At 44.6% G+C, this 70484-nt stretch overlaps 6 protein-coding genes and 1 non-coding gene across 8 annotated transcripts; 3 read left to right on the top strand and 4 right to left on the bottom strand.

The window, feature by feature from the left end:
* Positions 1–6086: 6086 nt before the first annotated feature.
* LOC118516411 (coiled-coil and C2 domain-containing protein 1-like) lies at positions 6087–10537 on the bottom strand. Of its 2 annotated transcripts, none has more exons than XM_036062274.1 (5): positions 10352–10537; positions 8140–10269; positions 7916–8067; positions 7195–7285; positions 6087–7095 (listed from the first exon to the last, which is right to left on the bottom strand). In XM_036062274.1, the coding sequence occupies exons 1-5, from the start codon at positions 10409–10411 to the stop codon at positions 6976–6978; spliced, it is 2553 nt and encodes an 850-aa protein (XP_035918167.1). In that variant the 5' UTR covers positions 10412–10537; the 3' UTR covers positions 6087–6975. The 2 variants fall into 2 exon arrangements, with proteins under 2 accessions (XP_035918167.1, XP_035918166.1); XM_036062273.1 differs by having other exon boundaries at positions 7195–7330.
* Positions 10538–10843: 306 nt separating this feature from the next.
* LOC118516406 (M-phase phosphoprotein 6-like) lies at positions 10844–11475 on the top strand. The gene is made up of 2 exons (XM_036062269.1): positions 10844–11006; positions 11078–11475. Exons 1-2 carry the CDS (start codon positions 10897–10899, stop codon positions 11418–11420), a joined length of 453 nt encoding a protein of 150 aa, XP_035918162.1. The 5' UTR covers positions 10844–10896; the 3' UTR covers positions 11421–11475.
* LOC118516405 (ubiquinone biosynthesis O-methyltransferase, mitochondrial-like) lies at positions 11417–12548 on the bottom strand. The gene is made up of 2 exons (XM_036062268.1): positions 12389–12548; positions 11417–12325 (listed from the first exon to the last, which is right to left on the bottom strand). The coding sequence occupies exons 1-2, from the start codon at positions 12439–12441 to the stop codon at positions 11518–11520; spliced, it is 861 nt and encodes a 286-aa protein (XP_035918161.1). The 5' UTR covers positions 12442–12548; the 3' UTR covers positions 11417–11517.
* A 244-nt stretch (positions 12549–12792) lies between these two features.
* LOC118516407 (nucleolar complex protein 2 homolog) lies at positions 12793–15914 on the top strand. Its single transcript, XM_036062270.1, has one exon. It carries the CDS (start codon positions 12938–12940, stop codon positions 15824–15826), a length of 2889 nt encoding a protein of 962 aa, XP_035918163.1. The 5' UTR covers positions 12793–12937; the 3' UTR covers positions 15827–15914.
* Positions 15915–16016: 102 nt separating this feature from the next.
* LOC118516409 (ubiquinone biosynthesis O-methyltransferase-like) lies at positions 16017–17342 on the top strand. Its single transcript, XM_036062272.1, has 2 exons — positions 16017–16543; positions 16613–17342. The coding sequence occupies exons 1-2, from the start codon at positions 16299–16301 to the stop codon at positions 17253–17255; spliced, it is 888 nt and encodes a 295-aa protein (XP_035918165.1). The 5' UTR covers positions 16017–16298; the 3' UTR covers positions 17256–17342.
* A 10-nt stretch (positions 17343–17352) lies between these two features.
* Positions 17353–39020, bottom strand: LOC118516408. Its single transcript, XM_036062271.1, has 4 exons — positions 38292–39020; positions 19861–19996; positions 18721–19231; positions 17353–18641 (listed from the first exon to the last, which is right to left on the bottom strand). The coding sequence occupies exons 1-4, from the start codon at positions 38362–38364 to the stop codon at positions 18456–18458; spliced, it is 906 nt and encodes a 301-aa protein (XP_035918164.1). The 5' UTR covers positions 38365–39020; the 3' UTR covers positions 17353–18455.
* A 14788-nt stretch (positions 39021–53808) lies between these two features.
* On the bottom strand, positions 53809–53891 carry Trnal-cag. Its single transcript has one exon. It is a non-coding gene; the product is annotated as a tRNA-Leu (tRNA).
* Positions 53892–70484: the final 16593 nt, after the last annotated feature.

A 70484-nucleotide genomic window follows, 5' to 3' on the forward strand; every position in this document is an offset into this window, starting at 1 on the left:
TGCGAACAGGGCAAACCTATGCTGAGGATGATGATTGCTTTCTTCTTTTAAAATGAATTTTGAAAAGGGATTTTGGATTTTTTCCGACACACTTCACCTTTTCTCCAGCATGAATGACTATTTTTAAATTCTAATAACATCCGTGAATATTTTTTGAAAATTATTGCATTGCAATCAACCACTACCACGGTAGAACCACGTTAATCTAAATCGACGCATCCTCTACGGGCTAATCCCGGTAGCGTTATACAAACCCCACTTCCAACCATTTGCTTTTAATTATCAGCTAAACCCTTCCGTTCTGTTCTGTTTCGCAACGTTTCTTCCCGTGTTGTGGTTCACTCCGCAAATGCAATGTATGTCTAAATGCGTAAATTATCTCTAATTGTGTGACTACACCCCACAAGAGTGGCGCGTTCACCCAACGCCCGGTTGTCTCCACTTTCAATTTGCGTTAGCCGAAAATCATTTTCCCTAATCCCGATTTCATTCTGAAAACCCGTCGTTCAAAGCAATTCGTGGTCAATGCCGGGGTGTACGGGTCAATATTCAATGGCGTGTGCATAGGGTTTTCCCACCTTTTTCCTAACCAGCAGACAGACGCACTTGTACCGATGACGTAAAGCAGACAAAAACTGCTGATCTGCTGGTTGAAAATGTAGGCAGAATTGAATTAGCATAACTTTGCATCGCTCACTCTCGCTGACGTTCCTGTGGGGCCGGGTTGCAGGTACACTGGCATCGAGCTTGTTTTTATCATCCTGTTAGCTTCCACTCGGCTTGTGAATGTGAGTGTTTTACTGCACCCTCTGGCTGCTCGCGTGCACCCTCTTCCCTTTCGATTCCCTCCCACTTGCAGGCCACATTTAATAGGCAACACGCGCACCATTATCGTGCCATAATAGCGTCCGGCCGCATGTGCCGACTGACCGATTCGTGGAGGATGCTATGTGTACCTTATTTGACATAAACGGCCGGATCGGTGCCGGCGAGCTACCTGCAAGACATTCCCATAACCTATCCTATCATGAGGGTGCTGACTAATTAATAGCTAATTAAACGGAACCATTTTCCACCGGACTGTTAACCTACGCCGGGACCTGCGGGCTTTTATGACGGTACCGGCCAATGGTGCATTGGCCACACCAGAAAGAGGGGACCACAGCAGCAGCGCACGCGAGTCTTGTTCTATTGTCAATTAAATATTGCGTTGGAGGTTTCGGCCATCTCAACCAGGGGACGACACCGATGTAGTTGAAAATTAATCAACCGGTGCTACACGTTTGTAACTATTTTGCGAACTGATCTTTGTTGTCGGTGCTGCTGATGCTGACACGAACACACGCCTGGAGAAGCATGGATAGAACGGTGCCACCCTTGTGGTCCGCGAATCAGTAATTCAACTAGCAATTAGTGATAAGTTATTGAATTCGATGAAATTCGGACCCATAGGTTCCATGCCAAACATGCTCGGTATTGAAACGCTGTGCATTTCATCTGCGTCTAGAAACTGCTGTTGCTCGACGGTCGAACGGAGTGCGCCGTTTCAATTGGTTGGTTGCAACATCTTAAGCCCGTCAAGAGTTGGGATAGAACAACCAAACTTTAAAATTGCATCAAATTTCGTCTCGATCGGTGTGATGGTTTGATTTCGTGGAATTTTAGCAGTTTCTAGACGAAACTTTCAACTTAATCCTTTAATATGCGAAGGATCGATTTCCTTCCTGGAATGCTTGTTACCTGGAAAGGATGTGAAGGCTCGTTAAGTTCATTTACGCCTTGTAGGTGTAGGCATTTTCTTTGAAAAGATTATCTGTTTCATATAAAAAAAGGAATTCAAAGACCGATTACAGCGGAAACTGAGCTAGTTTTTGGATACTATACTTTTGGAAGGACCAACAAATCAATTTCTCGCCTCCGCCTTTTTTATTTTACTAATCACCAGAATACTGACAAGCGACGGCTGCACTTCACATTATTAGGGTTTGAAGAGGCGAATGAAGTCTCAAACACCCAAAGCCTCTATAAATAAACGATCAGAAAAAACTTCACATAAGGGACATCGTGCAAGGGTCCTTGTAAAAGAGGCACCCACCTGAATTGCCTCGCAACGAGCTAGCAGATCGCCCCGGTCGCGCAGTCCAAATTTTCCGGGAGCTACATCCTGCTACGTTGCTCTTATAGCAGTTCAGCAGATCTGTCTATCAAAACTCTGGCTGACTCTAGAGGCCTCTGAGGCTTCAAAATAGCTTGATCAGTAGGTAACCGATAGCGGCCACTAATGTTATGCACTTTTAATCATCCAGGCAACACTGTCCTTTTGTCCACAAGCTGTCATTCCACTGAAGTGAGTACTAAATAGTATAGTTTTGCACAAAAAATCACAAAACTTTTGTCAAAAAACAGTGTTTTTTTGAGGAAAGTTCTGCTTCATCATTTCAATATGAACAAAGCGACAATACAAGGGAACGGAATGAAGCAAAGGACATGCTGTGGTCTAACAAATCACCTACTGAATTGAAGTCAGATAATGCGCGCATCCAAAGGGTCATTTTGAGCAAATCGCGAACGTCGCAATTGGATGAGAAGTGGGGGGGCGAACGCGAAAGCGGTACGATGGAACATAGATGGGAATGGCTGCCAGGAGGGTAGGGAAGTCAATGTTGGCAAGAAGGATTTTAAGCCAACCTATCCCAGCAACTGACACTGTACCGAGTATGGCGGAGAAGCAGCACTGGGGTCGTTTAGGAAGCGCCTTACGGCGATTCTAGAAAACTTCCGTTGTACCCTCTCCAACCTATCCATAGAGGTGACACCTGCTAGGGACTCCAAGATAGGACGGACCCAGCAGCAATACAACGCCCTCGAGCACAATGGATCACGGACCTCAGACGCCATTCGGGTGATGAGTTGATATGTGACTCAAAAGACAGTTTTTCATCGAGCCACACACCAAGGTCCTTTACGAAAAGGAAGTCTTGAGACGAGGACACAGGAAGATAGAACTTAACATCGTCAGCATACAACAGACATCCTTTGGGAGGGAGCGACTTCATGCAGTCCGAGATGAAAAGCGAAAACAGTAAAGGACTTATGGTAGGACTTATTTGGAGTAACCCAAACAGGGAGGATATTCACTAGGACCAACACCAGGTCGTACAGGCGATAGCGGCGTAGGTCTTCAAACGGCAGGACCGGTGTTAAAGTTCCATCCAGACTATTCTCTGTAGTGAAAACTGACTACCCAACTACGTAGTATCCTTAGGTCTAGTAAGCCATTAGGTGGCAGGAATGACTCAAGAGGTCGTTAGGTTCAGAAGAAAATATTCACTTGTGAACAATTGCTCCAACGGCAAAAAAGGATCGAATTTTCGCATCAAATTGTTACTGGCGATGAAAATTGGATCCAAATAGAAATATCCCCCGATAATCCATTAGATCGACCATACCCGATCATCTCTTGGCCTCCTGAAACAATTCTCGCTACCGCTCACGATCCACTGCATTCGTCTGCCAACGCCATCTCAGCTTGAGTCTACTATGCCTCCTCTACCCGTGTGGATGGCCTAAAAGCATCTAGCAGTCTAGGTCGTCCGGTGTCATTCTCATAGTATGACCAGCCCACAGGTGCCTGGCGAGTCTAGTTCGCTGCAGAGCTCGTAGATTGTAGCGGCTCTTCCATTGTCCCTTCACACATACTGGACCAAAAATCCTTCTCAGCACCTTCTTCTCGGAAGCTTCCAAGAGGGTTTCGTCAGTTTTGGACAGAGTCCATGTCTCAGAGGGGCATGTGAGTACCGAGACTATAAATGTTCTGTACAGTCCCAGCTTCGTCCGTCGCATCAACATCATCTACAGACAAGGCGAAATATACAAGGTGTGCAGATCATGATGTGGATTTGGTAGGATCTGTATTAGGAGCTGCTCCAAGCAAGTGAACTACACAAACCAAACTTGTATTGCCATCTTTTCCGATCGATACAACATGGGCTACCTGAGTGTCACTTCTCCAATGACGAAGAAGGAAATATAGCTACTATTTTGTATGAGAGAAGTACTTTAAACACTGAATGGATAACGAATTTTCCACACACTTTTGTATAGTCCTCAGGCTCTCAGTAAAGACGAATTAGCGAGCAAATCAAAATCATTAAAGTCTGTCATGGTAAAACGATTGTTCCAGGATGCAACCTCACGCACTCTACAATTCCTGTTTACTCTACTTCAAATTTGCCCTAATGCTAAACCATTTCAAACGCTTACGCAGAATCGTTAAAATCAATCGTTATTGTGAAATTGTTCACAAATCGAACGATTGCTGGAACGATCTCCGTTTGAGCATCGACCGTTCGTAAGTGAATCCGTTTCGGTATCATTCTCCAATCCAAACGAATCTAGATCCGTCGTTCGAATGCTGTTTTATTCTATGCATTCCTATCAAGAGTAACATAATGCATGCTGCTACCACAGGAACGATACGCGCCGATGCTAAAATTCCCCCCAAAAGTCTCACAGATAGCTGGATCGTTAGCGTTCATCAGAACTGAAATTCCTGAACATTGATCAAAATCGTGCCTCCTGCTGCTAGAATCGTTCGTTTAAACCTGAAGCACATACTGATTTTGACCGTTCAAATGAAATGTTCTTCTTCTTTGGAGGAAGAATTGGATAATAGCCGAGAGTAATTCAACAAATCTGTTGCACGTTTAACGTGATAGCTTGTTTAGGGAACATTTTTTTGGAACAAAAAATCCTTCCTACGTTTACTGTCATTTCCTTGAGCCGGGCGAAGATTTTTAATTCTCCGGCTAACGATACAGCTCCGAACGTTCCCTGCCGCCTGTCTGCTTCAAAAATCGCTATCATTCCTGAGTAACACCAGCAAAATGAAACGCACGGGCAGCAAGGAACGTAAATTGGGCGCCGGTGTTGCGTAGCTATGGTTGCCTCCAACTCACACACACACACACCCACCGTTCCCATTCTCTTCGACAGGCCGCCAGCCTAACCGTCACCTGCCGCCAAACGCAATCCTGCGGCCATCTGATAAGCATTCGTCCGTTCGTTCACCGGAACACGTCGTCCGAGGATCTGAACACCGTGCTGCTGTACGCGTCCTCGCTAAAGATGTCAGCCAAATTGTTCCGGATGCCCGTCAGCGCCCACTATCTGTGCTTTCTCGTGCTCGTCTGCTTCATCGGTGTGCTGACGTTCGGAATGTGCCTCAACATATCGCTCGGTCGGCTGTAGAGTTGGGGAGAGGGCAGGGAGCAAGGGTGGAATATACGCACAGCCACGTGACGTGGTGGTGTGCCGTGACGGCGTGACCGGAAATCGCGTTCGGGGTGCAGTGGAATTCGCCCGGAAGGAAGTGAAGCTTTCGTGGAATTGGATGAACTGACACGGACAGACCGAATCATCGGCCGGCCTGTTCGGCAGCAAGTGACGGACCGTTTCATACACGTGGAGACTTTCGGACGACCGATCGGTTGCGTGAGTTTTGGACGATACAGTTTAAGAAGAACCACCTATCGAATCGAAACGGGAGGGCTAGGCTCCTTCTTTATCGATCATCACGAACCGTGACCGGACACCAGTTTGCACAGATTTTTTTTTTTGTATTTCCTTCCCGCAGACTGGCTAACTGGGTGAGAGCCTTGATTGCCATTCGCTGCCCGATACCTTTTCACTCGGGCCAATACTTCGATTGATAGTGACAGATGTTCGATGTCGGATTGCTAGGCTAATATGAAAGTGCGCAATGTGAATAACCTACATTTTTTGAGATTATGCCTTTAAATCGCTCGTAGTAAATTTGAATTTCTGCAGGAAAAAAAAACGATAGCTCATTCTCAATTATCCACAAGGGGAAGAGAGCATGAACTGCACGTGATTTAGTGCATGTGTTTCAAATTTCGTTCTTCAACAGTTTCTCCAATCAGAAACATCAGCTTTTGTTAATGATAGCTTATTAAGCTAATTGTGAGCAAAAGGATGCATGATTGAGCAATAAAGACTGGTGTACAAAGCATGCGTCTAATTGATTTTCTTTTCAAAATAGTGAAACCATAACACAGCTCAAAATATTGCTACTGAATCACATTTTTTCTATTGAACTTTTTCATGCTACAGATTTGTTTGGGGACGGGGAAAACACTGTTTACACTCAGTTTGCACAGTCGCGCAAACGAACTGAACCGATAAATATATAAAGACGAACAGTTTTACTGACCGTTCTGCAGCGTGGGTTAGGTTTAATTTATTATTCTCACTCGAACCAGAACCAAAATGAAGCGTAAATGATATTTTTTTTTTTCTAATTATATGTTACCAAAAGGCGAAAGTATTCCCAAACTCCATTTTCGACCCGCAGCGTTACGTTTCCTTCAAGTTGCTGGACCGCTTCTCTTCTTTGAAGTTTATTCCATACCTAACAACAAGATAACCGTGTAAGCGTGTTCGTTTCATTGTCTTCTGTACGGGGGCGACACCATCGTACAATATCAAATTAGGGAAGTGGGTAGACTTTATGCTGTGCTCCGCCAATTCCCCACGGGACCTGACGAGATGCGCTGGGAAGCGTTGGTTGGGGTGGTCGTGTTCATCCAATTGCTACCGACCCGATACCGATTCAAGCCACGATGGTTTCTCCCGTTTTGACCCTGTGCGGCGGACGGGCGGACATCCCTTAATATCACATTCTAGCGTAGACCGAAACTGCTTGCCCGAACCGTACCAGAACACAGCGCCCGTAGCACGCGTTTAATTTATTCAACTACATTTCGCACCATCCGTCGCGCAAAACGTTTCGTTGTTGCATTTTGATACCTGTTCTCTCTCTCGGTCGGACCGTTCGGACATGCACACCGACGCGACAAGTACGCACTGCAAATAGTTTGGGTAATTCAGTTCGGCAATCCATGTTCAGCCGGCAAACCCCGAACGGAAGTCGTTTGCGTCGTCCCGGAAGTGTGTCTATGAATCGAGCACCACCCAACGTTCGTTAATCTGCTCGATTTGCTTCGTCAGGATGGGATTACGGACACGCAGTTTGACCTCGAGCTTGCCACCGACCGTGCGCCTTCCATCCATTAGCTGCAAGCAGAGGGGAAACCGATGTGAGTGCAGCTCGAAAATCGAATCCGGTTGGCAATGACGGGCCACGGTGGTGGTGTTCGTCTATTCGCTACTCACCGGAAATGAATCGTGGATTTCGATCTGCGTCTCCAGCGGCTGCAGCTTTACCGTCACCGTGCCGATCAGCACGTCCGAGCGAAGGAAACCACTGAAACAGGAGAAAAGTCCAGTTGATGCACCGTGACAGCAGCGGCTAGTAGCGGCAAGAGCGAATCACCGTCATTACAAGCAAAATGAGCACACCGGGCATGCACACCGAAATGGGGGGCGCACAAGCACGGTACAGAGGGCCACGTGGCAAGAAGGACATGCACAAAACACGTGCGTGTTTTATTGTTTCGTTTTTTTTATGTGTGTGTGTGTGTCGAGCATTGTAGTACACGCAACAAAAGCACAATGCGTACAATAAAATGAAAAAGGAAAGAAGAAAAATGCTATAAAATGGAAGCCACTAGACAATGGCGCACTGCATGCTCTATATGGAATGTGCTACAGCAGGACAAGCACAGATCTACGGGAGTGTATTCAACGCGTGCTGGAAGCTGGATTGGGGGGGGGGGGGGGAGAGATTGGGTCGGCCATTTGGGGAACGATCCGACAAAAGCGATTTAACTTTCCAGGTTTATAAATACCGCTGAAAAAAGGGGTGATTCGAGCGGGATTTGCTAGTTTCTTAATTTGTGTCATTTTAAGCGACTTACAACAGGTTCCACGCAATGGTTCCAAGGATAAAGCATGGAAAAAGCCATCTACCACATGTATAAAAGTGCATGCTTACCCTTTCGAGTAGACTTCACATTTCAGTGCATGGCGCTTGAACACGCGCTGACAGTTCCGCTGGCTGCGCTGTATTTCGAGCGTTTGCTGATAATTATACTCCGGACTGTGGGTGTCCTTTACCAGGTTCGTCCTTCCTTTCAGTGGATCTTCCTGTGAAGCGTAAAACCCACAACCATTAGAAAATGCGCCGTCCTGACAAACCAACCGACTTGAACACTTTACCTGCGGATAGGGAAACTCGAACTTCACGTAAGTATCCACATCCTTCGGATTCGGCACATTGTAATTGATGCCCCTCACCACGCATATTTCAATTTCATTATCCGACAGATCCGTGTTGCACTTCACCACATTAAACTGCAGCTTTTCGTAGTGGAACTTGGGCAGCGGCAAGCCCTGCCGATGGCCCAACCGCACGAGATCGAGATCCTTCTGTACGTTGAGCGCGAGATTTTCGAACTTGTTCATACCCCCAATGTCTCCCATCGCCCGGTGATGGTCGCGCGTGTTTCGGCAGATAATTAACTGCTTCGACAGTTGCTCTTCCAGCCGTATGCGCGTCTCCCCATCGATGCCCTCGTCTACCGCGGGCTGCTCATGGCCCTCGCCCGTCTGATCACAGTCCTCCGAGTTTACGATGGTAAAGGAAGCTTCCAGCGCGTTCCGTTTCGAGGGAGCAATAGGCACCGTGGTTAGGTCGACCCTTCCACCAGCGCGGGCCACCTCTATCAGCTTTTCCAGCCCCTTGAACACCCGCAAACATTCCTTCGCTTCGTCGAGGTCACCGGCCTTTTTCGCTTCAATAGCCGCCTGTTTGTATTCGCGGTGCCGTTCCAGCAGCAGGTTTAACTGTTTGTCGAACTGTGTGACGGGTTTTGGAGAGCTTTTGCTTGTCCCCGGGACTGGCTCTGTGGCCGGTACGAGCGGTGAAGTGGCTTGAGGTTTCGACGGTACCGGAGGGGTAGGTTTTTTGGTTGGTGCCGGTGGCTTTGGAGGTCCATCGACCGGGATCGGTCCATAGCCTGGCGGTGTCGGTAGTTCATCGATCGGAATCGGCTTCCCGGCTTTATGCATCTTTATCGCATCTTGGTACTGCTTCACGATTCGTCCCATGCGCCGAGCTTTCGAACCGTTGCCCTCGTCTTTGGCGGCCTGTTCGACTGCTTTATACTTTTCCAATCGCTGCTCGAGTGCTTCCAGCACAGTGGTAGCTTGTATTAAATTTTCCTCTTCTTCCTCCGCTTCTTCTACGGGCTGTTCTGCAGAAGGGGCTGAAACTGGCCGGGAAGGCACGTCCGCCTCTTTCTGTACCTTTTCTTCCTGTTTCGCGGAAGGCACTGCTGGTTGGCTGGCTTGTGACGTATTAAGCTCGCTCGGTGGTGGTGGCATTCGACTAAGGTCTACCTCCTCACCGTTCTCCATCGCACGAATTACCACATCGAACTGTTTTAGAACCTTCACGTACGCCATCGCTTGTTCATTGTTTCCCGCTTTTTTCGCACTAAGTGCAGCCTGTTTGTAGAGTTGCTTTCGCTCGTTAAGCAGTATCAGCTTGGGGTTTTCCTTTGCAACCGTGTCTTGCAGTACCGGGGCCGGCGTCGGTGGTGGTTTTGCTTCCCGCCTTGGTGGCACTGGTGGTGGTGCCGATCGGGAAGGTCCTGGTTCTTCGGGGGAGGATGAAGTTAGTACTGCTGGCGGAGGCGGCGGAGCAGGACGAACAGGTGCAGTGCTAGGTTTCGCTATATCATCCGTTGGATCCTTTGGCGGAGCGGCCAGTTTTACGCTCACTTCCGGTGGAATATCGCTTTCATCGACAGGTTTGCCAGCTTCAGCTAATTTCAACTGGTCTTTGAGCGTTTTAAGCCCTCGATTAAATCTTCTCGCTTTTCCAGAATCGCCCGCCCTCTTCGCACCTTCTTCGGCCTGTGTGTACATCGCGACACGTGACTTAAGCAATGCAACCAATTCTCCATTCGATGCGCTTTTCCTCGGTGGTGCTGCTGGTTTGGGTTTTGCTTCAGCAACATCCTCGTTCAAACCATCGTCTTCGTCTGCAACAGCACCACCCGTAATTGCGGACAGTTCGTCCAGCAGGTCTGAGTCATCGTCATCACCATCGGATGCATCGTCGTCGCTTCCAACGTCTCGCAAACTGGCCGCTACCATTGCATCCAGCTCCTGTGGTGCCACAATTCCTTTCGCTTTGGGTTTTGGTTTTGCCTTTCGTACACCAGCCAAACCCGCCGTAATTGCAGCCAGTTCCGCTTCCAGTGCATCGTCATCTGCATCGCTCGCATCGTCTGCTTCATCGTCGAGTCCTGGAATGTCGTTCGATAGTCCGAATATGCCAAACTGTGTCCGCAACAAACACAAAGAAACGCATTAGATGATGACTAATGCAGCAGCTGTAGATGGTAAGTAGCTTCGAGCTTACCTCGGCAGGATCTCGCTTTCGCTCACGCTTCGGTGGCGTTGGCTTGCTGAAACCAAACATTGCAGTACACAATCAAGGACAGTGCATTAACCACCCACACACGAACTGCACTTTTGGACACCAAGAAAGTCTTTTTCACAGCATAGGAAATCGTGTACCTCTTGTTGAGCTTATTATCGCAATCGAAATCGCGCATTTGTTTTGATTGCGAATGACAGATGCAATGCCAGTGACAGCCGTTAAAAAATGAACCGGTCATTCAAACATTTTATCTTAATTTTACCCTTAAAAAGAGGGTCTTAAAATTACCCTTTCAAAAGGACAATTAAAGAAAGCCATATAAAACTCTATCATGCAATTCGTTCGCTATTTCTATTTGCCGGAAAGCTAATTTTTGGCTCTGTTTAGAAACACGCTTCCGAACCGGTTTACCGGTATAAAATTGACAGATCAGCTGTCATCAGCCTGGCACACGCTGTGTTTGTTTACATTCAGTTCTCGTTTCCGCAGATCACCCACCAAAAGCACCGAAATCAGCTTTAAAAATGTCCACTAAAATGAATAAAGTACAGCTATCGAAGGGTATTTTGCAGATGAAATTTATGTCACGGACTAAGGAAAAACTGGACAAAGAAGCGGATGATGAACGAGGACGGTAAGGATGGCAACGCTTCCGACAATGAGACCTGTTCGGTTACCTCAACTTTTGTGTTCTCCCCATTTCAGTGCACTGTACGCTAGTGAAATCACGGACAAAATGTTATCTGAAACTATAAAATACGTTATCGAACCTAGTTACGTTCCGTGCGAAGATCTGATCGAGGGACGTATCAGCTACGGTGGTATGAATCCAGAAATAGAGCGAATAATCGAAATCGAATCCGGCGTGGACGTCGCGAAACGTGAGCGAGAGGAAGCTGCCAAGAAGGCAAAAATGGAAACGGATGTGCCGGATGCAGAAATGGCCCGGTTCTACTCTAGTGTAATGCAAACGATGAACAAGAAGTACGACAGTCACAAAAAGCGGTTGCAACACCCACTGCCGTTAAATATAAAACGGTCCACTTAAGCGATATAATAAATTAATTCCTTTATTTTTGATGCTCGGGTAGTTTCTACAATAATAAGGTGCGTTAAAATTTATTTTAATCTCCGTCTTACAACACTTACTCTTCCCGCATTTTAACTGCATGCAGTGCATAATTTATCTCAGTGTTCTTCGTCCAGCACCACTGATTGGACCAAAACTGATAAAACATTCCGTGAACCAGAATAGTGTTGCAATTGTAACTGGAGAGAATTCGCTGCACATCGAGTGGCGAAATAAACTTATCCCAATCGTGCGTTCCTTCGGGGACTAGTTTGAAAACTTGTTCGGCACCAACTATGGCACCCAGCCACGAAGGGGTCGTTTTGTTGATCGTGGTAATAAACATGGATCCTCCTGGTTTTAGGGCTGCTAGACACTGTTCGATAAACGCAACCTTATCGTTTACGTGTTCCAATACCTCGGAAGCTACCACAGCATCATATCGTTCAGCATTCTTCGCCGCATGTTGTTCGATGGTTTCCACATGATACTGGATTTGTTCCGGGTCGAGCGATTTGTCGTCTTTGGCATGTTGCTTTGCCACGTTAATCAGCTTTTCGCTGGGATCGATACCGACTACCTTCGAGTTCAGTTTGGCAAGCGCTTCGGTCAGGATTCCTCCACCACAGCCCACCTCGAGAATGTTTAAATTGGCGAGAACGTTCGGTTTGCGGACAAGCGCTTTCTCCACAGCACCGGTCGTGATTAATCCATCGCGAATCAACGGAACACGCAGAGCGTTCATCGCGTGTAGCCCGCGGATCGGTCCTTGCGGATCCCACCACTCGGTGGATTGTTTGGAAAGATTGTCCACCTCTCGCTGGTCCACATTGCTGTACTGCGTACGAATGGTTTCTGAAGGCGAAGAAAACCCTCGGCACGTTCTAGAAGGAAAGTGAAATATTGCGTCACTTTATTCAATAGTGCGGAATTTGATGAAAATTTACCTTTTAAGCAATACTGTGTGGCGTAATAGACGAATACTCTGTTGAGGTAACATGGCTGGGAGGTTTAAAGAGTATTTTCACTAATAAAACAAGACTGATTCTAGTCGCCGGCGTTCGTTTGTTGTTTCCAAACAATAATGAATATTGGCTCCACAGTTGTCTCGCACAGATGGTGATTCTGTCAAAATTTATTTCTTCTCTTTTTATTCCTAAATTTTCTGGTTTATACAACATTTAGTAATTTTATTTAAAATCAATAATCTTTTACTTTATTGTGGCATCAAAAAGTCCTGCAACAGCTGCAAAAATAATATTTTAATGGCAAATAAATCGACTATTTTTGTACCACATTGTCTATATGGCAACACTTCTTTTGACGTTTAATCCCATTGTCAAATGGTGCATGCTCGGGGCGAAACGTCAAAACCATAAACACGTGCGAGTTCCACCGGCTTGAGCAAACAATCCACGAAAATTTAGTTAATTTCTATTGTTAAAGCGTTCCTCCGTTATTGTTTCATTGTAGTGTGCGACCTTTACATCCCCAAAATGAAGATCAAGCAGTCAAAGAAAAAGGAAGACTTCCAGAACATGTCCCTGGACAACTTCTTGGACAACATGGATGCAGACGTGGGAGACGACGAGCCAGAAGCAAAGCCGAAAAGTAAAATCAAATCGAACGGTATTGAAAAGGCCAAATCCAAACAGGATTTTACGAGTGACAAAAAGAAACCAAAAGCCGAAGCAAAGCTGAAGAAATTACCGGCGACCACACAAGATTCGCAACCGGCAGAAAATGGGGTTGGGCCGAAAAAGCTCAAAGGCCAGAAAGGCTTACTCGATGGAAAAAAGAAAAAGGGAGCTTCCGAAGACGACTTGGCCGGTGGTAATGTAAATGGGAAAGCGCAAGACAAGAAAGTGAAGGATAAAAAACTGAAGCCGGAAGTGAATGGCGGTGAGAAGCGAACGAAACGCAAACTAGCCGAACCGGACGATTCCGAAGATGCAGGCGACTCTGAAGATGAGTCAACCTTGAAAAAATCTGGCAAAGTTTTGAGAAAGAAGAAACAAGCAGCAGAGGAGCCGAAAGGAAAAAACAAAAAGTCCGAATCGGAAGCTCCGGTTGCAGTGAATGGAAAAGCCGCGAAGAAATCGAAAGGCAAGCCGGCGGCTGCGCTGGAAGATTCCAACGAGGCGGATGATTTAGAAGCAGAATCGGGTATGAAGCAGGTGGAAATGGAGCACAAGCAAGCGCTGGCTAGGCTAGAGTCAACCGATCCCGAACTGTTCGCCTTTCTGAAGAAGAACGACGAGAAACTGTTGAAATTCGGACAATTGGATGGCAGCGATTCGGAATTCGAAGACTCGTCGGATGATGAGGCGGCTGACGACGGAGAGGGAGACGTGCACAAGCTGCCGAAGAAGTTGGAAGTGGCCAGCGATGAGAGTGATTTCGATCCGAACGAAGACGATGAGAAGGATGACGCTGGTGGAGACGACGATGATGAGGAGGATGGCGAAGACGACGGTGCGAAAGGGACCGATGATAGCACACCGGGCAAGAAGGTAACGTTTAAAATGTTAAAAGCATGGACCAACGATCTGACCACTTTGCCGATAAAACACGTCAACGGTATCCGGAACATCTGCAAGGCGTTTAACTCAGCCATCTACACGGTGACGGGCGACAAAAGCGTTATTCCGCCGTATCGCATAGAAGGATCTGCGCTGTTCAACGGGATCGTACAGGCGTGTGTGCTGTACCTGGGCCCGGCTGTCCGCAGCTACCTTTCCCTGAACGAAAAGCGACAGTTCAAGGATTTGAAGAACGATAGGCGGTTCAAGAAGATAAAAGCATGCCTGAAGACGTATCTGATCGATCTTACCAATCTGCTCGAGAACGTGTCCTCGTCGCACATCATGTCAGTGCTTCTCAAGCACCTGCATCAATTTTCATCCATTCTTGTGTGCTACCAACCGATCACGAAACCGATTCTGAAGCGCCTTATCGGCATCTGGAGTACGGCCGAGGAGGAAACGATCCGCGTGTTGGCTTTCATGTGCATCTTGAAGATTACGCACGCTCAACAATCCCACTTCCTCAGCAACGTGTTGAAGGTGATGTATCTGGCGTACGTAAAGAACAGCAAATTCGTGTCGCCGAACACGCTGCCCAACATCAACTTTATGCGCCGCTCGTTGGGGGAAATGTTTCTGCTGAACTTCAACGTGTCCTACCAGCACATGTTCCTGTACATCCGTCAGCTGGCCATCCACCTGCGAAATGCGGTCATTCTGCAGAAGAAGGATAGTTTCCAGTACATCTACAACTGGCAGTACATCAACTCGTTGAAGCTTTGGGGCGACGTGCTTGGGGCGGCCCATGCACACGGCGAGGCGCTCGAACCGCTGATCTACCCGTTTGTCTCGATCACGATCGGTGTGATCAAGCTGATACCCTCTGCGCAGTACTTCCCGCTGCGGTTCCACTGCTGTCGCATACTGATACAGCTGAATGCAAAAACTAACATCTACATACCGGTGCTCCCGCTGCTGGTGGAGGTCCTGCGATCGCATAGCTTCAACGAGCATCACAAGAAGCTGTCCATGCGCCCCGTCAATCTGACCTGTCTGCTACGACTGTCGCAGGCCAACATTCAGGAGAATGCGTTCAAAGACGCCGTAATCGATCAAATTTACGAGCTCGTGCTGGAGTTTGCGGCCAACGAGTCCGCATCGGTCGGCTTCCCAGAGATCATTCTACCGATCGTGCTGCAGCTGCGCCAGTACACGAAAACGACGAAACAGTACAAGTACTCGCGCAAGATGAAACAGTTGAGCGACAAGCTGATGGAAAACTACGAGTTCATCGAAAAGCTGCGCAGCAAGATGGACATACCGCTGAAGGAAACGGAACGTATCCGTGCCTGGGAGGAGACGGTTCGGGCCGATGAAACGCCGCTGATGAAGTTCTACGCTTCCGTGGCGAAGGAAACCGAATCGGTGAAACGCCGGGAAGCTACAAATTCGGAAAATATCAGCGATTACAAGCTGCCGAAGCTGAAGAAGCTGCCGAAGAAACAGCAGGTGAAGCAGGACGGTCCGGTGACCCTGTTCCCATCGGACGACGAGGACGAGGATGAGGATAAGATTGGTTTCGAGGACATGGAGGAAGCAGATGATGGTGGGGAGGAGGGTGATGAAGAATCGATGTCCGACCTAGAGGCAGATAGTGATGATGAGGAGGAGGAAGATGATATGGGTTCGGATGAGGAAGACGAAGACGAGGTACCGCAAAAGAACAGCAAAAAGAAAACGACTAAAGGGCAGGGCAAACCGCAAAAGAAGCGCGACGAGGATTATCCGGTGGAAGATGTAAAGGATGCGGATCAGGTCGATATCGTGAAGGATTTGAAGTTGGACGAGTGGGATGATTAGAAAAGCGGTTGACGTTCAATCCTATGTACAATACGTTGCAAGAAGGTATAAATAAATCGGTTTTAAGGGAGGATTTCCCTTACTTGTACGTTGGTGGAAACTTGAGTAGTTTGCCCGATTGCCTTAAAGAAACGCCATTGAGAAAAATTTTAAATCCAAATGAAATGAGCCCGTCATGCTATGGTCCAATGCTAAGGTTGAAAAGGCTGCGCTTGAACGTGATGTCTAGGTTCATATCCATTTTGGAGCTCGAATTCGTGCCACTGTTGCGTGTGGTGAGTTGCTAGCTTCGACTAAAATAGACGGTGGGGTGCCATTGGCGGCCCCCTGTGAAGTGGGAATCCAAAGTAAAGAATTTTAATAACCCTTTAAAAGCTCTAGCAAACCCTAGGAACAGTATCAGTCGTGTGATCGCTTCGGAAGTGTTAAAGTGTATCGAAAAAAAGGGATTTCTATTGCCAAGCCAGCCAAGATGGAGGGTACCGATTCAGTGACGGAATCGAGCGGGTTCGTGATCTTCAAGCTGGTGCTATCGTTCTTTCAATTTGTGCTGGCAAAATTCTTCGAGAAAGCTTCGATCGCCTTCCTCAGCCTGATGGAGGGACTGACGATGAAAAGCACGGCCGAGGATCAAATAGCGACGTTCGATCAACTCTCGACCCACTGGTGGGAACCGACCGGACCCATGATTCTGCTGCACAAGTTAAACAAACTGAGGTAAGTTTGTCAGGTTATCTTTTAACTCCGGGGCCACTAATTACTTCAAATCGTTTTCATTCATACCAGAGTTCCTATGGTCGTGGAAGGTCTCGTCAAGGTGGGAAAACTCGATCGAAAGCAACGGTACACTACCGACTCCTTGAAGGGTCTCACGATTTTGGATGTTGGTTGCGGTGGTGGAATCTACACCGAGGCACTCGCAAAGCTGCACGCAACCGTAGTCGGTATCGATCCGGCCCGGCACCTGATCGAGGTAGCCAAAGCGCACGCAGAGAAGCAGCCGGACATTAAGGAACGCTGCCAGTACTACGAACAATCGCTCGACGACCATTGGCAGGGTGCGGTTGGCAAGTACGATGTGGTCGTACTGTCGGAAACGATCGAGCACATGGTGGACCAGAGCACGCTGCTGAAGCAGGTCGCCGCTGTGCTGAAACCGGGCGGTTCCGTATTCATCAGCACCTGGAACAAAACCAACTGGTCCTGGCTGCTGGCGGTGGTAGTGCTGGAAAACATCATGAAACGACTGCCGAAGGGTTCGCACGACTATGATAAGTTTATTTCGCCCGAGGAAACGGAAGCCATCCTGGAGGCGTACGGATGTCGCACGATCGAGCAGAGACCGTTCTACCTGAAGTTCTGGGAAAGTGAGTGGGTCTGGGTACCGTTCAATAAGCTAACGTATGCGTTACACGCGGTTAAACAGTAGACTCATGCTCAAGGTAAACGACACACGTGTGATGAAATCTGGATCAGCTTAAAATAAATAAATTGCAGAGGTACTGCAGAAAGCACACGTCCCGTGGTTGATTTGACGGATAGTTTATATTTTCATGTTATCGGTGTAATTGGTATGTAATGCTCATATTCAACGACAATATTCAAGTTATGGTTATCCCGTGCCCTAACTCGACATCCCTACAGAAACAATACACGCTAAGCTACATTAGTTACTATACAAGTGTTGCTTACCAAAGCTATCATCACGCTTGACTTTTGACGTTCGATTTTGTCTAGAAGAGAAATGATAGGATAGCAACCGACACAGAACGCATGTGCTCTGAACCTACGCTCTATGACTGGCACGGCTGACCTGTTTGAACTGTACTCGTCTAGACTGTCCGCCGGAACGCATTAACTAGAATACTATCTACATCTTCGGTATCTGGCAAAAAAGGGGAGAAAAAAGGAACGTCGTATCAGCAACAAACTCGAGGCTCTTGCCGATCGCCATATTGTCGTTACGCGATCGACAATGTTTGCGCCACACCACATGTCGAACCACACCGCCGATGGTTTCTAATAAATAAATTAACCCTAATTGCACCCATCGGTGCGGTGAGTTCGCCACGGGTGGTACGGAAGCTTAAGGTCGATGCTAGCGCCAACCAGAGCGCCATCGCTGATCGACGTTCTAGCGCTTGATAGGTTGATGGAGCACAATTTCACAAACGAACTGCTCTGTGCCGTGGCCTGGATTGAATCCAATTTGCCAATTACGCTTTGCGACGGGAGAGCCGATCCCTGACCGGGGGGAGGGACACGGATCATTCGGTTGTTTTAAATTAATTTGTCATTCTACTTTATGGTGGTGGTGGTGTCTTAAGCTAACAAGGCTTTGCCATTTTGTTTTAAATTAAACTTAAAAGGCAAACAAAAACAGCAAAAACAAAAACATTGTACGTTAAACGTTTCCACGTTTGGTGGAGCTATAATTACTACCTAGGCATGCCGTCGAAAATACGGAACGTGAGTGAATCGAATTAGAGCTAGGCCGCTAAACTACAATTACATTACAGCTGAATAGAATCTAGAACGGTGCATCAGCCGGGAGAGGGGGGGAAGCAGGTTGGATTGAAGCCTTTTTTGAGAAGGGATGGTTACAGTGGCGAACGGTCCCGGGCGTAGATTATCGTAACCGTAACGAAGCGTCTGGTCGAAACGTCCACCAGGAAGCTGTCCAGCTGGTGATCGTGGTGATGATCGTGGGAACTAGTAGCAGCACCGCACTGTGCAATTGACTCCAATGGCTGCTTGAGGACGATGTGTACATTGCTGGACATTTGTTTGACTTGTAGTAATCTTCACAGTACATCTGGAACGAAAGAAAACAGTTCCTGTTAGTTCCCTATAACCTTGAAAGGACATCGGAGGAAACCTCCGAGAAAACGCACCTTTATTAACGTCGACGACATTTTGTCCAGGAATCCGCGTGTGAATCGGGCCGTTTCGTGACCGCAAGTATTTTTGGCGGCCGCCTCCGAACAGTCTAGATACTCCATGAACGAACAGCACACCGTCCGCACGTCATCCTCATCGGTGCGGCTTGCCGTCCGATGGTTGCGATGGCGCCGTTCGTGCTGATGTCCGTCCAACTCTGCGTCCGGCTGATGGTGGCCATGATGTCCGTGCTGGTGCTGGTGCTGATGCTCGTCGGGCTGGGACTGTTGCGATATTGCCATCACGGTGAGGTGATACCGCCGGCCGCACACTTCGTAGTCTGGCCGCACCAGCTGCAGGCAGGGTGCGTGAGAAAGGAATTCGCGTTGGTAGTCACCCTCGCGGCAGAGGTCTCGCACGAACTGGTGTGTGCCGTTGTACAGCTTGTTGAAGCGGTTTCGCTGCTCCAGCGTCATGCAACGGCGCGTGTAGCTACGGATGCAGTGGAGTCCATTATTTAGGTCACTGAAATGATACAGTTTAAGTAAAAGCAGACCGTTATGGGATTAGAGTTTGAAGATATATATTAGAATTTAAAGATTTTTTTGAATATGACACTTGTTCCAACCAAAGCGAACTTCTTTTGCATAACATGTCTGCCAATGCTGGCACGTGTCCAGAAGACAAAATTTCGCCACCGCAGTCTTCAAAAATTTAACAAGCCTTCCGTTTATTAAACCACCAACAATGAAAGTCAAATAAATTTGTAATGTCCAGCACACCCGGAAGGCAAATAAAACGCTGGCAAGTAAAATACATTCAAACTAATCTCGTGCCAGGATTACCGGGACAACGAGGACTTTGCTGTATCTTCCACACGCTAACACCTTCCAACCGAAAGTCGTCCGAGTGCCGCACTCTCAACAATCTGCAATGACACTTTGTGTTAATTGCTCTTCACGTCTACATCCACCATAAAGTCTCTCGGCCAGCCCATCCCCCCCCCCCCCCCCAGCAGCAGTAGGGGGAATGATTTATGTGCAGAACAATGAGCAAGATTTTGACCAGCGTGAAAAAAAAGTGTCCAGCACTGAACGAACGAACGGACGAACGTGGCCAAGTAAGTACAATTTATTAGCGGAACGCAAACTTACGGGCATATTTTATCCAGATCCTCCTTTTTCGTCGCTATGGACAGATCCGTCGTCGATTGTATCACCTGGAACGGGCGGGCACACTTGGCCAGCTCCTCCTGTCCACAGTTATCGGCCCGTATTCGTCCAAGATTCACTGCCAGGGAGGTATAACAAATCCCAGTTACCACGGTGTCGTCGATGTGGTCATTTCACGTCGGTGGTAGAACACGGGACGCCAGCAAAGTCGGTATAGAGTCCATGAAAAGAAAGAAGAAGGAGGGAAAAGAAAAGTTAGAAATTGAAAGAAGTGGAACGAACCAATTAAAATGCACGTCAAAAAATAACGCTCGAAGTGTAAATTCATCGAAAGAATTTTCCCTATCCCCGTTTCCCCTGGAACTACTCCACTCGAAAGTTTTTCAAATTAAAAATTCATTTAGAATGAGGTGATTTTTTTTGCAAATCCCAACGACCATCTCCACGGAGCGGTGTCGGATCGAATCGGTGGAAGTGCCCGGGTAAGTTAAGTTCGGATGTTCGGGCAAGGAAAACATGGCAACAAACTATGCTTCTTTGCTACGCTTGACCACGGTTTGATATGAAATTTCATCTTCCTTTTTTTTTCGCTGTTGCAACCTCATCTTATGCAGCGAGATGCAACTTTGACTTCGATAATGTGGAGTTTTTAACCGAACGCATAATAAACGGATGGACGTTGGAAATAAATGTTGGTCGTTGGAAAGTTTTGTGCCCCCCGTTTGGAAAGGGGAAACTTTCATTCGCGTCCTCCTGGATTGGATACATTTTTTCTTTCTCCCACTCGCACAAAGCTCACCAAGAATAAGTTCTTGCAAATTATGACACCTCGGGACGTGTAGAACATGATGGGGACTTTTTTGTTATTCAAAAAACACCATTCCAGCTGGAACCTATTGAACGGGTGTGAGCTGTTGTTGTTGCTGCCGTTCGGTGGTTACACACCGCCAAAACTTTTTATCTACTTTTGCTCAAAGACATTGCGGCAAGAGAGAAGCCAGATAAAAAAAATGGATTGAACTCCATCATTAACGTTCGTCTGATCACATCCGGGGCGAGATTTCCGATTACACAAAGATTTTCAATTTTTTTTTCAGATCGGAAAGCAAACTCATCCTTTGCGGAAGTTAAACATGGGTTGAAGCTGATGCAGAAATATCAGGAATCAAACGTAAAGGGCAATAACTTGCTACAGAACTTAACATAAAACTGTTTATAATTCTATTTATAAAGGTAAAACATAGTGTCACTTTCTATTTGTGAGATTTATGGACTGTTTAACTATTTATTGACATCTTTTTTATTGCTTACCTACTTTTCTATAAATTGGCTTTATATTGATGTTGTATAAGCCATTTATATAAATTGGTTTTCCAATTCTTGTATGTTCTATTTTTTGTAACAATATTTTTTGTAACATTTTTTTAAATAGTTTTATTAGATAAAAAACTTAATGAGTTTGCCTTAGATGCGAGATTCGAAGATCCAATACCTAGAAAGATTTGAATCGCATTCGAACCTAATTGACGGAATCGAATCCGATTCGGATCCGATTCCAATTCGAATTCAATAATGATCCAAACGGTACGGTGGCCGAGGCGACAGCGACGCCGGTCTTCACACGGTAGGATCAGGGTGACTGACTTTGCGGTATCTCTAAGTCCAGTAAGCCAAAAATGGCAGGCGTGTACTTAAGAGATCGTTAGGCCAAGAAAAAAGAGGAATGATCCAAATCCAATCCGAGTCCGATTGGAATTCGATTGGGATTCGATTAGGATTCAGTTAGGATTCGATTGGGATTCGATTGGCATTCCTTTGTGATTCGGTTGTGAGCCGTTTAGGATTCGATTGGGTTTTGATTGGGATTTGATAAGGATTGGATAAGAGTGATTGAGTTCGAATAATACTGTTGTTTGCTTGCATCAGTCTTCCCTGATTAGGATTGGGAATCAAAGATTCAAATCCCCACTAGGATTCATTATTCCATTCCCTAGTTTTCATAGTCTCGAGACAAGCCAGCGATTTATGGATTTGGGCTGGACTGCGGACTGTCAGGGGCTAGGCCGAACTACCCTAGCTATGAAATATTCATCTTAAAGATCATAAAACAATATTTCATTTTCATGTCTCTATTTAAATCATCCGTTAAATTTGGTCACTTGTTTAAATTTTCCACAAATATGTAGAGTAAGAAACCTGGTCCTTTTACCTAGCATACCTTCACAATCAAACGTACACGTTACATAAAAAAATTTAATGTGAAAGAGTAAATCACCAAGCATGAAGCCCTCAAGCAGAAAGCGACACATTTTTGTAAAGAACTTTGATTCAAATTTCCCACATCGCTTTTGTAACAATTCTTCAACCGAACCCGCTTTTTTGCCAACCTGTAATGATCATCAGCATCTGTTTATCTCCAGTCGGCGCGTTAATTTAAAATCAACCGCAATCATTGCTTTTCAATTAAATCTCCACCTTTCTGCTGCAAGTTCCTGGCCAGCTTCCCCGAAAACCGTTTAAGTGCACGCGGTCAACCTCAACACCTCAAGACCAACGGTTTTGTAGCAACGGTTTACGCCGGCTATCCCGCTCACCAACACCTTCGCACCTTCGTAATAATGGCGCAACAAATGCAAATGATTCCGACCGGCTCACCCGAAGCACGGGGGAACGTGAAAGCGGGAACGAAATCCTAGGTGGATCGTTTGACAGATAATGTGTTGCATTATAATTTGTGTTGCGGGTACGGCAAAGGCAAGGTAGCGCAAGATGGAAGCTTCATCTGCACGTGCAAAAAGATGCTATCCTTTGGGGTGGCGTTTTTTTTTTCGTTTCTCTTCTTCTGTTGCGGGTTTCTTGAAGCTAGAGCATTTCGCTTTACGTTCGTTTGCGTTGTTATCCTCCGAGGACCCCACTGTCGCTGGTGCTGCTGATGAACGGTGAAAATTCCGTTTCGGTTTCTGTGGCTTGGTTAGGCAGATTGCACGTCGTTTGGTCGATTACTCGAGCTTCTTTTTTTTTTTTTTGCTCGCCCGAGTGTTCTCGGCGGAGTAAATTATTTTTCTACCCTTGTTGAATCCCGAAAAATAAATAGAAGGCAAAAAAAAGGAGACCAGCTGCTTCCCCTTCCGCATCTTTTCGATGTGGTTCCAGTTGCAGTTACTTTTGCAAACGGGATCAAGATCCCGACAGCTACAACCCCGAACGTCCGGCTTAAGCATGCTGCTATCATTTATTTAAATTTTCGCAACAATGCCCCGGCAACGTATGCAACCCGCATCACCTGCTTCTGGCTGTAGCTTGTTTTACTCCCGAAAAACCCTTCTCTCTCTCTCTTTAGCGCGTCTCGACCGAGGCCTCAGTTGGTGCCACTGCGTCGATCTTTCGGCTTTCCACCTGTGTGTGTGTGTGTGTGAGTGTTTTTTTACAGGGAGAAATGGAAAACCGGCCCCGGTTTTGCAGCGATGAACTGCAACCATTATTAATGAATATTCAGCACGAAACACAGCGGATGCACCCCACGGGAAGTTGTTGGCGAAATATCGAGCCGTGGCAACAGTCCGGTACCTGTCCGTCCAGGGGGAACTATGGCCAAAAAATGGGACGGGACTCACGCGACAACGGCCACAAACGCAGCTACAGCAGGCGAAAGCCGTAGCACCATACATCTCGGCTTCGGTCAACCTGTGAATGCGACGAAGTTGCAATGAACCGGGGTTTGAAATGTGTGGCATACAGCCTTCGCCGGTCAGGTAGTTTGGCCGACCTGTTAAGTGTGTTGCGAGCAGCAGTGATCTGCTGCAATTATGTGAGTCCAGTGCTTACCGGTGTTGCTCACCCTACCGAATCCCCTTCACGAGGTCGTTTGACTTGTGCAGTGGAGTAAAATTAAAATCATGCGGAAATTTAATATGCAATATGAACAACAGATACACACACACACACGCGCGCGCGGGATCATGAAAATTCCAAACAATGGCACAAAATGTTGGAACTTTGTAGCACTTTACCACCACCCTGAGGACCCGGACGACTCCTGCTGTAGGTCGTCCATTTCCAGTGCAAATGTTTGTCTCGTGCTCGTCACCAGCACCTCACAACGCTAGCATCATCGACAGTTAGCGAATTTTGGAGAAAAACGCTCCCCGGCCCCTGTTCAGTGTTTTCAAATAGAGGCACACCTAACGGACGAGAATCTGCACCGCCGCTTGCTGCCGGTACAGATTTCAATTACCGAGCGCAAGGATACTCGTGCAGCGGGTAGATTAATGTATCAATGGATGTGGTGAGATTTTAATTACTGAACTCATCATATCATATCATAGAATGGAGGATTTTGGATGATAATTTGAAGCACAACACGTGATGAAATTTATACGTCCTTTGGGTTTTTATCGGACTTAAAAATGATTTTATAATATAGACAGCAGTTTATGCCGAAAACGTTGTTTGAAGTTAAAATTATTCAGTGAATAGCATTCAATTGAATCCTGGATGTTCGACTGTTGGAATTCGTAATATCTACATTTAACGGTTCGTTTAACGTGGAGAATTCAATTGGGAGCAACAGCCTTTTTGTTCGTAATTATTTATTCATGCTCTTTGTAAGGATTCCACCGAAACAAATAATTTGCGCCTAAATGCAGGCAATGCAACGCATTACCCTTATCACCAAATTTTCACTTCAGACATAAAATTAATTTAGCTTATTAGCAACAAAACATTTAAAATATTTTTAATCAAAAACATCAAATTTAAGTGCTAACGTGTGTTCCATAAAATCACAGCTCATAAAAATCTAATCCATCACGCTGCTGACATCAAACACATTCGCGAACCATGTTTGCGCGATTTCGTGGCTAGATTGGTGTAGTGTAACCAAACAAAACACCATCTAATCATTTCAATACACCTCCACTCCACAGAGCAAACGGCGTCTCTACCAATTTCACCCACTAGCCGCCCTCCACAAAAAAAAGGAAAAACTAATGAGAAAAAAATGTGATATGAATGGCTATTTGGCGACTAGCCGGCAAGGTCATTAGTGCACCGTAGCCCATCGGTTTAGCTGGGCAACATAATCGCACGGTCGGACCGTCCTACCGCCAACCAAAGCCGAACAGTAAACACACCTCGAACGCTCGAACACGAAGCGCATTGAATCAACGTGCATTGCATATTGGCTTCAGTTCATTTGATTTCACATAAAGTATAACCACCCGGTCCGAATCAATCGTCGAGCCGGGTGTGGGGTTGTGGGGCGTGTTTTAGTTATCCCAACATTGCTTCACGCTTCGGTAGCCGGTGGATAGAAACAACCAGAAATATTCACGCCGGGTCAGATAGTTTTGCATATTCAATGCCATTCACGCTAATGCACGAATGATGAGCGCATGTGTTGCGTTCTCAACCCCGAGGGCCCGGTAAAGGAGTCGTTTGCAATTGAATCGCAAATCACACGTCACCATCGTCAAGGGACAATTACAACAAACTAGTGAAGCGTGCTTGCCTTGTACCAGCGGCTTCCCGCACCTCACACCAGCACTGCGCTTGCGAAGAGAAGCTCCTTCTCAGCCTTTGCTTCGGGTGGGAAAGCTTTAATATGTTGCTTGCCTGCGCCACGCTCCGGCCCGCACTCGCACCACCACAATCAAACTCAACTGACCACAAAGTTCATCCTTTGCATCGTTGCACAAACACAAACATCGCCCGGGTTGCTTTCCCGCTTGTCCGCCGCTTGTCTGTTTACCCGGTATAGCAGCGCAGGGCAAACATTTGCACACTGTCCATCGGTATCGAACGTTATCGGGCAGGAAAAAGCATGAAGTCTCTCGCTCCGGTCCGGTCGGTTCTTCCATCACCGTCAGGCGTTTCGTCCTGTTCGCAGCGATACTTTTACAATGGCAGAATGGTTGAATTTAAATCAATTGAACCATTCACCGCAAACAAATCGCTCACCGAGTCCGGCGGGACGGTCTAAATCGTCGCCAACCCGCTTTTTCTTTGTCCGGCTCGGGACGAGCTCGGGACGGGTTGCCGGGGAAAGTCACTCTTCCGCTTTCTGTTTTTTTTGCTGCTTGCAAAAGCTTCGCACCACACTGTGTGCAGCCGAGCTGAGCGTCAAGCGAGAAGAATAAATGCGCCTAGTAGCGGTATGCAGCAGCTACGACTGCACCTAATGCCTGTTTGTGCGGTGAAACGGATACCGCCGCTTGTGGTTACAATCGAACAGCAAAGCAAACAACCCGGCAGGCTGTTAAATAAATTTAAATGCAAGGATCTTCTGGTCACCTTCGGGTTGGAAAACCCGGTTGATCCCGGATAGTAGCGACACAAGCCACCAGTCCATCCGGGGGGGAGTGCTTCGAAGCCTGATGAAACTGACGGTACGCTACGGTGATGTGATTAAACGCAAGCACAACCGTGTAGGTCAGGGTTTTATACGTGCCTCGCGCTGTGATGCTCGCAACGATTCAAGAAGCTGCTATTTGAATATCAGGGCGTCGTTTTGTGGAACTTTCGGCTCCAAAAGCTGCAACCTGCAGCAAGGAACCTCCTGTTTGTCTTTCCATGTTGGGAAACTTTCTGCGGGAAGCTGCAATGTAACCACCGCACGCTGCAGTTGCGCCAAACCTTGGCGTTTGTCCTTGAAACCAACAAAGTTTTGAGTCGTGTAATTGAGGTCAGCTTTACCGCGTGAGCTTGAACGGTCCTCTAATACCTTTAACCACATTAAGCACCTTCCATTGCGTGGCGATTTGATCTGTACAGTGGAGGCACAAGGGCTACAGCAAAACAGTATGCCGAACCACCCTAAACCACAATCTAATTAGGCAACAAACTCCGGCTACAATATTTATGGATACAGATGGAGAGAACCATTTCACACCTTCTAATAGATCGGATTTTTGTTGTTTTTTTTTCGCTGTGCTTGCAAATACCTCCTTCGTTGGAGAATCCCCTGTTAAGGTTTTTTTCTCGTGTTTTGTAATTTCTTCCACCGGCAATTGCTACCGCTTCTGCTTGCTGCCAAGGATCAGAGATACGGCGTGACTTAATCCTTTGCGATGCGAAATGGCCACACGCTGCCTAGTAGATGGAAAGGAAAACCCCGTCCACAGTTTCCCGCTGCTAGTAGAGTGCGCTAGAAAAATGTGCAAACTTGCGACCAGAAAGCGTTTTACCCGGGAAACACTGAAACACCGGGATCGTTTTAATACCGACATCTCATTTTTTTCCACTTCCTTCCGCTTTTAATTCTAACCCGGGGTGCTGCTGCTGCTCCTGTTTTTTTTTTGTTTCACCTTCTAACTAACCGTTTTAGTGCCTTTTTTTATTTTCCCTTTGCTTTCTTGCATAAAACATGTCCGGTTGGTGTTTTTTGAAAAAAAGGACACACCATTCCAGGGTAGTACAACGCACCAGCCACAGCAACCGGCAGAAGGCTGAAACCCGCAAACTAGAAAACTTTTACCATCGTTCCGTTGCTACCTGAGGATGGCTTTCGAATAACATGATGGATATGTTTTGCCCATTCTACGCCCGGCCGGAGCCCGAGATCGGGTGCAAAATTGGCACCCCACCTCCACCTCCTCCACAACAACTACACGTTCGGCCATTTCAAACCCATCAACAACTCCCGCCGAAGAAGCAGCGACTCAACACACGGGGTTGCATGTTAATCGTTTTCGCCCTGGCGTAAAGCATTTCCGTTTTGGTGATTATGGTTTTTTCTGTTCTCTCCGTGCTTTGCTAACCTTCTATTTTGAAGGCCTGTTTTGTTGGTTGTTGCTTAGTTTAAAATATGAACCAGCCCAGACAAGCCTATTACTTTGAAACTTAACGAAGTTGCGATGAGCATCCTGCGAAAGGAAAAAATGGCAAAATTTGCTGAGGTGTATTTTTTTTTTGTTTCCACCAAGCAAAATTCTCTTTTAGTGCCCAGTCACGACGATTAGCTATTCATCAACCTTTTTGCTCGTGTCGAATGGGGCAGGAGCAAAACGGTGGATGGAAGAATTTAAAACCGAGGTGCATAAATAAAATTTTTCGTTAACCGCCGATTGTACGCGAGCTTCTAGAAGGTCAGATTTATGCCGAAAAAAGGTATCAAATTTACTCAGCAAAACAATGCCGCAAACTTCACCACCACCTGTCCAGCCGGTACTGACTTTAGGCCCAATCTCGACACATTCCGTACCGGAAGAGGCAAACAGAGCCGGAAACACATGTGGCTCTCAGCACCGGCAAACGGATGTACATGTCGGTGCAGAGTGAGCTCCCACCGCCTGGTGCGGCACCCTACTAAACGGGCTTTGTGTCCTTTCTTTCTCACCGGCATCTTTCACCGGGCGCGGATTATCCTTTTCCCTTTTCCCTAGCTGGCAACACCATTCACCTAGGTGCCTGATGATAGTGCTGAAGAGTGTCCCATTCCGCTGCGTACAGTACACGCTGCAGGTGCAGGATGTAAACTTAATGCATAAATTATTAATTTGCCACATCATGCGAAACAAGCGGGGCGTGGTGCTAGCGAACGGTAGGGTGTGTGGGTTTTTGGAACCGTCAAGGTGTCCCTGTCGGGGAAGTAGCGGCGAATGGTCGCTTTCGGGGTTTATGTCACGCTGAAAATGGTTAGTTTTGAAAACGAGTTATACGCTCTCTTTTTTTTTCTCCGTTTTTTTTTTGCAACCGTTCGTAAGCGGTTTTGTGTTCCAATTGCGCTGCAGATAATCATCTGCCTGGTGCCTGGTGCTGGAGATAATTTTTCCGTGTTTTGTTTGTTAAAAATGATTCCAGCTAATTTTTAATCCTTTGCCGGAGCGTTCTGTTAGGTTGTTTGTTTTCCGTGATTTTGTTGTGCAGTTTAAAATATAAAAAAAGTATGCGGAAAGAGAAAAAAAGGGAAAGCTTTTCTTGATGGTAAATTAATCCTCTTATGATGCATCCTGGACAAGGGAACCGGAGCAAAGAATTAGTAAGTAAATTGAGTACGAAGTGGTTTAAAGCATGGTCGATGCTATATTTTGTTCTTAATAATTTTATACGTTAGGATATTTATTCATACTTTTTAAATATATTTATGTAGAGAATTTCGCAGACTGTTTAGTAATTCTAAGAATCCCTCAACAACCTAACCACGCAAGCAATGTGACCGTCCGATGGAGACGCCTAGTGTTTCACCGAATGCTTAGCATATTTGCCCCTCATGTGCTTTGCAGACCCAACACCACCGGTCACTGTGTGTCCACTTCAAACGTCGCATTAAACTGTACAGCGGTGAATTCCAAATCCCCCCAACCCCCCCCCCCCCCACCCAAATCGTAAAGGAACGGTCGGCCCGAATGTGCGCTGCTGCGGGATTGTTTCCAGTCCGCCGGGCAGCATTCCATTCTCGCGAACATTTCAAGCATGCGATTAATTTGTAGTAATTTCAATCTAATTGTCATTAGCCACACCCATGCGGCACATCTGCAAGCACGAGCTCCGTCACAGCACCGTATTGAAACGCTTAGCAAACCCAGGAAATGGCACCTTTTATTCTCGCACACAAGATGGGGAGGCCTGTTTTCCCACTTGTTGACACCTGTTGTAAAGCGAAGGGCTTTTCACTTTTCACCGGCAAGAATGATGGTGTGTACGTGAACCACACCATACCGCCCGAGAGAGGGGCTGTGGATGCATTAATTATCTGTGCGATACGAATGATTCCCTAATCTATTTCCGATTCGCGAGCAAGCTGGGGTATTAGTTGAGAGTGGGAGATACTGAAGAAGTTTTGAAGTAAGCACCGTGCTGTACGTCCGAGTGAAGACTATAAATTATGCCCATTACACAGACTCGCCTAGAATCCATCGAGGAGTTGTCGAATGAAATGGGGGAAAGGCTTTGGTGGTATGGAAAAAGCCTTCACTTCCGTTCTCGCACTGTGCAGTGTAATTGAATGGACTGTGCTTGAATATTTTACCCAACGTTGCTCGTTCAAACACTCGGTCTCGTGCACGCGAGGTGCAGTTGGCAACGGAGTACATTGGCAACGGTAAAGCACCAGAAACAATTGCTTCGCATTTTTCATTGTGTGAAACCCATCGTGGAAAGAAAATTGTGCCATTGTGCGTGTGGTCGTTTGTGACTTAAGTTATGGTGAACAGCCAAAAAGAGAAAATTTTCTTTCTTCATTAAAAGTAGAACGTTTATATTGAATACTTCCAGACGGACGTGCTTCTTAAAGTGAGAATTTAAAATATGACTTAAACGGAGTCCATTTTGCAGATTTTTTAAAAATTGAGCAATCCTTAAATAAAATGTTGCGAACACTGGGTTAGGTTTGAATGCATCAAACATCAGCCTTAATTGTGCCGTGTAGGTACAATGTTGCAAATTCAAACATCTGTCATGCAAATTTAACAACTAGGCCACACGTAATGATCCGCTACCTTCGAAGGCTATAAATACTGACCATGCCGTATCACACGTGCATTTCTGGCAGCTTCTCTCCCCTGTCTTCTTAATAGTGAAAGGAACGAAACCAAAATAGCGCAAACTGTTTACAGCAAAATAAGTGATACAATAGCGTCGCAAAAATCTTCGCAAGAACAAAACATCTTGTCACCGTTCTTACTTTCCCCCTTTTTCATTTTAAATGAAAATAAATGGAAATGAATTGCCATTAGATTCTCGCCCGCTCGTACAAACAGATCAATTAGCCCAGATTCTGGACGCTCCGGTCGACGCACGCTCACGTGGGGTTTCATGTTGCGAAGCTACCACACGACAACGGACAGCCCGACAATACGCTGTTGTGACGTACAGTGAGCCGTAAGCGAATGTTGACAAAATTGTACTTTGTCCTGCTCCACGCCGTCACGACCGGCATGTTTACTGGTGAGAAGTGCGTTGTCCGGATTTTTTTATTTTTTTTTTGCAAAATTATACAACCCTAACCTACGCCATCGGTGCTAAAGTTCTGCCGTGCCAATCGTGTCCCGTCCGATGTCGAAACCGATGTCATCGCAAATCATGCTGCACACAAGAAGAGACACAATTTCGCCGTAACCAGTTTTTATGAGAAAATTGGATTCGGTTTAAAAATAGGTATCTTCATGGTTTCATGGTAGTGGAACGGGAAAAGTGGCGCTCTACGGAGAGGGACGTTTGCTTAGAGAGTGTGCTCTAATTATATCGGGGCGTTCTGGGAGGCTGTTGGACGGTGTAGAAGACCTACGAAATTAAACACATTTTTAATCATCCCGTGGGAACTCAGGTGAAGGTAAAAACAATAAAAGCGTTTTTGTTTTTGTTTTATGGCACGATAAGCCACAAATACTCGCACCGATTAATTAACGCGAGTTAAATCGACGGATTAACGCTAATATCTGCTAATAACCGGAAAGGATTATTATTGTAGCAAACGGATATTAGTGCCGGCGTCAGGAGCCCGGACCAAACCGGTTCAGCCAGTCGATTAAAGGGTTAGATAGACGTGACATAAGAAGACGATAAGACAATGTGACAATGACGCGGCATTGTCTAGATAAGAGTAATCAATGATTGGGAACAGAACTCGCGCTGGTAGCTCCAATGTTGGTCAATAACTGAGGACAAAAGTTTAGCTCAGTTTTATTAAGTTCTTTTTATTACTAATTTCTCTAGTTTAACTCATAATAAAAACAAATAATTTATAAGAAGATTATTAGAATTTTCGGCATTTACAAAACCAGACCTATCCATCCAGAAAAATCGCCAATAAAAATTCAAATTTTTCCAAAGAAGAGTCGAACGACCTCTTTAGGTCATGCCTGGGATTTTTGGCTTACTTTGCCTATGCCCTACGTGCCTATAGGGCCGCCAAAAACTTTTAATAAAATTTCTAAATGAATAGAAGTCCAGGTCAATTGAGGCAAAGCCAGCGTATAATATTTGTTAGAATTTTCCGCAAATTTCCCACCAACTCTTCAAGTAATTTCATTTGTACATTTCTCCATTTCAATAAAATATAAAGTTAAGGTAGGTCACGAAACACGATGGTTTGGTTTTCCATGGTGTTGCGCTGGGTTGTATCATGCCGATGCAACATCGCAGTGCCACGTTCGAGCGTACGCCCTGAGATCATTTTGCTCACAGCGTGTAACGCTTCACAACTCACCCCGTGATCTCAGTTCATCGTAGTGTTACGAAGCAACCTCAAGGGTGCATTCATTTCGCGCTACAAAAACTTGAACCCCGATTCCACCGATCACCGCGCGGTACAAGTGACGATCGGCAATGTGCATCGGACCGACACAGCAAAACACAAATTAGCGCGACGATGCTATCTAATTGCGGCGCTGCAGCCGACCGACGCCTGTAGGAGTGTTGATCGTTCTCTCCACGCTGTGCATGAAACGCCAAATGATACGAAGATATGCGGTCGCGTAACGTAAGTTGGAAGGGAGAGTATGCGAGCGTGCTTCACGAATATCGTACGATGTGCGTCCACCAATCAGCGCTGGGGGCTCGGCAAACGATTGCACGAACACAGACGCCGTGCACCACTCCAACGAGTTCCACGTGCAAGGTTAGGTGAATACACCTGACGCATCGATGATCGCAAGCCAGTGTTAAGACGAACCGGACTAAACCGGACACCGAACGGAGGAGGGCAAGAGCAAACGAAGCAAAAATACCATTGACGTAACGTTTTCTGCTTCTTCTTCGTCTGTCTGCCGAGAATAAGACGAGAATGGGATGGTATTCCCCGCCCGTTCGCCGGGGGGGCCACTTTGAAGGGTGTGCGTACTTGCGTGTTTTTTGATGAATTTTGTTTTGAGTACCTTCTTTCGCCGTCACCTTCAATGATTGCCTGTACTCTACGTTCATTGACGTAAATACCCCCTCATCACGGGCGCCTGCAGTACCGCTCTGGAGTGGCAACTGTTGGAGAAGCCCAACAGACAACCAAACGGGACGGATACATAGTGCGGCTGTACTCGTCACACGGGCAGCTTGGGGGGTAGCTTTGAGGTCGAGCCCACCAAAAAGGGCCCGGAATGCGGCCACTACACGACGATTGCAATTTTGACTGTCACAGCAATCTTTTCGGGTCAATGCCGAACCATTGACCTGCTCTCCACGCATTCGTCCAACTGGTGACAGTTCTGGAAACCTTATGCTTGGTACGTAGCATCTTCGGACAGGAGCGAAACTTACGAGCGGTGAGAATATGGACACAGTCAATTAAATCAATAAAGCTCAATTGGAATGATTGACGCCGTAGAATTTCTGAGCAAACTTCTTTTTTTTTGCGGTCAACGTTCGGCGTTGAATCCAGGAGCGATCTTTTCCGGGTAGGGTAGTTATTCTTAACGATGAAAGTTGTCAACTAACTGAAACATTAATGTGATCGTTGAAAGGTAAAATATTTCCCGTATTTACTGAGCAATCACAACTCAAGAATGCAGTAAAGTATCGTTTACAAACTCATTTATCAAGTCTAAAAAACCACCTTTTTGTGATTCCATTGACGTCAATCAGCAAAAAAGGCACTCCGGAAGGTTTTCTTAGGTCCTCATTGTATTGGCATCATTAGAGCAATCGAGCAGTAATGATCAATGTGGAAATTCCCCAAACAAAAAAAAAAATGCTTCGCACCTCGTAAGCAATCGACAGCCAAAAAACCAGGTAAAAGATCACCTCTCAATGAAAGCAAAAACGATTGGCGCAAGATTTGCCATCCTTCATTCACGGTGTGGCAGCATTTGCGCAAATCACGCCACACGCTCGTCACCCGGGATCGTCGCAGCGAAGTTCTATTTTGCAGTCGCAGCGAAATCATCCGATGGCATAGTGTTTATGCACGGCGGCCCGATATTGTGGTTGTGGTTAGAAGGTTATTTTCAGTCGCAATCACTTCCTAAAACCACCACCCGGGGACGGTGCGACCTAAACAAAAATCCACAACGGAAAGTCGCAGCACGTGAAAAAATACAAACCAAACAGTAAAGTAGGAAGCAGTGGTGGTACCGGCGGGAAGATGATGCGTAACAATGCGCAATGTTTACGGGCAAGATGACTTTGGGACGCTTGTCGATTTGCTCTGTCTACCCTACGGATGTTACACTGTTTGAGTTTTGATATTTGACAGGGATTTCGGAATGAGCGAGTAATGTTCGCGACAAATCGAGACTCTGTTCTAGGTGACGATACTGGACGGTGAAGTACTTGCACTTTCACCTGGAAATGCTTCACATAGTCAGTGCGATGGCAGAGATGACAATGGCGCCGGTCTTCACACGGTAGGTCCAGGGTTCAACTCCCACATTGACCGTCACCCTCCTAGTGAGGCCTTGACTATCCAACTACGTCTATCATTAAGTCTAGTAAGCTTGAAATGGCAGGCATAACCTAGGAGGTCGTTCGACCACTACGCGAGGGTCTACCCTTTCAGGTTATAAATCAGGAACAGCATTTATCGCACCATATTCTACTTTTGAAATATTTAAACAAAAGATCGCATAGAAAATGTCTTAAAAAACGACTAGGAACGATTACGAAACTGTAGGTGACAATTACCATATAAATGTAGATTAAAAGTGTTTTTAATTACAGACAAACCATTTAATTCCGTTCAGTGAATTAACAACCCGATAGGGACGCTGTGTCCGCCACTGACACGTGAGCAAAGCAAGCAAGCCCTTCTACGTAGTCCGGTCCCACCTCGAACTGGTGAAGGCGCACCTTTGCAACCAGTTTGATCGACATGGCCGTACGATCATCGATCATAATAAACCAATCACGCTAACAAAAGCCACGTGTTGATCAGGCAAAGGAGGTTTCACATGAGCTTAAATACGCATTATCTTTTTCGCCGAGCAACAACAATCTAGAAGGTCGTCGCCGGGAACAATTGGCAGAGAACAACAGCGATGTTTGATTGTGTCTCGTTCTGTGTGGATCGCGTGATTTTCTTTCGGAAAAAGTTTACTTCCTTGCCCTTATATGATCAGGTCGATGACTTTTTTGAGAGAAGAATAGCGTGGAACCACCGGGTTGGTGGAACTTGTTTCCAAAGCTACCTGACCATGAGAGTGGCCTTTTCACTCAAAATGGAATGTCATACGACATCGCAGTTATCTTATCTTCTGTACACAAATACAGCTCGGCATACGGTTGGGAAAGGTATTGGTGGTGGTAAATTTCGCATCTTCCGCTTGCCTTTAAAATTCTATGCAAATTAGCGAGAACGGGAAGCGTGTTTCGTTTCGGGATGGCTCAGTTCGTAATTGGTCTAATGAGTTGAGTCAACGAATGATCTGGATTCTGCTCATCACTGTAACCGACCTTGGCCTGTGCGAAGCGGGCAGCAAAACCGGCGTTTCGCTTCGAAGAGCATATAACGCAACTTGCCGCACGCAAACCCACTCGCGATCGGTGGTAGCCGTGAAAGGAGAACGGACCAAAAAGCGGAACAAGCTTACCTGCACAATGTGAGTGATCGTAGCCAGCAGCGCTTCACACAGAGCTTTGACACAGGGCTAGGTAGTGTTGGTGCAAGCTGTTTTGCAACTTTACCATTTCGCACGGTGAGCAAGTGTATGGACATTGTTTCTATTTGCACATTGCAAAATAAAGGTGGGTTTAAGTCTGGTTTAAATATGCTGAAAACCCTTTGTAAAAAAATAATACACTACATGAACCATATTTATGTCTTTATGATAAAACAATTTTCTACCGAGCCTTTGTACCTATTGCAGCACCGATCAACTGTTTCCAGGTTCCAGGTTGCCACCTTTAAAGTAAACTATACGTTCGCGAAACCTGCACCTGCTCCCGCTCATGCATAGCTCCCGCAAGCCATGACGAATCGAACGGTGTCTGAAACCCGACAACCAACGGTTGGGAACTTACATTCACCGATATCCACACCGGTACGCAATGGCAAGCCAGACGTGCGAAACCATCCGATCCTAGCGAAAGTTGCGTGCTAGCCGTCTGGCTGCGCAAGGGCAGCCGCAGCATAACCTAAAAACATAAGCTGCATCGTTCGAGAAAGGGTGGGCACAGTCGGTCTGCCGACGCGCGCATTTTCTACCATAGTTGTGTGCTGCAAACGTTTTGGGGTCTTCTTTCACAGCCGCACGGGGGAAGGGGGTGGTGTTATGCCAAATTCCGCCTCGCGCCAACCGCGTTGGAACCATTTTCTGTTGATTCAGGTGAGTTGCCACAGCGTGACGTCACCGTATCGTACGATTCGTCGGGACGGTTGTGATTGGCTGTTCGGTATCATTCAACAGCGTATATACAACATTCCTTTCCTTTACGCTTATAAAGGCTTGTTCTTCTTTCCCACTTTAAATTTTGAAACCTTTATTTGGTTGACGAACTTGCATTCATTATCGGAACGGACGCTTTTTGATTTGTACAGCCCTGACAGTCAACTTCGAATTTATGCAGCTAAATTTGGCCGTCGATGACTCGTCGGTCTGTGTGCACAAGACTTAACCTGTCCACCGGTATGACACCGAAATTCGTTGGCAATTAACCAAAAAACCAAATTAAAGCTGATCACCGGTTGGCAGGTTGGTTGCTTCTGTTGGCACGATTTAGTGCTGTAAGGTGAATATAGGAAAAAAAAATGGACGACAACCACAGATAACCGGTAGTCGGAACATAGTTCGGAACGATTGTAGCAATTTAAAAATTAAATTCATCACGAGCCACACCAGTGTGCGTATGGAAAGGTTTGATTGAATGCAGCTAATGGTGGTGTCGTTCATTCATAACCTTCATAGTAAAGCGAATGAACGATTTCTACTCGCAGTCCTATCGCATGCACACACCTATAGAAGTGGCCAGATTGTTACGCGCACCACTTAAGTTTGGGAATGTTTGGTCGTTAAAGCTCGCAAGCATAAGATCGACGTCAACATAGATCACTGACGAGGAAATTGAATTTGTGAAATTTTATTTTAATTTTGTGGTGAAAATTTATTAAAAGTATTTTAAACATGTATAACATTATTTTACGGCCAGCAGACTATGCATAAACGTAAACTGCCCAATCAGTTACAGCTGACACACGACTGATCATATGACTTTACAATAATGCTTAAATATGTGTACAAGTGTTCTTATCAGCTGCCAGTGGCCTTATTCCCGAGGGGGATCGTGCCGTGGAATACCCCAACTGGTAGGTAATACGAGAATGCGGGGTGACGTTGAAGTATGATTGATGGAGATTTCCCTAACTCAATTCAATTCCATGGCGTGAGTAGATGATGATTGTGTGCGAGTCACGGTTACACAATCGATCGTACGATCCTTCGATTTCACACAGAAGGTGATTACAATGCAAAAACATGCTGATTTCTATGAATGGCTAAATTGTCAATTAGACTTATTATAGGTTTTGTGCTTTTACTTCCAGCTGGAGCGATCGTAGATCGTTGTTAGATGTTTGATTTCCTGTATTAAGGAACTCCTATTAAATATTTTTTAAAGAAACTGCCCAGAAATTGAATATTTAAAAAGTCCGTATGACTAAAAATCAACCCCGTTCAAACAAGTTTTTAACTGCCAGTCAAACAGCGAGCTAACGGCCAACCAAATCCCTTAATATTTGGCCCCCTGTTCACAGGCCTGAAATGTGAGCCTTTTTAAGCGCTGGAAGAGGTTTCGATGACCCAAGAGATTCGTACATCTTTGCAAATGTTTGGCAAAATGGCTGCCTGTTTAATAAGGCATAAGGCTGAGGGTATGCAAACATCACTTTATTTGACACAATATACTGCCACGGTTTGTTTTTGGGCCGCCAGTGACTCGACGGCCTTCGAACAGGTTTTAACCAGCTTTGAGGTAGTGTGACATATTTAACACATCGTATGATGTACTGGCCACAAGATGTTTGCCGACGTGAGATGATAATGCGTATTGCGTTGCAGCTGACCGGAGACGATAAGATAAATCTTTCATTTGTATCATACCGGAATTTTTTTAACAGTTTAATAACACTTTAATGTGCTTTAAAAATGATAAAAGAGGAGCGTTGTTAACATTTGCATCAAGCCTGGATAGAATAAAACATCTCAGATCATTTGAGAAAATTTGTTGTGTTGTGGGATCACGACCAGAATAATGAAAATGGGGTTCTTTGATTGAAGTTTGCCAGAATCGATACCGAATTGTGATCTGGACCTTTCACCTTTTATAATTGATTAAATTAAAAAATTAAATTAAAGTGTGGCCCGTGTTTGGCCCTGAAATCTGCTATGGCTTGCGGCCTTTAAATAAACTGTGCAAAAGACGTAATAGCTTAATCAAACAAATTTACAAACATTGAGGTAATGATGATCGATTATAAATCTTATTATTAACATCTCAAAGTAAAGCTTTCTCTACTGTCCCGCGAATCGCGGTAGCGTTAGTTTGACACTTACCGGTTATAAATACTGTCACCACTAGACAGAGTCTGTTGTAGAATGTACTGAAATCCGTTAAAACAGGAAGCATTCTGCTGTTTGTTTCTTCCTATTTCTGTGTTGATTCTTTTTTTGTTTGTTGTGAAATAATTGGTTATTTCAATCACGTTGTAGGAGATCACGAGAGCAGCTTTATATTTTTACTTTTTGGCTCACTTTCACACACACACACACACACACACACACACATATAAATTCCACTCACTTGCGGAAAATGGTTCCGTTAAACACTTCTTCTGCCGGCGATAGAAAACCATCAACAATTCATGTGATTTTCAATCGATTCACGCTAACTGGGGGCCTGCGTTGGTCACTACTAAACGATCCGTATGTTACTTTTCACCGACAGCGTTTCAATTTTATGGCTTCTAACAGTTGTAGGTCTGCCCTAGTTCATCACGGCACGTACGCGAAAATAGTTGTCGAACAGTGATAAAATTTTAATCTAACCTCTGACCAGCAGTGCGATACCGAACACCGACTTCAGCTCGTCTCTAGTTTTGGAATCTGCGAGTTATATTAGACCTTTTTTAAAACCGAGTAACCGTTACGTTTTTAAATATTCACGCTCCTAACGGTCAGAGTTGGCTGTGCACATGGTTTGCTCGTAGCTGGCGGGGAGCGAAAATGAGAGTTAGGCAGCCTCGACCACTCGCCACGACACCAGTTTAGTTACTGAACTGTTATTTTTGTTTCGCAGTTGGATGCACGCTACCTTTATGCTTGCTTTTCTCACGAAATGAACATTAGGAAGGATGAAGTGTTCATGCGACAAGTCTGAAGTGTGCACTTGATTCCCGTAAGAATCTTTCTCTCAATGTGCACAAGGCTGTTAATGGGGTTTATAAACCATGAAGTTTATTGCTGGGAGGACCCGCGTTCGAGTGACGTATTTTTTGGATGATAGAACTTCCAAAGTATCTAATCCGAATCCGGATCGAACTATCCCGCTCCAAGGTATGAATAAGTCTGGCCGGAATAACCTAGGAGAAGTCGCTAAGAAAACCCAGGGTAAAGTAACATTGCCTATAGTGTTTTCCATAGAAACAAATCAAAATGTGTAAAAAACTGATTTAAAAAAGTTTTTACCCACACAAGTTAGTGTTGCAAACGACGTCATCTTTATTCGGTAATGAACAAACGTGACCGAAATAGGGTGAACTGGCAGTGGGTTTGACACATCTGGCATATCACCGTCCTGACTGGATGAATCATCGAGCTATGTTGCACGATGGTTAAAGATGTTGCGTAGCATGATACAACACTGTGGCTGAATTTTCGATCGCAAGCAAACTCTTCTGCCTTTAGTTTTGTGGCACTTAAGATGTGTTTAAATTTAAGTTATCCAGTCTAGTCCAAATTTTAACTAAGATTAAATGCGTCTAGGACATAGGGATAGGTCTTTAATGTTTGTTATAATATTAGATTTTACTAAACGTTTGAATGAGGTGACCCTAATAGTAGTAACTAATGAGAGAAGAATTTTTATTAATGGAATAAAACTATAAGCCTTGGATGTACCGGTTTTACAATAAATCGGGAATATTTATTGGTAACATCTTCTTCTTCCTTGGCACTCTAATCTCTAAAGGTCTCCGCCTGCCATTTCTGGCTTTCTGTGACCTAATTTTACCCGCAGCAAAGTACTTTGCCCTGCGTACGGCCGGAGTATGGGTGAGATTTGAGCCATGGTCCTGCCGTGTGAAGACCTGCGCTGTAATATTCTTGGTAATATACCAACACTTTTAATTCCTAACTGCATGCACAAGGACTTTAAGGATTTTAAATTTCCCTACCCAGTTTATAGTCTGCTAGCAATCAAACATCCCAACTGTCAACAAGTCAAGCACAATTTGATACACCATATGCAATACGTACTCTGTGTCATCGTTATCATAATCAATGCATAACGACGAGATCCGTCCGAAATTGCTGCATGGAGAGTTTCGGTTTGTCTTCAGCAATAGCTGACAATTAAACGTTGCCATAATCGTTTGCTGTTGAAATTGTGTAGCATTTACCACTCTCTCTTTCTCTCTCTCTCTCTCTCTCTCTCAGTCTTTCGCTACCGACGCACCAAATGTAAAAGCTGCCACTTTTAAAGCCATTGTGTACCCGCCGAGAAGAAAATTTCGCTAGCTGAAGACATCGTACACAATGATACACTGCTTGAGCCTCCGTAATTTGGGCGTCCCCTGCATGGGACGCACATCCTTGGTGGATTCACCGTACCCTGGCGGCGTTTTGCCCGATAGCTCTACTACAGTGTCATTCTTAAAAGCATAGGCTCTCAGCTTTGAGTATATAAATATGCAAGGATTATGCATCTGGATGACACTTTGACGTGGGCTGAAAACCAAACCAGCCGAGTGTTCAGTGCTGCGTGTTCGGGAGTGAACCTCGGAGATGTGGGCTATAAATCTACCGGCCCTGGAATGTGTCGTATGCATTGAATGACATAAATGACACCACTTTAGCTGAAGGTGCCTCGATAGGCATCTCAATGTCAGCACCGCACCGCAGCCCAGTGACCATCGTTGCCTAAGCCAAAAATCCAATGTTCGCCAATAAGTCAGCTGTTAGCAAATGAGCAAATTTAGTTCGGAAAACGATACTCTCGGGGATGCTAAAGGCAGCAAGTGAACTCTCACCATGGCAGGAAAAATGGACGCAAGGGATTAGAAATGTGGCAGAGAGTTGGAAAGTGTTTGAAGGAGCAAAACATGTAAACTGATTCGTGTTGGGCGGCATATTCAGTTATAAAAATTGAAAATAATATTTGCGTAGAATTCTCCAGTTTGCAGCGTTTAAACAAGTTCTTTCAATAAATAATCGCCCTAACACATAGAAACTTCCAGGACTTCCTATGCTGGCTGTAATAAGGCAATATAAATCTTCTATCTCATCATAAATAAAACTGACTGGTATTTACGTGAATCGAAGCATATTTTGCCTAGCAAAGAATTTACATTACATTATCTCGTTATCTTTAAGCCAAACTGCTAAACATCAACATTTGTCCTGTTCCTGATTGCGTTTGTTCTTTCCTTTCGCCCTACAAGTCATTGCGGTTCGCATCACAGGAGGTAAAGAATTGTGCCTCATTATTTTGAATGATTAGAGAATAGAGAGCAATAGAGATGGAATGAGCAGCAAGATTCCCCTCGGGGGAAAAGATACCGGCACGACATGAATCAATCATTAAAGTATGGATTTGTGAATGAAATGAGTGGTAAATGGCACCGATTTTAAATTTTTATTACACTTTCTGCATTGTTTTAAAAAATATTTATATGTGAATAAAGCAGTAACCGTATTTTATCTTATTTATAGAAAGTATTTTTTTTAAATGTTTAAGAAAATTCAAATTTTGCAAGAAAACGTTATCTGCGTTATTGCGTTATTTTTCCTTCAATTTCTTGTTGCGCCTAGAAAGTATGCAATGCTTTAACACTAGCTTCACAGCAGACATTTATCGTTACGCGAGCTTAGGCTTAGATTACTAAAAGAAATTATAATATGATTTTCAACAACTTTTCTATGTATTTCATGTTGATTTGTTAACCTTTTTAAAGTTAAAATTTATTTTGTTAACTTAATCTAAACTTTAATATTAAAAAAATCATAGCCCAATACAACGAAAACTGTAGTAAAGCAGAGTCCACCTGAAACAGTTTACGCTTTAGAAAAATAAAGTCAGAATAAGTTACAGCAAACAGTACAGAGGCGTTCAAACATAGAACAAATTTGAAGCCTTTGTACCATTCGGCGCTTTTCCTTACGACCTACTGCCGACCGAACGTCAGGAAACAAAGTCCTTCGGGGCAGTAATTACTGCATGGAAAATTAAGCACCAAATTCATCGCTTTTTCCACCGGACTGCTGCTGCGTTCGGATTGAATTCCTGGATCGAAGATCATCCGTTAATTTTTTTCTCTTGCGTTTGGTTCCTTCTGTTTTGTTTCCTTCACACTCCAATTCACTTCACTATTCCACCGCTACAAGCTGCACTCTAATTTGCGATCGGAGCTCCTTCAGCTGCAGCTCCCTGGCAGGAAGGTGAAGAATCAAAGCAAGCCGTACTACCTCGAAGGAACATAAAATTTCTTTTAATTAAAAACTTTTCCATCCAACGCGGGGCAAAGTGGATCGCTCTAAGCTGGGAGGAAATTTACGCGTAAAACAAGAGTCGCGAGGGAAAGCGACGGTACGATACAGCTGTCTCCGAGAATCGCATCGTAGCGGCATCGAATTCCGGCTGGTGGGAAGATTTATAAAAGCCATCTTTTTCCCGTTCGACCTTTTCGTCCCGTACTCGTTACAAAACATCCCTCCAGCGGTACGGTGCATTTGGGGCATTTTTATAAGTTGCTACACCTTGTGTACAATTTGGGGGGGAAATTGAAGCGAGGGAAAACGGCTTCAAAGCAGGGATGTTGTAGGTAAGGGTGAGCTCGCTAAAATCGCGCCTAACCGGGTGGGCAGTGTTATGGGTGGGCAGTGTTATGGGTGGGCAAAGAAGTATTACCTTGGCAAAGGGGCGAGAGAATTGTAAACGGGAAGAAATCATGCGGTGATTGGTGAAGGAGAAAATGTTCGATGATTATTATTTGAGCAACGTTCGAATTTTCGGACACAACTGATGCTCTGTAAAGCTTTGACAATAATCCGAGAGCAGTTTTCAGGGCTGTATTGCTCAATAGACGTCTGTTCGCAGATGCTAAGGTTTCGGACTTTTGAACTGCATCTAATTTGCGTCATCAGTAAAACTCTCTGATCGGTTGAGCATATACACAGAGCGAAATAAGAATAGCACCACCATGTGTTTTGGCAGTACAAATTCTTTTTCTTTCAATTATAAATCTCAAAACATCCTATTTCAAACCTTTTTAAAACAATACATTGAAATTTTTGAGAATCATTTACATTAAAGTCGTAAAATGCTTGAAAAAGAATTCGAAGTACAACATCAGAACTAATACTTTACTTCTATTACACACTATTACATAATTCTATTACATTTTTGTGAAAGATACAGGTCCGCAGAACATGCTTTCCAATCAAAATCCATCAAAATGTTGGGTGTAAATCATGTTTTACCCAGATAAGAGCTCTAAATTGTGTCATTTAGCAGCTGCTTAACGAAGCCTTGAGAGTAAGTTTATTTATAATATTTAGATACCCTTCGACGAATTTATATCATATTTTGGCTTTTTACGCAGATATTATTAATATTATTATGTATTGGATTAGATTGGATTTATTATTGGATTTATTAGTCGATGGATCGTACTGGGGAAACCGCGTACGACTAAAAGGGATATGCAAAGGTGGACTTACGCGTAAGTGGTGGGAAGGGACATATAGAGGGATAGTTGCCAGAAGGACGAGGGAGTCGATATTGGAAAGAAGGATGTTGGCTATAAATAACTTGTAAGCATGACCATGACGATCCTCAAGTCTAACCAAAGCCAGCAGCTGACACCGCACAGAATAAGAAGGCAAAGTAATGCTGGAGTCGTTCAATAAACGCCGGACGGCTATTCGAATGAACTTCCTCTGTACTCTTTCTCCAACCTATTCATAGCGGTGACGCCGACGGGTAACCATACAATACTGGCGTAGTCCAGGGTTTGACGCACCCAGCAGCAGTACAGCGCTCTAAGGCACGACGAGTCTCGAATCTCAGTAACCATACGTGTGATGAGCCCCATCACCTTGCTAGCTCTCTCGAGGTCCGAGTGGAGAGAAGGATCAATCACGAAATATTATCCAGCCACACCCCAAGGTCCTTGACCGGAGAAAACCCGCGGAAGTGTTGAGCCGTAAAGCTGGTACTGGTGCAAATATTTGGTAGATGAACGACCAAACGAGGCTACACAGCACTTGTGTCGCTGTCTGCGCCGGTCACGTATGCAATCTGCTTTACATGATTTTATTCTTATCCTAGGCTAAAAGTATTTTATTTATTTATTTATTATTACGGACTGATCTAAAAGTATTTGTTTAAGTAAAATTTGACGCCAAGAAGCTGTTAATAGGCATGTTAGGAATTAAGATTTAAACGCTAAGAAACACCAAACGAACAAGATCGATCCTAACGCGATCGGCTAAGAGCTGTCCGAACAGTTGCCATTTATCTAAACTAACAAGGTTGAACATCGTTTCATCCTAAAATCATGCATTTTTGTTCATTCGTCGAAGAAATTTATATTTTTCATATATATAATTACGATGGGCGACGCTCAAGAGTTGATAAAAAAAAATTCAGTAATACATCATCCACTGCTTTTGAGTTCTGAAAAGAGACTCTCTCTTGTGGCTTGCTTTTCCCTAACTGAGGCCAAATACAAGGGAACGCTATTGGTATTAGTAAAAGGTACAACGAATATTCCCTTTCACTTTTTTCTTGTATAGTAAGCATCACTGTCTTTTCCGCTGTAGCGATCGCATTTGGTGTTGGGAGAGCAGCGATGACACTTCCGGTTCCTGTTGGATTGGGAGACACGTTGTGCATCGGCTTGTTGGAAGATCAAGTGGTGTACCCGAATGAGGTGTGGTGATAACGAACCCCATTTCGACTAACGAGGGGTTGGGATTTTCAAGATCAAACTTTCGACTTCTGCAGGTGCTGCTGGTTATGCATGTAACGCTGATATCTTCTGGCTGACTAATTTTCTACAAATATCCGCTTATACTGTACCATAGTTCAGCTACTCCTCCCTCGTGTCTCAGAGCAACTATAATCAATTTTTTTTTTTCATAAACTGTACGTCTTTGGCATGTGATTTGATGATATTCTAACCGATTTCTGTAGAAGAGATGCATGATTAATAGTTTGTTTAGACCCTTACCTTTCCGCAGAACATAAGTTGCGATTCTGGACTTATAGCTACTAAACGAGAAATAGAGAATGCTTTCGCAATTTTTTGTATGAAACTTGAAGAATTGATAGCAACTGAGTGAACAACGGGAAACAAAATTGTGTAAAATTTAAATGAAAGGTTGCTTTTCTTAAGGGAGCAGGTGTTTAGACACGCCAGCTGATACCCGAGGTTTTCGCCTGGGTTTTGCGCCATTTCGGGGAGGTCGAATTCTACACAACGCATTTGTTGACTGGGCACCTCGTCTTTGAATGCTCACGTTTTACTGTTCTTCGCCGTCGTATGTTCGAGCAAGTAAACACGGAAGTGGCTTCAACTAATGACGTCGCATTGATGATGTCCAGCCGGAGCATTTGGCGAAGTATCGCAGAAGCGACCAACACCATCATGTCTCGTCTGCAGCAGCGACGCATTCGCGTTGAAATGGAAGGTACTGAGGTTGGTTAAAGCTCTTAGCAGTAAACTGTACTCCTCAGGCGTACTCCTACAGGTAGTACGTTTCCTAAGGTGCTGGCGTCCTATTAGCTCACACAGCATCCGGTAGTGAGCGTAAACTGACCCGCCAGACGCCTTAACCAGGTAGTCATAGCGCAACGTCGAGACGTGTCTTATGGACAGATACGTCTATACCACTCTAAACGCAATATCCTAGTTGGTAATCTTAGAGTTACGGTGAAGGTCCGTGGTGGTTTTTGCCGGTAAGAATCCCACAGTACCCAAGGGGTGGTCCCGTTTTGCTCAACGTAACACTGGGTCCCTATGAAAGGTTTCCACCACGAAAAAAAAAGCTGGGTTTAATTTTTTACCCTTTTTCTAGAATTTTTACTTAAATGTAAATGGTTCTTAAAAATTTTGACGTACTGATTCGAAAAGCTTTTAAATAGCTGAATAAATTGAAAAAAAAATATAGTGGTGGTATTCTTTTTTCGCCCGGTGTAGGCTAAGGATAAGGATGACTGCATGCTGTTATCCTTCACAATTACTGAGCTATTTTAAATTTTCTTTACTTCGAAATTACTTTTCATTTGAATTAACATTAGGAACCCAAAACATGCATAATCTTTGAAGTGTAAATATTTCACTTTCATGAATTAAACAAATCCTATTGAGCAAACAACTATATCCAGATCGGTTGCATATATTTTAGTTTTTTTGTCATAAATAAGTACATTTTATTATTTTTCCATCCAACTCCATTTCACTAACAAACAGCGGATTGAGGTAAATAAAATAATAATCAAAATCACCATCAGATTCTCATCCTAATCACTTTAATCTCCAAGATTTCAAACTCCCCGTAGTACCTTCGAGCGGAGTTCTAAAACTCTTAGGTCCCGTGGGTAAGCTGTTCCGTTCGAAGTAACAAAGTTTATGTTTTTTATCCCGCGAGCTTCACCAACTTTGTCCAAGCGTTTCCATATCGATAAAAAAAATGAAATTTGAGCCTGCACCGAAAAGTACCAAATCAGACCCCCGCAAGTACCGCAAAAGAAGTGTTACTTCTACATCTTCTTGCCGAGACGGTTCCAAATTGATTACCATAAATTTGCCACCAAACTCCGACCAAACCACTGGGTGGATGTCTCCCGTGATTTTATCACCTCATCGATCGTTGTTTATGGTTGTAATTGCTTGCCCACACTGTCCGCCTTTAAAAAGGCTGATTGCATTAGCACTAAAGAAAAGGTATTTTACAGTGAACAAAAAAAAGTTTCGGGAACTGTGTGAAAAGTTTGAAAGGGATTGCGAATGGTAAAATTGACACCGAAACTTGTTTAAAGTTTATCCACTCTAGCCGTATATAACAATGGTGGTAGATCTGTATCGACGCGTTTTATTCACGTCTTCTCGTGAAGGTGAACGAAATCTGGTGGACATTGTACGATTTCCAATCACTGCTTGCTTTACGATTTCCTAACTGCTGCGGCACTGCGAACGAGGACCGAATCGAATCAAGCACTCTTATCCGTAGCTCAAGGATCATAAGTTTTAAGGTCCTCCCAGTCTCGTTTTAGACGTTTTTTTTTCTTTCTGCACAATCACTCCAACACATCGTTGCAACTATCGATGGAGGCGCCCAGTTACGAACTGGAAAGCCATTTGTCTTCGATTTGTAACTTTCACTGATGGTTTTTTAGCCGATGCACTCGTTGAAACTATACGTACTGTTAAGATCAAATCGGTCATTAAACATCCTGCATCGTTAATTTCGACGTTTAATCGAACCGTCGACTAACCAAGCACAATAAAAGCTTCGTTTTTTGTCGATTATTTTACTCGTCAAAGTTTAAACTGAATATGTGACACAAAAAAGGAGCACAAATACGTGTCCAAACGCTCAGCTGATGGCTAACGAAAGGCAAACACAGTGTCCGTGTGCATCTTCCTTGCTTGGCTGTTTAATGCCTCCGCTCATTAGAACGCCGTCGATCCATTGCCAAGTGTGGCTTTTTCATGCACTTGCAGGGCCCGCCTAACTGGATGTCCTTTTCAACACTCGACGTTCAGCGTGCCAAGCGAGGAATGAGCTGAAGACGAGACTTTAATTTGGATATCTAAATTTTTCCACCCGGATGACAGTTGGCGACGGTGGCGGTGCTCACAGTGGCATCCATAGCGCTCAGTACCATCATGCGCCTGCTACGTACGGTTCAGTGTAACGAACGTGGCATTCTGCAGGTGGGAAAAAAGGGAGGGAGCGAGAAGCTGAGTTCACTCCGGCGTGACGGAAGCCGATAGTGAAACGAGATGGTTCCATTTAATGGTGTTGGCAGTTGACTGAGGATGGTTTTTTGAGTCCTTTGCAGCCACTTTGGGCAGTGGATGAAAGCAGGATTTGGATGCTACTTTTTTAGCAAGACTTTTGGGTAAAAGTCGGACGGAAGCATTAGAAATGTGCGACAATATAAATTTTATAATAATGTTATGATGTATTTAATGTATGTCACAACAGATGTTAAAACTCACTCACTAGGTGAACTTAGGGATGAAAGATAAGAAATAAAACGTTATTACGTTTATTACGGAAACATTGCACGAACAATTTCCGAATCATGGCATTAGCTTAAAAAGCGCCGTTTTATCAGGCTACGAACCGTTTTACTAAATAATAAATATTGTAAAAAATCTCAAAAAGCCCTTTAATATGTAAGGTAGCTGCAGATTTCTTATCTTAAAGTTATTATTTATTAAATGATTTGTTATAAAACACAAGCCAATTGCGGTTGTTGTTGTTGTTGTTTATTGCGGGTTCATACATATTATGTGTTATTTTTAACAATTAATTTTGTTGTAATGGGTTCGCACTGTTTGCTTTCCTCATTGATTTATAATTGTTTAGTGGTCGCTGGTTTAAGCATTCCTATGTTAATAATGAATAATAATTATTTTGTGGGAAAAATTAACAAAAAAAACCTCACGAAAAGAAGTGCAATAAATCTAACCCACCTAACAACCTAACCTAACATCTAATCAAGAGACATAAAATTAAACGCTTATTAAATTTAAACCTAACTTCTAACCTAAACTGCAGCTAAACAATTTAATGTTATTGAATTACAGGTTTGACATTTATTACAGTAGTTTTGATAATTTTTTTCAATAAATTGTTTGATTGTGAGTGTAGTTGTTATTTCATGAAGCCTATTACTATTGAACCAAGGTGGTGCATTCATGCACATTTTGAGTACTTTGTTTTGCATTATTTGTATTTTTTTATGGTGAGAGTCTGCAATGTTTTTTCCAAGCTGGAGATGCGTACGTAAGTATAGGTCGGAAAAATGTCTAATAAATTAGTATTTTGTTTTTTAAATTTAGTTTTGATTTTCGATTTAAGAATGTATACAAAGTTTTAATCATCTTGCTCGTTCTTACTTCAGTGTTTTCTACGTGCGTTTTGAAAGTAACTCGTTTGTCAAGGTATACTTCTAGGTATTTGATACTTGGTTTCCATGGAATGCACTCCTGCCTCATCATTAATTCGCTTTGTGGTATTTTGCGCATACATGTTTTTCTAGTGAAAAAGATTGCCTCGGATTTGAAACTATTGGTTTTCAGTTTCCAATTAATGCAATATTTGGCGTATATTTCTAAAGCGTTGTTTAAGCGTCTAATAATTACGTTGGAACTTTTAGCTGAAGCTGATATTGCGAAGTCATCGGCGTAGAGAAAATTAGAGCAGTTCCGTGCATTCGGAATATTTATTTATTATTTATTTATATTTCGAATTAGACGGCTTGACGCCTTATTGACAAATGGCATTCGGAATATCTGCTATAAAAATATTAAACAACAGGGGTGATAGTACACTGCCTTGCGGTACACCGGCGACGAGTTCATAATGTAGTGATTTAGATTTTCGAATGTACACAATGTTCTTACGATTTTTGAAAAATGATTTAACTAAACGAATGAGATAAACGGGAAATTTAAATATGATTAACTTATGAAGAAGTCCCTGATGTCATATTGAGTCAAAAGCCTTTTCGTTGTCTAAGAGCACCAATCCCGTAGCTTTGTTAAATAACCTATTTTCGATTATGGTTTTTTTTATCGATGTATTTGATGAATTGTGCTTCGGTGAGGTTGAAACCCAAATTGTGCATCAGGGATTATATTATTGTTATCAACATGCGCACGTATTTTGGAGGCAATCAACTTTACCAGAAATTTACCTAGACAACTTAGGAGACTGATGGGTCTGTAGTTTTCGGGTTTGGGCTGATCTTTGCCGGCCTTGCCGATAGGCACTATTTTTGCGATTTTCCATTGATGTGGAAAGTACCCTAGCTTGAGGCACGCGTTAAAAATAGTCGTTAGATAGATTATGGCTTTTCGAGGGAGTTTTTTAATCGAAGTGTTGTTAATTCCATCGCATCCAGTACACTTTTTATTTTTTAATTTTTTATCATTTTTATAAGGTCTTTGGGTTTTAAGAGGTCTGATAGATTTATCTGATTTCCTTGGTTTGAAACAAAGTAATTAGCGTTGGTACAAATAATTTTCTGTTCTAAGGGGCTAGTCATACTATGAGTTAAACGATGAGCATTTTCGAAGTGCTCTTTAAGAGCGTTACATTTTTCTGAATCCAGTAAGTAGCACGGAGTTATGTTTCTTCAAGTGCGAGATACTAGTATGTTGATTTCTAATGGTTTTGACCAGTTTCCAGAAACGATTTGTGTTGTTGTGTTGTGCAACACAATTGCGGCCAAAAATTGTTCGCTTCGGTTTAAATTGCTCGAGTGCGCCTAAATGTATGCAACGCGTTGTACACCTCAAAGCAAACCGATAGCAATGGGAGGGACACACTCGATGAAGCTATTATTACACAACTTAGTTTTCAGACATGTTTAGTACGGAAAAATTACTTCCATGACGTTCTCATACCTGAAGAATAATTTGTCCATAAGCCCTAAAAACCATTAAATCCATTCAACGAAGATGCTGATGGTTCCAACATGTGATTGAATTCTATTGACCCATCGAGTAGAGCTATCGAGTGGATAGTTTAGGATTGAAAGTTTCTTTTTTTCTGTGCGCTTTGAAATCGAATTGATCCATCAACGCAATCTGGCAGAGCGATACATGCAGTAAAATAGGGTAACCGCCGGTGGTTTTTGTTGGTTAAAGTTTATACGCATGATCCTGTCCATTGACTGTTGCTGCCTTTGCCGTACCGAACTGAACCGGGAGCAATGTTTGATCAACGCAGTAACGCACACACACACAACAGAGCGAGGGGTTAGAAGCCAAGGGGGCGGTTCGTGTAAACAAGATGCGTGTGCTGAATTCTTGGTGCGTATGGCGTAATGCCCGAATCCTTTACGGTTGCAAAATGCCAAGCGTCCGATGGGCGGATGGCCAGCCACTTTTGTTTATGCTAAAGTTCTAGCACAAAGCTATTCTTGACTATGTGCACATGAAAATTCGTGCAACCATTTTAGAAACCAGGTTTAATTCAAAGCTCGACGCTCGAGATGGACGGTCTGTGATGGGGCACTGCTTTTCCAGCACGCATTTCCTTCCAGCGTGTGTGCGATCGGGGCACGTATGTGTGTCTGACCCACACCGGATGCTAGTTGTGGTTCGCCACATCGGCATCGATGCTTCGCACAGACACACACAAACACGACACACCATACACACCGTGGCATGCCGTCTGTGCCATGGGTCTGCCCATCGAAGCCCAACGCCCTGGGACAAGGTCGCCGGTGTTGGCCAGTTCAAGCCCGGTCCAGACGGCAGGCCAAGCCAAGGTGCGGTTCGAGAGTCAAAGCCGGATTGAAATATGGATTAGATTTTCCCGCCAGACGAGCGGCGAGCCAAACCGATGTGTTAGATGCATCGGGTCAGCAGCCAGTGTGCAGGTGCATCGAACACATCGGGCGGTGCGTGAATGGAAAGGGCGGGAGCAGAGGTGAAGCAGGGTGGTGGTGGAGTTGCAGTTAGGCACCTTCAATTGGACCATGAAGTGCAGCCACCCGAAGCGTAACCGTACCAAGGTAAACACAACCGGCGCCTCGCCCACTCGCCGACCACTCGGTCGCCATTGTTGTGCAGTTCTACTTCATCAAGTGGCACTGACTTCGTTTACGTTCCTCTGCCTCCCGGAGGATATGTTTGTGTGTGTGTGGTTGTGGTGTTTGCCAGCAGGAACGGGATGCCTTCGTGCAGGGTGCAGTGGGCTATGTAAACAGCAAACCAATGCAGTGCACTCGCTTCTCGAAAGGGAAGCTCGCTTGAATCGAGCAGGTTAAAACAACTAGGCGGCCAACGTTGAACGTTGCTGACAAATTCATTTCTGAAGGATGAATGCTAAGTAGGAAGCAGGTAGAATACAAATGTGGTGTAAACTGCAGGACTGATGCGAGATGCTGGGACCTGGGATGGCTTTGGACTGTACAAAGGAAAGCTAATGAAAATTAGTACAAAATACGCATCCGTGTCGGAGAGAAGAAGTGTCAAAAAATTTAATTTAATCACTTCTAAATAGTTGCAAAAATTGTTCTGTAAGGGCTCGTTGACCGAAAGGAAGAAATCTTACAGACGAGTGAAAGAAACCACTTGCAAGCTACACCAAAGCACATCTGCAATACGGCAAATGAATTACCCAAGTGTTCTTGCATTCTTAGTGCTCTTGATCGATTGAGGACCAACGAAAATGGTGCATTGTTGTCCTGCAAATAAAGCCTGTGCTAAGGAAGTGCTCATTCACACCACGTGAAGGATTATGCTGTAAAAGCAAACAGTTCTAGGAATCAATTTGTATAATGATCACCACGCAATGGTAAATAGGGTTTGAAATCTAGGCAAGGCTCCAGATATAATGTATTATTACAGAACAAAGATATGATAAGGATTATTGTAACAAGATGAAAGATAAACAAAGTTGCAAATTTTTATTTGTTAAACCGAACAGGAAGGATCATAATTTTAATTGTGTTATTCCCAAGTATATTTGACTTGATTCTGTGAGCTGTCTGACGTCATAACCATAGATCATCGTAGTACTCGGTCTCTACTCGGCTTATGACTTGATTTACCCAAAGACAATTCTGTGTATGAAGAGCATAATTTAATAGAGAGCTGAACCAAGCCCGACTTGATGAGTTTATCGCGGTACTGCCCAAAATCAAGCTGGGTTTCAATAAACTAAAGGCCTAATAGATATCCAAGGGCATCCAGCGTCAAACAAAGAACATACCATTTTAGTAACACTTTCACAGTTTTCCCTTAACCCATGCCACATTCGCCAATCGTTACTACAAACATTTCAGATTCAATGGATGGTTCTGCCGCTACTGCTAAGTAGTTAAGTTCACATCAATACACCTCTACGCCGTGCAGCCTCAGCACGCAAAGAATGCTTCTGTGTACCATCTCCAACATCCAACGGAAGTAGCGACCCATTCCGTCGATAGTCGATAAATTAAACGGTTTTTCTTTGTGCCTGGGTTGGATCTTGATGCGGCCACTTCCCAGCATAGACTGACACGCGGTCGTACCGTGGTTGAAATTGTTTCGTGCCGGCTGCTTAAGTGAGCATGCGCGTTAACGCACGTGACGCTGTGCTGTTCGGCTTCCGTGCCGTCGGGTCGGGCTGCATCACCAACCTGTTGCTGCTTTTCTGGTGTTTTGACTTAGCTATAGGGTGCATTTGTGCGAGTTGCTGTTGGTGAGATGGTGCCCAGAGGTACAGTGAATTCGAGCAATCGCATTTGGCACAGTTGGTTTGGGTGGAATCAAAACCCGAACGGGGAAGCAACGGTCACATTCGAAATGTACGTGCTTGCCACACGTTGCAAAGCATTGGGAGTTGTGTCACAACAGTAAGCTTCTCACAAATGGTATTTCTTGAATCAAATTAAATAAATTTTCAAAAAACTAAGTTTAATTATAAACATTTTTCAAAGACTTTCAATAATGTTTACTAATATTCGAATTATTACTCTACCTCTATTAATAATTATTCAGGAAAACCTACTTTTACTTTTTGCAATTATACATACTATGTACTATGCTCAAAAGCACACTACTTTTACTTACTCTAATAGAGTTGCGAATAAAACAAATGTAATAAAAAAGAGTCGGTATGTCAGAAGTGGGATTCGAACCCACGCCTACAGAGTAGACTACGACCTGAACGTAGCGCCTTAGACCGCTCGGCCATCCTGACTTGTTGAGAACTGATTGCTTCTATTTGAGTTGGTGGCCCGGAACAGAATGTTTGTTTAGCGTCTAAAATTATCACTGCAGCAATACGCAGGCCATATCACCGTAGCTCGCAGTACCGTATTTCGGTGCGTTGGGTTTGCGTTGAGAAATGAAAACATGCGTAGAACGCGTAGAAGGTGTCCAAGACGAGAATCTGTGACTGACAATCGCACCTTCTTCTAGGATTGTAAGTGTCACAGGAGATGTTGTTACAGGCATGTAGCTATAAAAGTCTTGTAGTCTAATATGGCCTACATAACTATCCTATTCTAGCATGACTCGAAAGCAATTATAAGAACAAACTTTCATAGGAAATAATATTGAGTAGAATAGAAAAGTAGAAACACAGAGAACATGGAATCCATTTTATCTTGATGTGAGCTACGCAATATTAATTTAAGACAATTAATGCTAATTGATTAATTAATTATTAATTGATTAATGGGACATTTGTCTACATTAATTACTTAAAATTATCTCAATTTCTATAGTAAAAACAAAGACGCTCACGAAATGCGGACTTTGGGACATCGGAATCGAATAATACGGTGACTTTATTAAACGACACGCACATGACATTAGTTGGATCGCTTTGACCGAAATGAGTCCAATAACGCTAGTCCAATTTACATGATCTAAGGGATCTCGTTGGTGCCGAAATATTTATATATATTATGTATGTTAGCACCATCGAATTGACGAGAAGGCCGGGATACAAAAAGACACTGGGCTATTTTTCGTCGAACTGACAACTTATTGGAGTCCTGATAACAAACACCTATCATCTTACAATGGAAGTGATTCTCGATTTCTTCAATTGAGCAGAATTGAGTATTCGCCCTTCAGTCCGAGGAGGACGTGCGAAGGTCGGCAGGCAGAGACGGGACAAAAAGAATAAAGTCATCCATTCTATCGTATAGAATTATCATCGTTAGGTAATGGATATGAGCAATCGGAAAATAGCTTCGACGAGCCTTGTGGCCAGCGGGTTTTCTCACACGCCACTGTGAGCCACTTCTTCCAGACTGGTAACAACGGTGTTTGAGTGGGCGATTAAAAGCACACAATGCCACACACCCAATTTAGATTAATTGCTGTACTCACACAAAAAAGTACGCTGTAATTGAGCATTGAGCAGTGGGATGTATGTATGAGATCGGTCACTTGGTTTATTGATTTCGCATATTGACTATTGACGAATTCAGACGCCGTTGGGTAAGATCTTAAAGAGTTTTGATCTCTGAAAATTGAGTATCAAATTCTGCTTCTTTTTTCTCGTTGTCTGGCGTCAAGGAGTATTTACAGTTTGAAATGTCCACGTGAATGATTCTTGTAAGCGGCTTTGAAGACTTGAAGGGATAGTCTCCAGCATCCAGGGGCAAAGTATCCAATAGTATTCTGACCAGTCCTTAGGCAAATAGGATACTTTCCCTCTAGGTCGTTATTTGCTCTTTTCTTTATTTAGTCGAGTGAGTTTTCGTTAAATTGCTTCTACCCGTGCTGATCATATTTCTGCGGAAGGGCTTCAGACTATACTAGCATACTCAAGGATGGATCAAAGTAGGAAGCAATAGAAGGCTTTTATCGTCAAAGGATCGTGAAATTCTTCTTCGTTATATGTTTAATTAGGTTAGTTGGTTTGCTCTGGGATTACTTATTCGACACCAAAACTACGAACACATTAGGTGCGCTCCAATGACTGGTTGTCAATTTTGAAGTCAAAAGCTACATTAAATCTATTTCTAAAGAACGAACTTCCACTTCATTTGGAGTATTGCGAAGACACCACGGGCTGAAAGTATTCAATGCTTGTTGCATCCGTCGGCAATCATGATCATTTCTCACTGGGACGAATATTTACTCATAATAGGACAATGGAGGAGCCGCTACAATGACGAGCTCTTAGACTCGCCAGGCTCCGGTGACACCGCACGACCCAGCCCGTAAAGTCCTTTTAGGCCGTCCACACGGACAGAGGAGGCGTGGTAGGCCCAAACTGGAGATGGAGTGATGGCGTTGATGCGTCCGCCAGAACGGCTGGGATAACGGATTGGCAGACGACGGCGCTAAACCGTGAGCGGTATCGAGGATTGTTTCAACAGGCCAAGACCGCAAAGCGGTTGTAGCGCCTGATGAGTAAGTAAGTAAGGTAAGTAAAGTTCATAAATTACCTTCCTGCGGAACTCCAGAAGACCACGAGGTACTTCAAGATAATATGTTGTTTGCCTAACCATCTCTTAGTGTTACTTAGCCTTTGGGTCAGTGTAGAAAGTCTCTGTTCCAGAATCGAGTTTAAGCTTTCAGAAACTGACGAATTAGACCAGGTTCTTGGTAGTTGAGCTTCTAGGTAGATCATCACGATGCTGTGTTGCGTGGTGTTTTTATAGTTTTAAGATGCTGACATAAGGGATAAAGAGACTTAACCAAATTTATTAGATCTAATTTTTTTTTATTCGTGAAGCTATTAGATCTAAATTCAGTACCTTACAATATTTGGCTAGACCTCAAGTTCCTGCTAAGAGCCTAGAAGTTTATTTGCTCATAAATGTCCGGAATGCTCAATGTCAATCCACTGATAAGCTTATGTAGATATAGGCAATAACCAGTTATTCGACTATGTACTGAATTTTAACATTGATTTGATAATCAACCATAAAAGAAGTGTTATTACTTTGTTAGTCTCACTATAACAACGTTTTAATTATTAATAAGTCTGTGCTAAACCTAATAGGTAATAGGTTTAATATAATAGGTTTTATCACAAGTTGTAGTTATTTTGACGATAATCAAACTGTTTTTGCTTCTTCTAAACAAAGAACTAAAATGAACTTTCAGAATTGGTCACAATAGCACTGGAAGTTTTATTATTCACGTTAAACGCACCAGCTACTTTCTTTACATTTTCCTCCAACGAAATGTCTCTTTTATCTTATCTTTCGCTGCAGGATGCCATCAGCTTGAATAATGTCGACTGTCTTAAGCAAACGCCCGAACAACGCAGTCACGCGGAAGCCTATCCGGCCAACCTTCTTTCTGCCAGCAGCGAACCATTATCCGTACCCTCTGGCAGCATCTTCCACGCGAAACCTGTGCATCGAACTTCACCCGGACTCCGCAGGGTGTGGGTTAGCGAGCGGGGGCAGGTTGCATTCTACGCATACTATATCCACCCGCTGAAAGTCCGCTATTTATGGTTCCCCGGAGTAGCGCTTCGTTCCCCGACTTCTCGAAAGGGCACACGGGGTGAAAGAACGAGCCCGATGTTCTCTTCCGCCATTACATACCTTCCTAATCAAATCATCAACCGAATGCGGAAGAGCTTAGGTGGTGTGGTCTACGGGGAGGAAATGCAGATCGCGAAATAAAAAAGCGCACACACACCCTCTACGGCTTGGAAAGTGGCGCATAAACAACCGACCAGAAACAACCGGTTTTTCCTACTCCGCTCCGGGTGCTTGGCGAAGGAGTCGGAACCCTTTTCCCACCGACCGGCTGGCACTGGTGCATCTTTCCTAGCGGGTTTTCCTGCAACGCTCTTACCGAAAGGAACCTGTTCGTCCACCTACACACCAGGCATCGGGCACGGTGCGAAGTTTTGCTGATTTGTGCAGGTCCACAACTTCCCTGGAGGAGCTGCGAGGGCGAGAAGGGAATGGAGAAGCGAGGTAGGGCGCGGCAAGACTTGATAAGTAAATAATTTTATCCATTTTCCCGCGCCAGTTTTCTTGCACACCGTACCCTTTCACTTTATTGCAGCGACTTTGCTGATTTTGCTCACCTCGTTGACCTACGGATGCAACCGGGCGCGGGTCCCGATTATCGTACCTCGCGTTGCGCGGTTCGATTATGTGCAGCTTCCTATACTCCCTCGAAGGCTATCTTAGATGGGGACGGTGGATCACCAGCTCGCCAGCCTGCAGGCCCGCGCGAGGAATCAATTTCGGTGAAAGAAAAACCTTTCCAAACACCTAGGCGCGCGGCCCAACGCAGGGTGCACGAGAATAAACATGATTAGGCATTATGGGATGGGTGAGACGGTAGGATGGAAGTGAGGGAGTGGATGCATTGCGAATGGGTGGTGCGTTTCGGTGGCGCGTGAAAGGACGCGAAAGCGATGGTCATCATTAGCATTAAAACGGCACTTTTCGGAACGGCACCGGTTTCAGGCACTGCGGGACTGCGGGAGCGAATCCAGCCAGCGGAATCCATCAGGCAGGGGAATTGCATCCCCAAACGAACGGCAGGTACCGTCTCAAACGTCACTCGCAACCGGTTCTCCCAAGTGTGGGAGATGGGGGGTGGGGGGTGGGGGGGAATGAAGATTTTCCTTCACCTCAGCAAAGCTCAACTGCCTACCAGAAGAGCGGTCGGCCACGCCAACACGCTGACATCGTAGGGTCAATGTCGACGAGACCTCTCGGTTGAACCCTTGGAACCAGCGAGAGAAGGGTGTTGCTCGTATAGTTTTGCGTTCGTTTCCTTCTACTACAAGGTGTATTTTTTTAAGTATTTCTCGTGGCCGATTCTCCGAGCTGCCAATCGCTCAGCTGTTTGCGAAGATCGTTAATCATGCACCATCACCATGATTCACTGGTGCCGCGTGTGCGCGTGCGTTGAGATTGTCAGTGGGACAGATGACAGCAGGAGTTGATAAATTTTTGGAACCTTTCGCGACGCTTCACACCATCGCTCATCGTCCAATCGTCGGACACCTCCCTGGTTTTTTTTCCCCCTGCCTTGATTGAATTCCTTTCCAAGTATATGTGGGGCGTGATATAGGAGCATTGGCTGGAGCGCAAGAAACGGAGAGCTTTGAGTTGGGAAATTACACAATCGACACCAGTCTGACGCTTCCTAATGGGTATTGATGATATTTTAATCTTACTGGAGAATGGTTTGGAGCCGCAAACAATTCAATTGCTGCACTCGATTTATCTTGATAGCAGATTCATATTATGGAGTAAGCTGAAGCCGCAAAGTAATGTAATTTGTTGGCTTAATTACCATCAATTTTAACAGCAATAGGTCTAGCACATGCTTTTAGATAATAATTATTTAATTATAATTCGTTTATTAGTTATAATAAGGTAAAATGGCTCGTGGCCGTATCATGAGCATCTCTTATCTCTGATGCCGTACAGTAAGCATAGGACATTTCGTTCCTGGTGTTTGCATTATCTCGAGCATACTCTGTTGTAGATGGTATTGTTATCTTGAGGTATTGATGTTAAGTGCTATCGTGTTGACATGACAATTCTTATTTATTTATTTATTTATTTAAAGTGTGACGGCTAGTCGCCGTATAGCCAACACCGCGTGTGTTGACGAATTACAATTTCACAAACATAACAAAATACAACAGTTAACAAGGAATTTCCTCCCTGTCATTGGCCTTATCCCGGGCATACTCGGCTGTGGATCTGTGGCTATTGCGGCGTGATAGTCCAAGTCTATTGTGGTGGTAGTATTGAAGTGCTGTTGGATGTCCGATATTTTGGTCCGGTTCTATTGCTGTCTGTGGGTGTGATGGTGGTGATGGTGGTTATGAAACATACAACATCTTCCTGTGCTATCTGAAAAAAAAGAGAACAGCAATCTGGACAGTACAAACATTTGCCTGCGTAAAGCGCTCCTCAAACTGCCCAGCAGTGATAGCCCAAGCTCAACCAGGCCAGCACCGAATCCAGAAACTATCGGTGAGATTCATCCCGTATCAGCAGGGTCTCTGCTAATCACGAGGCTGCACTCGCCGACCACCTCCGAACCCAACGCCAGCCAGGCCGGGCTCGCCCCATCAAGGCTAGACAGAGAAGAGGAACACTGTTACTCAAAACAGTCTGACTCCGTTTTTACCAGAGTGTCGGCATTGACCCCGGATACTTTTGTTTCGTCAACGGATCACCCGAGGCACTATAAAAAAAAACTTAATGCAAAGATAACACAACGAATAACAAAAAAGGAATATAGGGGAATGTCTAAGGATTGAAAGGATAATGGGGATGCGGAATCAAAGGATAAGACCGTTGTAAGCTGGCGAATCGAAAGATGAGCCTCATGTAAGCGAGGTCCCTAGTCGCCAACGCTTCTCTTATTTCTGTACCCGGTCGTCTGCCGATACTCTCGACTGCGCCCGACATGACAATTCTATTATAATATTAATTCATTTCTTCAAACTCGTACTAAAATTTCTATGAATTTGATATAAAATGGGGTTTTTTCTGCTCTATATTATTCTTTGATAAAATATGTAATTTATTTTATAAAATTTAAACAATATCAAATTCAAATGTTGACTACCAGTTGTAATAAGATATTATTTCTTAGCAGTAAGCTTTACGTTGGCAAGAACTTTCGCAGTGATCTAATTTTAGGAAAATCCATATGCTCAACAAATTATTTATTAGAAAGCTTTTAAAGGACATGGTATCCTGATAAACTCAATGTTTCGCTTCTTCAAATAAAATAGATGAACTGAATATCTTTATGTCCTTATGATCCACTCAGCTATTTATCGACTTTCTTGCCTTTTCTTCAGATACAGGCAAAGTTGTACAGTGGTATCAGTTGTTTTGGAACATCTAAGGCTAAACCAAATAACTACACAGATTAATGCACGGAAGATGGAAAAAGGCGAAGCATGTTTCAGACACTGATTATGCCTGATTTGTGTTTTGCAACAATTGCTCACATCTGGATTCTGAAAAACTGAAAATGTAGAAGGCCACACAACATTGTTGTACAATTATTTAAAAGCAGTAGAAACTGGCCAAAGAGATGTGAGGCTTTATTGCCTGGTTGCTTTGTCGCCATGAATCTTGGAACCAGGATCAGTCTGAACGGTAAAGAATGTAGGTGTCTAACTTTAAGCTTAGATCCAGAGGCATTGTCACTCAAAATAAGAGCGTGTAATCATCAAAAATTAATGTTAATCTATCATTTTAATGTTGAGTTTATTTCTGATCGGACATACTTCAAGCTGACCACTCCTATGATCCTCAGTAGGACTTCTAGGTAAACCGGCATCACTTAACTGCCCCAATACAATGGGTTAGCAATAATTCATGCAGAGTGCATTTTCGATGCAGGATTGAAAATATTTCTTTCCAGCCATGAATCAGAGTTCCACTTAGCATAAAACAAATCCGTATTTTAGGCGCAGTACATTACGTGTATTTATTTTGTGGTTGTAAATGCTTTCAGGAGTAAGTAAACGTAAAATTACTCGTTCAGATAAACTTACTAGGACTACGTTTCTGTCTGTATAAATTACCAATGCCTTTGTAAAAAGGGAGTTCAAGAGGTTCCACAGTAGCCTGGCAGAGGTGTCAAACTCGTAATTTCTTTCACAATATCTTTATCCTTGAGAAATATCAAACACATACATTGAATCCTACTGTTCCTGTAAATGTATGATAAATTATACCTAATAAACGATAGAATAGGTTATTAACTTGGATCGGATTGTGTATCCCAGCCCCAACGATTCCTAGCATAAGATTTATTAATGTGACATGCCTGTTGCTCGCGAGAGCTGGAGCTTCTCCACGATCCGTCATCCTCGATCAGCTCTTCGCCAGTCTCTCATCGAGTCAAAGCTGAGGATGCTGTATGATGGAGAATAATGTATGCTGTCCCACCACATCAAATCTCTTTCTCAAGCGAGCGAATATCTTACTCTCTGGTGCTCTTCATTGCATCTTGCCCAAAGCTACTCTTACTCTGAACTCCAACTCGGCGCCATATACCGTTTCGTTTCTCGCGACGGATGCTGCCAGCGCTGCTATATTGCTCCCTTTCACACGCGCACATTGGCGCAAGTCTCACCTGCAGTGCGCTCAGCTGTGTGGCGGGTGGTAAGCTTTTTCTCACAGTTTTCCATTTCCCCACCCGGCCAGCCCCAGCCAACCTTCCTTCCTTCAAACGGTCCAAACAGCTGCACCCACGACGGCGGCCGCCGCGATCGACCGATCGACCGACTGACTGACTTCTGGCCGTCCCGCAGCGGTCGAGACGCTCGAGAAGCCAAAAACCCTTAGCAAAGCAGCAACCCGTTTTGAAGGTTCGCCGCTCGCTCGCTCGTGCAGCTCACCGCACTGGGCTGGGTGAGCTGTACGGCCGCATGTCGTCGGCTGGTTTTGCGGTTTGTGTTTTGTTTTGCGCTTTTCATTTTCAGTATTGAGCTGTCCCGCGCGACGGCAGGACGTGTTTCGCGTGAACGCTTCTTTGTAGCGGTTCGGTTTCAAATTCACGCGCTTTTGCCCTCGTTTGTCCGCATCTCGAAATTACTTGCGCTTCCTGGTTCGTCCTTTTTTTTTCGCGCCCTGGCTACATGTGCACTTTGATGTGTTGTTTTGTTCCGTGTTCCTCGTTGTTGCAATGTCCTTCCCGCCGCGTGAAGAAATGCTGAAGGCTTAGTGATTTATCCGCGCGTTAAAACCCGACCAGTCACGTGCGTGGCCTTTGCCGGGGTGGATTTAATCCGAATATTGCAGTGGGGTGCCACCCAACACCCAATTTACAAAACGGAACTAATGAATGCGATCCGTGCAGTTCCTGTGAGATTTTAAGTGAAAACAAAATTTTTGCTCTCATCTGAGAAAGGTTCGTGTGCTGAACGTCGTTGAAATTACTCGCTAGTGTATCGGTTGAGCTACGACGTAGCAAGTGTTATTGCGGTGTAACCATTCTGCCATCAAGAGAAAAGTGCTCAAGGCCAGTGTGAACGATTATCCGTTGCCGTGACCGAGCTCTTCCCGTTCGCATGTCCTTCGAAACAGCTGGAAGCGTTGCTTTTCATTCATCTAAACTCGCTGTCGAAGTGTAGCGAAACGGATTTATAAACACACGTACACGACCATCACCCAGGTGCTCACGGAAGCTGGTGAAGGATGCAAATTTCCAAAACGTAAATACCTGCAATTACAACAATTAAAGTGTGAGTGCAAACGAGCCGTGTGTAACAACACCGCGGAGCGTCCACGGCAAGCAGGCCCACCTGCCCGACCAAGCCCTTCGTGAGAGCTGGCCGGCTGCGGTAGCCTGGCCACGACGTATGAAGCGGCCGGTTGCCAAGATTACTGTTATTATCGCATGAATTAGGATCAATTTATGGGCCATTCCCACACGGAACGAATTTACGGCGCGAAGAAGGGAGTGGTCCGGCGCTCGGGAGATGTATGCGTAACCCTTTCTGCGTGTAGTTTGGAGGTAAAGTGAATGGAAACAAAGATGTGTAATCTGCACAAGGATACATGATTATCTAGCGTTCTATGGTGCTTAGTGGTGCGTTCTTAAGTCAGCGGATAATGTGTGTAATGTACAGCAGTGAGGCAACGATACGAAGAATACACGCTTTTATCGAGGAAGAAACAATGTTTGAAAAATTCTAACCCACCCGAAACCCAACCGTGATGCCTGATTAATGTTGAGCAGTGTTTGCCAGCCACACAACCCAATAAGCTTCGGATAAACACCACAGCATCGCGGGCACTGAGGTGATCAACGGACTCCGCCGCTTCGCAATGTAAATAAAACACTCACTATCGATTAAGGCCAGTATTAGTGATTTAAGGAAATCGATAGCGTTTAGTAACGAGTGGCGTGTGTATAGAATAGTGTGTGTGTGTGTGAGTGTGTGCAGCATAAATTCCCAATTCTCAAACTTGTGCCTGCGTGAGTTATTTACCCTCGAAAACTTCCAAAGTGGCGTTCTTCACCGTACGATCTCAAGCTCCAGCAAGATTTCCGTTATCGAAACCCTCCACCAAGCCCTTCAGTTCCGGTAGTAGTTATTGAATATAGCCGGAGAAGAAGAAGAAGAAGAAGAAGAAGGTGGAAAAAAACGGCGTCCGACCTACCCCCAGGTCCAAGTGCACCTTCGCAGTTTTGAGCGTAGAAAATAGCAGCAGCAACAACAACAAAAAAACACAAACAGTAGAAACAACAGCGCAGATCTAAACGCAACGCGAAGGCAACAACTCTAACGCGCCTTCGCCACGATCGGAGCGAACCTGTTTGAAAGGTACTGCACAAATCGCACCGAACCAGTTGTGTCCGCTGCAAACAACAAAACCTGCCGCCACTGGTGCAAAAGACTCTGGCTACTGCTGCTGCTGCTGGGAGGTTCAAGAATAATAATACAAACCCCTGCATGAAAGGGCCCAAGCAAGGACAGAGGCACAGGTAGCATAAGGAGGGGACTGTGCTGGCAGCTTCACGTACGCGCACGCTTGCGGTACCGGTTCTCCACTGCTGGGCACTACTGGGTGTGAACTGGGGGATCGTGAAAAACTGTGGGCTTCACCGAAACATTCGAGACCTCGCAGACCGCGAACGGTTGGTGCGCTCCAACGTTCTAGCCAAGTTGCCGCCAACCAGCCATCCACGTCCGTAGACAGGCCGCCGGTCCGGTGCCTGTCCCGCGAAACTCGTATGCTAAAACTCTCGCGTACAACCGGGTACGGGAATTAAGGTGTGCGATTACTGGCCGGACCCAACGCTCCGACCCAACCGTACTGGCCAGTTTCTAGAGGTTCTTGAAGCGCCTCGCTTCCTCGGTGCGGTCGATGCATAACTCCGCCACTCTTGACCGCCTGCGATCGGGCTCCCAATCGACAGTGACCAATTAAAAGGGCATTAACGAAACCAACTGTCTGCTTGGGTGGACACTGTGCGCGCACAGTGTCGTTTTGCGACCAGCTTTCACGGAACGGCCACAGTGCCAGAATCCTTTACTCCACGCGGACTACAGCACTGACGGAAGTTGTGTACACGCTACATAATCGACGTATCGACGGCTCTCTTCGAGTGTATACTAATGTGTGGCCCAATGCCAATCCCAACTGACCCGCTGATACCTACGCTGACCCCCGTTTGACAGTGTGCTTGCCGAGTGATCCTGTCGGTTAGAGGTGAAATACAAGTGTGTTCGTGTGATCGTGTGGAAGATTCTTGTGCCAGAATCGTATGTGCTAGCTAAGATAGAAAGAGAAAGTCAGATAGCAAAGAGTGTGCGTGTGCGTTGATGTGTGATTGTCCGTTGATGCTAATCTCGTTGTGGTGATTGTCTGTCGGTCGCCGTCGCCTACTACTACTTGGTGCTGCTACCGTGCGCACCAGAAACAAGCATACTAGACCTCGTGGAATACACTCTCCCGGATGTTTCGATGCGGTACTGGTGCCGTAACCGATCGTCATCGGTGATTCTCCCTCCAACATCATCATCATCATTATCGTCAGCAACGCCATCGTTCACCAAAACGCTGGAGTGTTTCAGCGTGTTTGCCGCCGTGCACATCGTCACTGTCACCGCACAAGGATTATCATTTTGATACGGCGTACTGGAATTTTAATGGTTTACATGGTAAGTGCCTCCGTTCTATTGTGCTGCACTAACTTTACGCCGGTTCGGGACAGTATCTCGAGATCACCCCTGGCATGGCATTCTGAGTAGGGTGGTAGAACAACACACAAAGGTAACTGTTTGCAGCCTTTGCGCAGTGTCTTTGCAAAACGGATCTCTTACCGCCTATGGTTCGGTCTGCTACGGTCAAGGTTTCCAGGGTGCCCCTCGTGCCCGTTTCGTCCTTCCCCGAAGGTACCGCACCGGTGAAAGGATACTGGAGCGAACGTTGCCAAAGCTTCTGGGTCTCCCTGGGGCTGAGGACACTCATGATCATGAGCGGGCTGAATAAAATCAGTGCCACGAGCACTGTCGGCGAAACCTTCCACCTGTTCTCGTACGATTACGGTACGCCAGAGTTCCTGCCTGACTGGCGAGCTTCCAAACCCACTCTCACCTGACGGCTGGGCGCCTGGCCCAACCGAAGGACAAACGATCAAACGGGCGTTCGTATGTGACAATAAAATACGACTGTCATTATTAGGTAGCGTTTATCGATGAAATAAAACGGCACAACCAATCCGTAATTGACAATTGCCACTCTCATTAGTCGGTCGGACCTTTGTCGTTGTGTCGGTTGTGCCGAGGGAAGCCCTGAAGAGCGTAAATGCAAAGCGTGTGGGCATCGCAGGAGGCTGTCCAGCGCCGCTGACGCAGCCGGGCTGGTGATGGCCTTGAAAGGCGGACCAAGTGTCTTGAGCAGCCTAGACACACACACACACACTTGATCTTGAAATATGCATATCAATAATTGCACTGAAGCGAGCGTGTGTCACTCGCCCATTATGATTGGTTGATAAAGAGCGTATTGTACTTGAAGTACCGCGCCTGATCCAAACCTCCGTGAGGACGTTTGAAGTGTTCATTCTACGGGTCTGTGAGGACCCGTGAAGAGAAGCCGGCAATTGAATGCGATCTAGCCGCTGGGCGATGAAGGTGAGATTTTGCGCTGGTGATCTTGCTCCTATTTGAGGCGAGTAATCCTTTGCCTTTCGCTAATAATTTAGACCACCATCATAAGGTACGCAAAAAAAAATCTCGCAAGGGTGGTCCTATCATTCGAAATAAAATGAATGTGTCATTGATCGTTGTTTTATATCGAAACACTTGAAATTCAATGAACATAATTTGCAAAACTGATTTGGTTTTCTAAATAGTATCTTAAGAACGGTAAGGCGATCGGGTAAATTAATAAACACTTTGGAGATCTTCACAAGACAGTGCCTTATGCAGGATTTCAAAGAGCTATGGAACGATGTGGGTAAGGAATGCAAGACAATCAACTAAAAAGTCAACAGCTGAATAAGGCTTGTGAAACATTACAACTGGAGCTATGAACTTATGGAAACAATTGTAAACGATGTTCTAAAATATTTTTTTGGCATATGAGTGTTACCAATAACGATCGGCCAATACTTGTTTCTCGTTTAAAAAAACCTTTTTAAGAAAACCACATAAATTTACTATGAAGGATACGTATCCCTTTACAAAGGTTGCATGTTCAAATCACGTGGAGGTCTCCAATGCTAGGTTTTCGATCGCTCGATGATACTTATTAAACATTTACATGACATACATTTAAACCTAGTGTATGCTAAGTCCTATCTCCTCACTACTCTAATATCCCTCTACTGTTACGCTACCTGTCAGACGCTAGTACAACGTCAGTGTATACAAAATAAAGCCATGGTGATACCACAAAAACGTTGCATCTCATGGTGCAACAATCAGCAGGCCTTGGTTCTACAACCTCGAAAGGTCTTGGCCTGAAATTTTTGGACTTCATTGACTTGATTTCACCCGTAGCAGGTCCTGCTAGATGTAATCCTGACGATTACACTTGGACCTTATTCATCAATTTTCTAATCATTTTATACTGCTACACTAGAAATATTGAAGAGTTGAGCTCTGACGAAAAGAAATATCTTATATCTCCTATTGCATGCAACTATTGCTGCAATGTTGAAATCTTGTCGATAAGTGATATCATGAAGAAGGTCAAGTCTTACAATAAGTATATAGAATCCTTTCCTTCATTCCTTGGCACTTCCTTGGCACTGGTCTCTCATTTCTGGCTTCTGTGACTTGCTGTCACTTCAATCCAATTAATCCAATCAAGTGTCAGTCCTTTGCACGGGGAGGCGCGGGCTGAATGGGATTTGACCCCGGTCCTGCCGTATGAAACCATGATTAGACCAGGTCAATTAAACACCCATTTCCTAGTCCAAAAAATCTAGAGTTCGAAAAGTTATGTTAAGGACAGTAGAACATGTATGAGAAATCAGTAGAATGAAACTTAACTTGCTGCACAACTGCTTGCTGAAGCAAACTATTTCTGACAAAAATTGCATTTGATTGATTCTTAGTTATAAACACGCGCCATAAATTGTGTTTTCTCAGACGATCCAATCCAATGTTTTTACCCAGAATATTCACGATTTCTCTAGTCTAGTTATCGATGCTCGGGTCGTGTTCAGAACCTACCATCCTTGTCGACCCCTAAACCCATTGCCCACAAAGCTCTCTACCAACCCGACCGAAAAGCATTCCTTTTCGTGCTGAACATGATGGATTCCATTTTTTTTTTTTGGTTCCTTGCTGTATGCTGTATGAATTCCGCCCATTATCGTGCGTACGAGGCAACCGCCAGCCAAAACCTTCCAACCGACGTCACCGTCCAGGCGATTTTGATGGTGGGCTAGCTACCGCAAAGGTCATTTTTAATGGTCACTTAGAAGGGGCAACACATTTTCGGAAAAGGGAAAAAGTGATGAGAAGTATGAGAAGGTCGGCCTTAGTGGGAGGAGACGACACCACCATCTCTGGACACCACAGTGTTGGGGTTGGTAATGAGTTTTTTGGCGGGAGTGCATGATAAAAAAACACAGTCGAAATCTTCCATACGCACTGACGCTGAGGGGAGAGCAAACTAATAGCCACCATTCGTCGTCCTGTGCCCTTGGATGCTGGAGAAGTGTGTGTGTGTGTGTGTGTGTGTGTGTGTGTGTGTGTGTGTGTGTGTGTGTGTGTGTGTGTGTGTGTGTGTGTGTCTGTGTGCGCGCTTTTTTCTATCTCCTTTTTCTTACCTGTCACACACTGGGCCGGTGGTGATAATGAATTAAGAGATGTGTCAAAAATTAATTTAGGCTTTTCATTCGAACCAAGCTAGTTAGCTTCCTGTCAACAAAACGAACCTTCCCACGTATTACATCTTAAAAGTTTGCAAAAACTATTGAAAGAAACAGCGTGTTTGATGTTTTGCTGCATGGCGCTTTACACTAATTCATCTTCCCGTAAGCTGACAGCTGGCCCCTTTCAGATTTGGCCTCCTGTCATGAACCGTTTAACCCCTGCGAATGCTGCTAATAAGCAACTGCATCCAACACCGACGGTCGTGGGCCCGGAAGAAATATTGAAAATCAACAGCGACAGCAAAGAAAAAAGCAATCTACACACGTTTGCATACGAGCGAGTGAATGCATGCGGTTACGCCTGAATAAATCCGGCTAAATCGGTTAGGCCGACCGGATTTGTTGGTGCAGTGGCTCCGTTACTATTTCGATTCATGTTTTCCTATCCCACCTTTACCTTCGCGCTAGGTTTGGCGGTTTTCGGAGACTGTTTTTATGCCCTCTGTTCTGATCAGTATTTGTGTTGCTACAATTCAATAGAAGCCCACAGCAACGAAATAGGCTCCTGAAAGCGTACCCTGTCATGGCGGGCGTTCGCCACATGGGCCACACGAGCCAAAAAAAAAAAAAAAGTACCTCACGAGCTCACGAGAAAGCATCGATTTTGCTTCCTTCGCAAGCCGGGGCAGCAACCACCCACCAACGGGGGTGGCCACCGGAATTCTCCAACTCGCACCGAGCGGGAGGGCAAAAAAAGACGAAATATAAACGAAAATCTAATCACGACATTCATCTTCTAATGTAATTAATGCGAAAACGTGTCGTTCGCGTTACGCTGACGATGATGACGATCATCATAGCTACCGCCAGCAACGCGAACCCGGGAGGGATTGGCTTCAGGAGGATTGTAGGTGAGTTTTGGCTCAAACCTGAGATGTGTCCCCACCGGTCGGAGATTGCTTCCAGCTTTCGGGCGAACCCCCGCCACATTACAGCCCGTTCCCGTCCGCCCCAACCGCGCGAAACGGTTCCGTTTTGAATTGGAAGCTGGGTTGGGTTGGGCGGTGATTTTGTTTCGGCTCGGTTCTACCACCTTTTAAGCAAAACGGGCACACCTTTCGCCGTTTTTTTTTCTTGCTTTATGGGTTTGTAGTAATGGGAGACCCCATATGAGTAGGAACTACTGGGGGATAAGCAGTGGCGTACATTAGCGATGATGTTATGGCGGGTAAACAGTGGAGTTGAAGTTTTGGGGGGGGGGGGGGAGGGGGGCAACCAAATACACGAACAATTAGTTAATGTTGAAGGAAGGAACTCGTTTGTTGACGTTGAGTTGGTGAACTAAGCTGATCGTGAGATTGCAACATCAACAATCAACTTCCTTAAGAGTCTTCAAAAAGTTGTTCAAAATTCTTTTTTTTTGTTTATTTCTGAAACTAAGTAATTGGGTATGTTTTGAAGTATTAAGTAAGAAGGAATTAAAATTATTTTTTTAACAGATAAGAAGTTTCAAACTAAATTTATCTAGTTTGAAGACAGTCTCTACACCCTCGTCAGGAATATTAACAATTTACAAGATATCTGAGAAAAAAGGTCCCAAATAACATCTTTCTCTATAGTAACTATTACATTGAATATACTCTACTTCCGGTGGCCGGAGCGCCGGTCTTCACAAGGGGAGAAAGGGGTTCAAACCCTATCTGGGCCGTTCCTCCATAGTGAGCAATGACTGTCCAACTATGCGATAACAATATGTGACCAATGACTGTCCAACTATGCGATAACAATATGTCTAGGCTAGTAAGCCAAAAATAGTAGGTATGACCTAGGAGATCGTTATACCAAGAACAAGAACGAGAAGAAACTTTGTCTGCAAAGCCACCACGAAGCTCTAATGACTGAAGCCCTGACCCGTTTTGCATAAAATCATTGTAGTCCTTCCTACATTTGAGTTTGTGAGTATTATTTGGTCGCCAGAACAACAAAACAGAATCTACAGAATAGAGGCAATTTCATAAGAAAA

This window comes from Anopheles stephensi, unplaced genomic scaffold (genome assembly GCF_013141755.1).
Source record: "Anopheles stephensi strain Indian unplaced genomic scaffold, UCI_ANSTEP_V1.0 ucontig29, whole genome shotgun sequence".
Taxonomy (NCBI): Eukaryota; Metazoa; Arthropoda; class Insecta; order Diptera; family Culicidae; genus Anopheles; species Anopheles stephensi.

Excerpts from the sequence above, each read along its gene's own strand:
- LOC118516411 (XM_036062273.1), bottom strand. The coding sequence starts at position 10,411 with ATGTTTGGTTTCAGCAAGCCAACGCCACCGAAGCGTGAGCGAAAGCGA. Across the intron at positions 8,068-8,139 it reads TCGAGTTTCCCTATCCGCAG|GAAGATCCACTGAAAGGAAG; the intron begins GTAAAGTGTTCA and ends TACGCTTCACAG. Across the intron at positions 7,096-7,194 it reads AAATCCACGATTCATTTCCG|CTAATGGATGGAAGGCGCAC; the intron begins GTGAGTAGCGAA and ends CTCTGCTTGCAG.
- LOC118516407 (XM_036062270.1), top strand. The coding sequence starts at position 12,938 with ATGAAGATCAAGCAGTCAAAGAAAAAGGAAGACTTCCAGAACATGTCC.
- LOC118516405 (XM_036062268.1), bottom strand. The coding sequence starts at position 12,441 with ATGTTACCTCAACAGAGTATTCGTCTATTACGCCACACAGTATTGCTT. Across the intron at positions 12,326-12,388 it reads CACACAGTATTGCTTAAAAG|AACGTGCCGAGGGTTTTCTT; the intron begins GTAAATTTTCAT and ends CTTTCCTTCTAG.
- LOC118516408 (XM_036062271.1), bottom strand. The coding sequence starts at position 38,364 with ATGCTTCCTGTTTTAACGGATTTCAGTACATTCTACAACAGACTCTGT. Across the intron at positions 19,232-19,860 it reads GATCTGGATAAAATATGCCC|TGACCTAAATAATGGACTCC; the intron begins GTAAGTTTGCGT and ends GTATCATTTCAG. Across the intron at positions 18,642-18,720 it reads TGTCGTCGACGTTAATAAAG|ATGTACTGTGAAGATTACTA; the intron begins GTGCGTTTTCTC and ends CTTTCGTTCCAG.
- LOC118516406 (XM_036062269.1), top strand. The coding sequence starts at position 10,897 with ATGTCCACTAAAATGAATAAAGTACAGCTATCGAAGGGTATTTTGCAG. Across the intron at positions 11,007-11,077 it reads GCGGATGATGAACGAGGACG|TGCACTGTACGCTAGTGAAA; the intron begins GTAAGGATGGCA and ends TCCCCATTTCAG.
- LOC118516409 (XM_036062272.1), top strand. The coding sequence starts at position 16,299 with ATGGAGGGTACCGATTCAGTGACGGAATCGAGCGGGTTCGTGATCTTC. Across the intron at positions 16,544-16,612 it reads CACAAGTTAAACAAACTGAG|AGTTCCTATGGTCGTGGAAG; the intron begins GTAAGTTTGTCA and ends CATTCATACCAG.